We start from the raw sequence: 72,089 nt of genomic DNA, 5'->3' as shown, positions 1-72,089 counted from the left end.
ATTTTACGAAAGAAAAATGATTCTTTCTCCAAAAAATTGTTGTGCAACGAAAAATAACGTTTTTGTTATAAGGTAAAATTTTGATAAAAATCGCATTGACAGTTTTTTTTATAAATAATAAAAACCTACAAAAAACGTAACTAAAAGTTGGTAAAAATTTAATTTCGAACCAAATACCTTTTCAAAAATTTGGGATTATGGCATTTCAACATTCGGTAAAGTTTTGAGAAAAATCGGATTGACAGTTTTTTTTTACAAAAAATAAAAACCTAAACAAAAATTAATAAAAGTTGGTAAGAACAGATGTTTAACTTAAATATCTTTTCAAAAATTTAAGATATAGGCTTAAAATTAATTTTATTTTATAAAAAATATTTTTTTTCGACATCCAGTATTTTTTGTAATATAAAAATCTAAGTCAGTTTTTGTCATAAAAGAAAATTGGTCAAAATTGATGATCTGTTCTCTATATCTCGTGAATAATAGAAAACATTGGCATCAAATAAGAAATAAAAACTTTCAAGAAATGCTACTAAAATTGGTAAAAATTGGTTTTCGAATAAAAATCTCGTTTAACAAAATAAATTGTAAAATCTAAACTATTTTATCGTAAGCAAACATTTTTATTTTTTTAGAGTAATTCAACTGACAATTTTTTTAACAAAACACATTCTAGCCTCTTTTTCCTTTTCACTTTTTAACTGTTTTGAAAATACATCCAAAAACGAACAGATATCAAAATAATTATGAATACATTTATTCCCTAAAACGTTATTTCGATTAAATTTAATTTTTCATTTGAAAAAATCGAAAAGGATAGTGCCAACCTCAGAAGTATTATGTTTATTCTATACCTATGCATAAAAGTTGAGTTAAGAATTAGAACGTATATTATTGCAACGTTGCAAAACTAAATAAACCCATGTCTTTTAATTTTACAAGATTTATTCCCTTCTATGGTAAAGAATGAAGAATGCGAAGTTCAATTACTATTTCGATTTAATGAATTTATTGAAAAACAATAAGCTGGTAGACTGCTGTGAATTTTGTTTAATGAAGATTGATTCAAAATCATTATATTTAGATTAATCAATATATGTATGTACAGTACATAGACTATAAAATTACTTGATTGTATTAGAGATGAAGGTTTATTTAAATCCTAAACTCTGCCCTCGTCATTCACGTTGTTCCTTTTTTAGACTTTGGTGCCGTGTACTATTTATAATAAGTATTTTCTAATTCTATGCTTTAAAAAATGTCCCCAACTAATATATCCGCATGTACATATAACGAGTTGATTTAGTTTGGATTATCGTTAATTTGATGATTAAACAAAAAAAGATTAATTCCTGTCACATAAGTCACGTTTTAATAGGATTATTATTTCGGTTACCTTTGAATAATGGAATTAATTTTATCCACAAAATAAAACAAACAACACCTTTTGTCTTAAATCAGTTGGATCTTTGACATGGCTAAAAGGAATAAATCAATTTGAATTTCAAGATGAAAATGAAACGTTTTAAATCTTTTTGGGGGAATTTTAGTTCTTTGTTCATTAGTAACTCCACCACTTTTATAGTTTTTTCTGGTTTTCAGGTCCACCAAAGGCATATAATTTATTTTTTTCCTTTTTTTATCTCAGTTTATAAAATAAAAAAACGGATTAATCGAAATTGTCATCATTTAATGGCAAAGAGCACGTGTTCTTTGTCAAACAACAACCAGATCAAAACACATCATCTATTTGTACGAGTACGAGCGAGGGTGTGAATTGGAAGAGATGCTAATCGCTATGAGATATGAAAATGATAAACGCGTGACGCATGCACTCTGTGTAAACATGGAAACACCCATCAAAATCAATGTTTGAAACGCACAGCACACGTCTTCAGGCAGCTTGGTGAAGAGATGATGACGACTACAGCCCCATAGCAGAGTAGTAGCATAGGGTTAAATTGGGTTAAATATGAAATTAGAGAAGAAGTGTGACGGGGTGGACAAAATACATAGGCCAAAAATATAATAGGAACATGGAAATATATGGATGAATTATTATTTGACATGGAGTCAAACGTCGTCGTCGTGCGTTGTCAGTTGAAACATAAAAGTTGTGCGTTATTCTTGTTACCTTTAACAAAATGTATGGAAATATATTCAACGAACGATACGCAGGGTCATATGTGAAAAACATTTTGATCTTTGTTCCTATATGTTAAGAAGATTACAATCTTAAAAATCAGAAATAAAAGAAATATGATAAATCAAAAAACTAAGCCCAATTTTACTGTTGTGATTTTTTTCTGTGATTCTAAATAAAAGAAGTCCCTCAAAACTGCACCAACTATAGAGGAATCAGTCTACTTAACATCGCTTACAAAATCTTCTCCGCCGTAAGATATGAATTCTAAAGCCCATTATCAACGACCTGATAGGTCCTTATCACAGTGGTTTTAGACCAGTCGATCAAATATTCACATTACGACAGATCCTGGAAAAAATCCAAGAACACCAAATCTACACCCACCACATTTTTATCGATTTCAAGGCTGCATATGACAGCATATACAGGGACGAGTCATGTCTAGTTTTGGCATCCCTGCCAAACTCATCCGTCTGTGCAGGATGACCATGGAGAATTCACGCTGCTCCATAAAGGTTGGAAAAAACTTAACCGAACCTTTCGATGTCAAAAAAGGTTTTAGACAAGGTGATGCGCTGTCATGCCATTTTTTAAACTTTGTACTTGAAAGAATAGTGCAGAGCTTACATGTCAACACTAAAGACACTATCTTTCAAAAGTCTGTCAAATAACTAGCATATGCTGATGACATTGACATAATTGGAAGAACTCAGCGTTATGTCAATGGGGCTTTTGTGAGTATTGAGGCAGAGGCGGCAAAAATTGCACGTAACTTTGAGGTAGTCAAGGAGATCAAACGAAGAATTATTCCTGCTAACCGCTGTTTCTTTGGGAAAAGAAAGCAATATAAACCCCTCATCATCCCCGTCCTTCACCGCAGAAGCATGGATTATGGCAAAAGCGGATGAAAGCACCTTGGGGCGTTTCGAGAGAAAAATTCTTCGTGTGATCTACGGTCCTGTATGCATCGTAGGGAAGTGAAGGAAAAGATGGAACAACGAGCTGTACAGCGACGTAGTCTTAGCCAGAAAGAAAAAAGTCCAACGACTAAGATGGCTGGGTCACGTAGAGCGCATCGAATCCAATGAAGGGCTTTAAAAATGATAGGCGACAGAACTATAATCGAAACTTTTACATCGCTAGAACACCGTCGCAATGTTTCATGCCTTTCGTTATTTTATAGATATTTTTACAAACAATGTTCTGTTGAATTGGCCAGTTGCATTCCACCCCTTAAACAATTCAGCCGTAATACTCGCACTTCTAGGAATGCTCATCCGTTTACCCTTGAGCTCAATTTCGGGCGTACTGTCAAGTATAGAGATTCTTTCTTAAATCGCACATCGAGAATGTGGAATGTTTTGGCCAACTCTGTTTTCCCTCCCATTTTGATGTTCAGAACTTTAAGACCAATGTGCACCGGTATCTCCTTTTAAATCCTTCCCTATTTTCCTAACGCTCGCACTGTGTTTAAATATAAACATATAAAGGGTACTAATAACCCCTTGAGTGCTTGTAAATTTAAAAAAAAAAAATGACATAGGGCTCAGGTCTTTGGATATGTCGATAATTACCAACTTGACATAAGCATGGTGAAATTCTGCCTTATTTATTCTGCATATTTAGAAACTCCGGCGAGTATTTGAGCTCAGGCCAACTTTGTTTTATTAAAATTAAAAATTATGGAGAGTTTGAGGTCATAATTCACTTTGTTACCACTGATGGACTCCTTCGCTTAGCTTAAAAACGCTTATTATAAATTAAAAAAAAACATTATTTAATTAGTTTCCTATATGTTTAAAAAAGAAAAATCAAACTATTTGTTCGTTTAAACAACCAAACAAATATTAAATTAAACAACATAATTGCATGTTCTAGTACAATTAAATCAACACCGCCTTTTTCTTTATTGTAATCAATCGCATATCTCAACCAGCATCATTATAATTCTCTGTTATCCGTATAATTAAATACATGAACGTATATAATAATTATGATGAACTAGTGAAAGTTTTACAAATAGCATAAATACTGACTCAAGAGTCACACTTTCTTGTTGGTTATAATAAATTATCTTAGTATAAAATAAATAAATACAATAATATCAGTCAATTGACTGATTTGATTATAATAAAAATACTTATCATCGTTATAATGCATAAATAAATTAAATAAATAAATATTTTTTTGTTTAATCTTTGGTTTGCTTAGCTGCCTTTTTTTTGTATCTTTCGATGTTATTTATAATATTATAATTTTAATACACTTAAATTTACTTAACCTAAAAGTCTTTGTTTAGTGATATTCATAGTAATATCTGTAAGGATCAACTCCCGCAGGAGCAGTCGCAGTATTGGTCGGTTTTGACATTGGTCGCATAACGTATGCATTTCGCCTTTAAAGAAAGAACTTTATTATTAAACTCCTGAGAGGAATTTAAAGAAGACTTACCGATTATGTTCTCCGGCATGAACTTGGAAGCTTGTCTCCTCCTGATGATCATGGGAGAAGAGTTTCTTCAGAGCAATTATACTGGCAATAGTCAGAGCAACTTTACTGATCACCAATGCCTTGATGGCGATCGCAGCCAAAGCCTTCAAACCAATTGGACCAGCAATGCCCATAGCTGTCAGAAGTGCAGCAACAACATACTTAACATGTCCACCGCCCTTCTTCGAATGATGCTTATTATTGCCTTCTCGACCTTGACTCATGTCCATCTTCATGACGTGTGTTCGCAGCAATTGATCGGTCTTTTCCAAAAGTGATCGATCCAGCGGGGACAAAGTATTCAGGGTTCTAGCATCGGCCAGCGCTATTATACTCTCCTTGTCCGTGGAATTTTGTTTCTCCAACACCAATCCTTCGACAATATGAATTGAATCCTGTTCCAGAGCCTTTGTGATCGCCATGAGAGCCTTTTCCTTCAAACACGCCACAAAATCATTTTTATCCTGACAGTCGTCGTACACTTTCCGAACAATCATGAATTCCGGACTCAGCCAACTGTTGCCCCGAAAAGTTTGGGTTGCAGCTTCACTTAATTCAGCCAGGATCACTGCTACCACAAGGAGCTCAAAAATCAATCGCAGTTGCATTGCGTTGATTTTGCAGTGAGCACTGATAAATTAAATTTGTATGAAAGACTTCTTAAGTGTATGATGTTTTTATCCAAATCCGAACGTGTCCGCTGGTGATCGTAGACTAGTGATCTTAAACGATATGATAGCACTCTTATAAATACCAAAATTCAATGCTCTGCTTAATCTGATGCCATGCTCTGGCACTTTATGAAGATCACCAGCTGAATCATTGGTTTGGAAAGAAGTGGCATGCCACAGATGGATCCATATGGAATGCAGCAGCAGCAGCGCCATCCACCACCACCAACCAATTCCTACAACTAATGCTTTCTTCGAACAAGATATTCATTTTTAATTAACTCTGGGCAAATTTACATTTTTTAAACTTTTGTTTTTCAATACCTAGTTTTGGTGTGTTTTGATGGTTTTGCAAAATGTTCATCAGGTCTCCACTGCACTGCACTGAATCTAATTCTGACGGAGAAATCTCATCAGTCAGTGCGGTGCAGGCATATTACCTAGTTCCACACATTAGAATCTAGAACTTGAATAAATTTAAGGCAAACCATTTGCTTTTTGGGTTCAATTCTGATGATTTGAGCTAAAATCTGCACTAACTTGACCGTGACCACATTATGCTGCACTTCATAAAGAACTTATTCATACACCTTACATATCTTTAAGCTTGTTATGAGATCGGTCTTTAAGTTAGCCTAAGCACACACAAAAAGTTACCTTATAGTGGAAATAAATTCTAAAGCGGTGGTGGAGGAATTGGCATAAAAGATAGGTGCGTGATGCTAAGTGATTTTACTGCAGCAATCTTTAAGCTGCTGCAGCTATTGCACATTTGGTGCAGTGGGTGAAATTGAATTGATTGCTTATTAAAAAAGAAAAACAAAAACATTTTTATTTGTGACTTTCATTTCTTTTCATTACATTGATTAGCTTCTACTTCATCTCCCTCTTTAGTCGTTTGTAGAGAAAATCCAACAATTATTAAAGATTTGGTGGATAATTAGTGTGACAGAAAACATGTATTTAACTAAAGATTTGCGAAAGTGAGTTTTTCAAAGTCAATTACTGAAACCATTATAATGAGATAGACACGCTAAAAGTATCAAGATAATTGGAGCCTTCCTATTCCACGAACTTCCAAATATTTTTCAGACAACATCAATAATCGATTGCATTGGTAAGATTTTATAAAATTCAATTGATAAAAATTGAAGAAAAAAAATTGCTTACAAGTAAAAGAGTATTAAGATAAACTTAAAAACAAGTTAAAAGTGGCCCATACAGTGGAGCACTTTAAATTAAAAAGTGACACGAAACCAATAAAATCTAAAATAAAAGATCCAATATGCTACGGAACACACTTTTAAGCTAATTTAAACTTTGATGGACTTACACAATTCATAAGGAACTGTCAAACCTAACTGAACAGAAAGATCAGTTGTAAGATAATAGACAATATAAAAACTACCATTGAAACTTTTCATCAGTTAAGTCGGTGTTTTAAATAGTACCTGAAGCGTGACTGTTAACGCGTAGGACTGTCATGCTAAAGGTTTTGCGTTCAATCCCTATCTAAAAAGAGATATTCGCATGCGGCATAAAAACCGTAGGTTCGCTTCGTTCCTGACATTACTCGCACACAGGAATGGTTTAGAGTTGTAAGTCACTAGGCCTTTGTTTTCTATGAGGTGTTGCGCCACCTATCTTTTATTTAAGTAGACATCTGAAGGTTTCTTTTTAAATAACTTTCTGACAATGGCATCTTTTTCCCAACCAACATTTAAAATAATAAAAATGCAGGACCCACCTTTTCTACCTAACGCAAGTTTGTGCAAAAAGTTCGTGAAACTGATGGGCAACACTCAGGATCCCAATTCATCGCGTGGTGCCAACAGCCTCAAAAGAATATTGAAATAAACCTATAACTTACTGATTGATTACGATAAAAATGCACTTCCTCCTCGTTTATGAACCTTAGTAATTTTTGTTTTCATTTCAAATTTAGGGTACTTTTTCAAAACGTGTTAAATGAAGGAATATTGAAGATTTATGCAATCAAACACCCAGTCTTAAAAAACATATTTTATTTGTTCATACATCATTTCAAAATATATCTCTAACTCCCATCCCACGCATTTGTTAATGTGTTTTTCCGTTTTTCTATCTGTCAAATATCAAATCGACAGCTTTCCAAAAAGATTCACCAGCTTGATTGTCAAGGCTCGAGTACTTACCACTCATTCAATGCTTTCATACGATGTATAGGTAAGATATGTATGTCTATAGCTTTTAGATATTAAAATTGATAAGATCCATCAGAGCGCGTCCTCTCACCATCATCTATCTCATCGGTAAAAGTAATTCGTATTATTGATGAGATTGATGCGTTTGTTCAATGATGATGATTATGGTGTATGGTGTTTTCTTATGTACATCCTCGTATGGATATCCTGACAGACGAAAATCCTATCTTGACATACCTACTAGCGTTCATCAGACACAATGTTATCCTTGTTCAACAATTTCGACTAAATGGAATGATGGTTGAATGCTCAAGAGGGCGGATATAATTGTACATTATTTGCACTCGCATATTAGAGATAAAAGAATTTGAGGAAGCGAATCGTTTTCGTTCTTTTCGTCCTTTTTGTCCTTGTCAATTCATCATCAGTTTAATATTATATGAATTTGTTACTTTCGCTAGAAAAGATATAACAACGAATATTTACAGGAAGTGTACGTAGGAAACTATCATGTGAATGATTATGTTCAGATTTTGGTCACTTTATTGGAAAATTGTATTCATTTCGGTCTTTTGAACATATGATGAAGTTTAGTGCAAGTTATACTCTTAGCAATAAGTCAAAATATTAATCATTACATTCGGCAGATATGAACCCTCTTAGTCGAAAATTACCACCATTTTAATCCCGTTGTCAGTGTAAGGCTTGTTTCACACTATACGGTTTTGACCGAACGGCAAAAAAAAACCGGACGGCGACATTTTGTTAGAGGTGCAAACAAGAGCATAGAATTTAGAATTTATTTCACAACTCATGTTTCAGCTCAAATGAAAAGGGCTTGTTTATCACGATTGAAGGACGTGGTCTACCTTTGCACGGTCACTAGCAAAATGTCGCCGTTCGATTTTTTGCCGTACGGTCAAAACCATACAGTATGAAACAAGCCTTACACTGTCAACGGGATTAAAATGGTGATAATTTTGACAAGAACATTAAAATGTTGGTAATTTTTGACTAAACTCGCTTAACTACTTTATATTTCCACTACATTGTGCTTTAATACCTAACATTGAAATATCAATGCGGGCCTTGAAATTTTAGGGCAGGGAGTTTCAAGAGAAGTCTTGAAATACCAAGGAACGTCTTGAAGGGTGGTCTTCCAAAATCAGGGGAGATCCTGAAAAATAAAGAGAGATATTTAAAGGAAGGTCTTGAAACATTAAGGAGGCTCTGAAAAATTAAGTGAGTTTTAAATATTTCAAGAAAAGCCTTTAAATATTAAGGGATACCTTAAAAAATCAAGAGAGGTCTTTAGATTTCAAGGGAGATAGTAAGACATTACTTTAAAAATCAAGAGAGTTCTCGAAATTTAAAGGGATGTCTTGAGGTGCCCTTGTAGTAAGCAATGTTTTGTATTTATGTACGTATGTAAAAGATAGGCTAGCAAGACCAAAATATCTAAATTATACATTCACCTTTCGTCAATTAGTTAAATGTGTAGATTGAACTACAAAACAATGAATCTCTGCCCTACATTTGTTTTATTGAGGCAAAAATCATGATTTATTAAGAATTGTACGAGTTCAAAATTTAACCTGAGCTTACAGAAAAAACAAACGCAATATATCAAATAATTTTTCATCTCGAAGACCCAATTTTGAAAACTTCTGTTTGCGAATGAAATTTTTAATAGCACCTGCGTGCTAATATTTGAAATTATTTCCCATACTGTTTAATACTATAACAACAATACAACAACAATACGAGTAATGGTGTTTATAGCCATATGCAAACAGTCCAGTACAATAATTAACAACCCATATTCAATTAAATTGAAAGAAACAAAAACCAAAAGAATAAACAAATAACACACCAACCATCACCAATCAACTCGTTAAAATCCACGTTTTTATAGTAGGAAAAATATAAAATTTGAAAAAAGAAAACACATCGTAGAAAATTATGATTATCAAAAAAAGCCTCATAATATGAAACAAGCAATAAACAAATTCAATTTTTATTATTTTCTTTGTGTAAATATAGTTTGAGAAAATTTTATGACTTTTGTACCCCCGCCGCAGTGCCGTGATGATGAAAGATGACGGACGATCTCGCATGTCGGGAAAATGAATCTTAATAATTGATCCAGGGCAGACTTTAGTAAATTAACGCCCTGGTCTCATGCAAGCTCATAATTTCGCCTAGTGAAATTTTAAACATTTATTAACATAGAACACTTTTAAAAAAAAATTGAAAACCAATTAACAGTTTTTGATTTGTAAACTATGCAAGGAAAAATATTTTAAAATAGATTCAAGCGAAACAAATTAATTTTTATTTATATTTTCAAAAACTCACCAAAATTAAACGAGCACTTCTTGAGAAAATTTTAAACCAAACACAAAACAGTAGTACATGGTTCATTAATAACAATTTATTTGAAGAATTAAAAAAAGAAACAAATTTCATTATAAAAAATACCTTTAGAATTGTTTTTGAAATACATATAAAATTATCCCTGAATGTTAAAAGTTCTATACTTGTTTCTTGTTAGTTTTTCTAAAAATTAAAATCAATCAATAATTATTGTAAATTCATTTCTTTGACTGTCACTTTGAATTCACCAATCCGGCACTGGTTTTATTATTCCAACCATCAATCCACGCGTTTGTGGTAGGTAAAAAATATTATTATGGTTAGAATTTATAATATTTTATAAACTAACCCATAGTAATGAACTTTTAGCTCCTTTGGTTTTGCTTTTGGGGCCGCAGAATTTTAAATTCAACAAGAAAAAATATTTTGTGGCAACTTTCTTTATAGACAAGCAATATTTTACTGTTTAAAAAGGAAACTCATATAATTTACGATGTAAACAAAAATTAAAATTAGTATTTTTATTTTTAATAATTTGAGTAATTATTAAGTTTCATGCTCCTCTGTTAACTTTTTGCTTAAATACAAAAATTATTTATGGGTTTATTCAGTGGTTTTGGTTTATCGTTAATTCACTGAGACTGAATGGTTTCTAACATGTGGTCTTCCATTGTGTTTAAAAAAATATATAGGATACAAAGATGAAACTAACATTGTTAATGTTTTTTTTATTTATTTTTAAAGGTTTTTCCAATACCTAAAATGTTTCATCTTAAATAGCCTGTTATTTGGGTAAAGGTTTGAAGTTTTCATCTTTTGTGATTTGACATTTCACGCACATTCACATTTTAAAGACTTTATGAATCACCTTGTCGCTGGCAATAGTGAAAATGGTGACAAAAGTTGAGCTTTAGGGACAAGTTAGTGATGTTAATGATTGAAACCGTATACGTTGCCGTAGTGCTAAAGAAAAACCAGGTTTGTTGACTCCTTTTTAACTTCCCATAGGAAGTTACTCTAATCGGTCCGATTTGTTGAATTGAAAAGTTGGACATTTGTCGACGTTTCAAGGTCCGTACTGGCGAAATAAAAGATTTTTAGAGGGATTTATGTGTGTGCTTTTGTACGTCCGTACGATCGCCACATTTTTTTCGTCATCCATAGCTCCAGAACCAGTAGAGATATCGACTTCAAATATGTTTTGTTATACAAATAATAATCAAAAATTAAAAATATTGGCTTCAAAATTATTTAATCTCACCGGAAATATTGTGTCGAAAAAAATATTTCCCGTGAGATTAAATAAATTCAGTAAATTTTTGTATAAAAATCCAACCTACGTTTTTTCATAAAAAAATAAAATCTAAAATCAAAAAATAGAACGCAAATTTAATACAAATTGATATTCGGTTCTCGATATCTCGTGAATAATAGAAGATATTGACTTCAAATTAATTTCATTTATCCAGTTTTAAAAAGAAGAAATACAAATTTTTAAGAAATACTACTAAAATTGGTAAAAATAGGTTTTCGACAAAAAATCTCGTCTACAAACTGTCGAAAATTACCTCCATCCTCTGTTTGGTACAATTTTTGTTTGAGCCTTTGGGTAACTTAATTTCGACAACGATTTCGTGCGAAAAACCATATTTGTTAAAAAGGTGCATTTTTTTCGTTGGATATGGAAATAAACGATGTTGCCTTATCTTGTTGACAAGGGAATGCCTCCACAGAGAGTGAGAGTTAGGTGCGGATGTGGATTTGTAGCATCATTGGACCATTTTTCTTTAAAAAAGAGGCTGGGACAACATTTTGGTCAACAGGGGACGTTAAAGACCTATTAATTTAATAATCTTAAGCCAACTAAAATCCAAGACATTGATTTAGACGACTTAAGCTTTTATAGGATGGCAAATTCCCAAATAGTGTTATCAGCCGCTTTAGCGATGCCAACTACCTGCCTCAGAAGTGCGATAGGACCGTTTTGGACTTCCTTTTTGGAGAATCTTAAAGAACTGCTGTTATATGCCAACAATCCGGAAATAATTGAAATGCTTAAGGCCAATATAATCTTATACTTAAAACACATCCCTAGACCATCAACAGGACTTGGACAATTTAGGTGATAGAATTCACTTTTGCGAAACCAGTCGAATAAAAATTAATTGGAAATTTTAAACATAGAATCATAATACATGAAAGTACCCGTGGTGTGACAGTTAGTGCGTTGGACTATCATGCCAGAGGTTTGGTTTCAAACCCCTCCTGCCCCATTTAAAGTTTTCTCATTAGTACTGCCTTTTGTGTGGAATTGACAAATCCTCCAAGAGAAATTCTTGTCAAGAAAAGTGCTTTCTCAAATTAGCCGTTCCGATTCGGCTTAAGACTGTGGGTCCCCTCCATCCCTGAGAGCATTACTCGCACAGGAATGTTTGAGAGTTGTAAGTCACTAGGCCCTAGTTCTCAACGGACTGTATATTTATTTATTTACATGCAAACACAGTTTAAGAACAAATTTGTTTGCAATTTTTAAAACAACTTTGTCAAAAATTAAAAAAGCACGCTTACGCCCCAGTCTGCATATTGTTTTATCGAAATTTATAGAAGGCATACATCTATGTCAAAGTTTTTTGGTTATTAACTTATTAACAGTAATCTAATGATATTTAAAAGTTAATTAAACAACGTTTAAGCTGACCTCAGTGCATGTGTTATAGTTACAATTTAATCATGTGTTTTCAAATGATGAAGATGTTAAAAATATCAGTTTTCAACCTGCATGGAGTGTGGCTATTTATAAACTGTCTTAATTGTCTTTAATTTAAATAAATAATAACGGAATACTCTATACACAGTGAAACAACGATAGAGCAAAAGTTACTTAAAATTAGCTCTCATATTTTCGTATAACAAGTTGACCTTTTCAAAGTGGGTGGGACTTACAGAACAAAAAACATAAGGGTGCGTTTTTTTCATCCCCAATTGAATAATATTTCATAACTATTTATGTTTCGTAAACATTACATAATAACTTTGTGCGCATTCACATCAAAGAAAAGAAAAATGGAGTCATGCTTTTACTTGCTTTTTATATGAAAAAGAAATAAAAAAAGGAAAATGGCGATTTACTTTTAGCGGAAGTGAGTAAAGCTTCCTTTATAATTTGTATAATGAAAAATAATGTTAGAATTATTTCACCTGGAAACTTTTCTACTTTTTTTTGTTATATATACGAGTATAAATCAAATTACATTTATTTAATGATTTCGATATAAAAAAAAGAAGAAAAAATCAAAGAAAATCAAAGTTATCGTCTCCATAAGCATACTCGTATACGAGGGTAGAAACATATAGTTTTTGTATAGCAACACCCAAGCCATAGACATATAGATGGGGTACGAGTATAAGATTATGTGCCTATATCTAGCTTTATCTTTTGACTTCTTACCTATACCTTAAGGCGAATTTTCCAATTCAATATAAATTAAACCAGACGAGTGCACTAGAGATCCTCAGTCGAAAACCACATCTCTATATACATCCTCGAAATTAGAAGTTGCGGCCATGAAGAATTCCACCCATCACAATAATCTCGATTCTAGATATAATCTATAGATAAATGGAGCCCCCACACCCAAGCACACATAAAATAGATACCGATTCGAAGCATCAGCTTCAGCTTTTCCAAGGGATTCCTTTCTTTCTTTCTTTTTGATAAATTTTCTTCTTTTGTGTGTTATGACTATGAGTATAACTACTCTAAGTTATAGGTTAGGTATAAGACCATCTGGTTCCATATGGTATCATGAAAACGTGAGCTCTATAATACACATACGGTGTGGTGGTGTTCAACACATCAGACTTTTCTACAAAACTAGGATCGAGGAATGGGTTAAAAGTTCTGAAAAGCATTTTGTGGATAATTCAAAATGAAAATCCTGATAAGAATTTTCTATCTCCGCCATCTTTTGGAGATGATTTTTCTGAACCTCGTCGTCGTCGTAGTCATCGTTGTCCTCGCCATCCTTACTCCTCCTTTTTCTACAGATCCTTTCAAAGCTATATAGCTAGCACCCTTTTCCAAAGTGTTTAGACCAAGTTATGTATAAAAACGGGGGGTATGATGCTTCATGTGTAGTTACCTCATATGTACCTATACAAAAATAGAAATATAGTTTTTAGGTTAAATATGTACATAACTTGTATAGAGAACGAACTGTGATAGGATGAGAAAACTCTTGAAGCAAGGTTCTTTTAGACTTAAAAGATTCCAATGCACCCTCATTGTGCACGAAAAATGTTACCTTCATATCCTCATATTGAGGTTGAGGCTAATGTCCAGAAGTATACCTGAAACTCATGGCCTCTATATCAAAACCCATCATGGCATTCGAAAGAAAAGGCACAGCAAAAAAAAACATACGTATATAAAAGGAACGACTAACGACGATGATGATGGCGAGCTGGGGTTGAAGAAAAGATCGACCCGGACAGAACTATAAATTGGGGAAACTATACCAAAGATGCCTGAGTTTGAGCTGAAATGGTCATATGAACACCGAAAGGGGGTGGTATGGTCAATGGATATATGGAGATAGAGACCTCTTTCTCGTTCCTCGGTTTTCGTTGAACTATACTCTAAAGAGCAAAACCAAAGGAACGTGGTCAAAGGAATCAACAAACGGATTTTAAAGTTTCTGTTCAGCTTCAGCTTCGCCTTCAGTTCCAGCTTCCAGGTTTCAAGGAAAATTTTCCCTCTTATATAGTTTTATTGTAGACGACGCTTGGCTCCGGCATATCTTCTTTCACGTCAGCCAGCTCCAGCGAGAGGCATTGTTGGAGAAGGTGGGGTGAAGGGGAGAGTGAGGGTGAGGAAAAATATCTATCTAGCTGTGTGGTATTTATGTGATTATGGATGGGCTGGCTTTTAAAGAATGAGAAAGGGAGGGAATTTTTAGTTGAATGCATCTTTATAGTGTAGAAGCTGGGGCATTACAAAACTGAGCTTGCTATGGGATGCGGTACTGGCAGCAATTTGATGAAAAACTTCTTTCCAGCAGAATGATATAGACAGGTGTGTAGAATAAAATATAATCGTACCTACCTACCTACCTACCTACCAAACCAACAGAAGAAGTTTTTGAGAATGTTCTCTAAAAATTTTTGGATTTTCAATTTTCCAACGAAGAAATTGTTAAGAGCCAGAGTGGGTTGAATCATTTTGGATGTAGGCAAGTACATATAGGTAGAGTATAACAACTGACGTTAAATTTCATATAATATCCCATCCCGAAAAGAAGAGCTGAAGCACTGCCAGAAGGCCCAGCATTTTTAATCTTCTTCTAAAGGTCTTTTATAACTTTGATGGAGGAAAACTTATATCAAATAAATATAATATAGGGGACCAACGAAGAGGTATATAAATATACAAAAGAAAGAAGAACAAAAAGAAAGCTCCAGATGTGGTTAAGATATTGTCTATATATTTGCTTTTTAAATAGAAGGTTTAACGTAAAAGCATCACAGATTTTCTGAGGTAAAAAAAGGATAGGAAAAGAATTGAAAATATTTGAAGCATGTAATTTATATAAGGTTATCATAACATAGGGGTGTGGTATTTTATTTAATGGCCAAACTTGCATTGATCAATTTATTATAAACATAATGTTCTTTGTTTGTTTCAATCGAATTTTAATTTTTATAAATAAAAACATGGTCATTTGTTTTCTGGTTTGAAATACAACTGTCATTTTTTTTTAATCTATCAATACCTTTTTTTGGAGTTTTTCTCCTTGACAGTTGTCACTTTATTTTTATACATTTTATGCATTTTATACATTTTATACATTTTATACATTTTATACATTTTATACATTTTATACATTTTATACATTTTATACATTTTATACATTTTATACATTTTATACATTTTATACATTTTATATTATATTTCTTTAATTCTTTAAAAAAAAAACACGATTTAAAACTTCCTGGGCAGTGACTAACACTAAAAACTTGCCTTTGTAAGCCTATTATCCAATGTTTAAGCAATTTTCGAGATGTTAAGTCACTTGAGTTAAATGTTTGATAGAACTGTTATGTATTAACAAGAAAATTTTCTTTAAATGTAATGAGGTTAAAGTTAATATCTCTGTTACTTCTCAAAAAATTTAAGTCAAAAGTAAATGTATGCCATATTTTAAAAGTAATTTCTTAAATTTTGTTTGTAAAAAAAATATCAATTCGAATTTCTAAATGTCAAAAACTTTTTTTATCGTTGCATTAAATTAGTTTTATAGTCAACATTATTTTCTTTTTGTTCAATATTCAACTAATATATTTTTTCAATTTTCCTGAATTATAAAAAAAAGCTGTTTGTTGAATTTTTCTAAAGCTTTCCTTTTATTTCCTTGACGTTACCAACTAAAAAATATTCGACCAGTAAGCTTATCATGGAACCCCATATGGTCCAATTCATCATTTTCAATAGCTAGAAAAAAGGAGGTTTTCAACGTGTTTGAAAACAGTAATTTGCAAACATTTTACTAATATTGTGACACTTCAAATGATAGTTGAGTTTGACAGATGTCACATGCCTGTGCTAAACACTTTAAACCATCTAACGAATAGCCCTATATGTGTACATATATTTTAGATAAACTTGTTTTGAAACAAACCTTTTTGAAATCTTCGCTTTTTGGCTTAAAACTGTTCACAAAAATATTAATATGTGTATTTAAAAAAATTTTAAATAAATATTAACATATAAATTTAACTTCCATAAACATTATGCAGGTGTGGTCTTCTAAATAAAAAAGTTATGCCCAAAAAAAATATTAGTTTTTATTTGTTTTTGGAAAACTATCTATTTTAAAGAAAAAGGATTCACATATTCAGTAAAATCTTTTGCAGGTACCAACAACATAAATATTATGTTTTTGTTTTATGTATTAAATCCAAAAAGCAACCAAACCCACATTATACTAAACAAACAACTTGAATTTACAAACTTTTTGAGAGAATTATTTTATCCAGTTGCATTTTATATATTGTTAGATAATTGTATGGATATGGTTAAGGTACCAAGCTGCACATAGTTAAGTTATCCTTGCTCAAAAATCCTTTTCATTTACATATACATTTGTGTGTTTTTCTATAGAATTTAAAAGAGATTATATTTAAAGAGGACAAGAGTTTGTCTGGACTCTCATTTATTATTCCCTGTAATCTATTGCTTGTGATGGTAACTTACTATGCATAGTTTTTAGTTTTTTTTTCAAGTAAAATGTGTTTGTGGGTTAGATGTCAGCATTCAATGGAAATAAATTTTAAAAAATAAAATGATCCTGAAAAAAATATTTGCTTATACTTTGCAAATATGCAATCTTGAAATATTCAAGACTATACAAAAAAACAAAACGGTATTTACAATATGGACGTCTAATAAAGCTAATAACAGATGTACCAAATAAGCGATGTAAAACACGTTTCTGAGATTAACATAAAATTTCCTAAATATTGATGTTTTTGTAAATACATTTTTCTGTTAGCCAGGAAAATCCAAGTTTCTTTTCAGATTGTATGTCTGTGCCCAAAAGGATAGCAATCGCCTAAAATTTCAATGTGAAGTGAGTCTCATTTCAAGTTAGTATCCTTTTTATCAACAAATTTTAAGACAATTTTTTTAATTTTTCCGAATACCCAAACTCTCAAAAATCTGAAGCCCAGAAAACTAAAAATCCCGATTATCTAACATACGACGGACGAAAATAGGCTGCCCAAGGCTACTCTGTAATGTGTGTAAGCTCAAGTTAAATACATGTGAAACATTCTTTTAAAATCAATGGATTGAATGTATCAACGAACAAAGAACGGTTTTTAGGATTGAAATTAATCTTTGGAATTTTGTGGATGTACACTTTGTGTCACATAGGTAGGGACAAGTTTTTCGTTTTTATTTGAAGTTATTTTTCAAACCCTTAGGTTTTTTGAAAACAACAAAAACCAAATTTTGAGAAAAATCTAAATGATTGCTTTTTGTACAAAATTATTACTTAAATCCGAACGTCCGTACGTTCGCGACGTTATTTCGTCGTGCATAGCTTAAGGACCAGAAGATATATCGACTTCAAATAAATTTTGTCAAACAGATAATATTGCAGAAAGATGCAGAAAGAACACTCAAAAAAATTACATGGTCGGTTTTTTTTTACCATAGCAGTTTAAAAAAAAAGACGTAATTTTGGTTAAACCTAAATATCTCACGAACCAATGACGCTTGAGACTTGAATTCAGTTTTATATTATATATTGTAAAGTGATACCAAACAAAATATTTTTGTAAAACAAATCAAACTAATTTAATAAATCAAAAAAACTGAAAAAAAAATTTGTTACCTCGAAATTTGTACAAATAAAAAATGATTTCATCTCCAAAACAATTTTGTGCAACGAAAAAAAAAACGTTTTTAAAATTTTGAGAAAAATCAAATTAAATTTTTTATAAAAACCCAAAAAAAAAAAAGTACTCAAAGTTGGCAAAAATTTAATTTTGGCTCAAATATCTTTTCAAAAATTAAAGATTATAACTTCTAACTTATTTTAACTTAAAAAAAAAATGTTTCGGAAAAATGTTAGAAAAAATCGAATTGACAGTGTTTATTTTGACTTAAATATCTTTTCAAAAATTTGAGATTATGGCTTCCAACTAATTTTAACTAAATAAAAATTATTGTTTTCAACGTTCGGAAAAATTTTGAGAAAAATCGAATTAAAAAATAAAAACCTAAATAAAATGAATACTTAAACTTGGTAAAAATTTACCTTCGGCTTAAATAGCTTTCCAAAAATTAAAAATATTGTCTTCAAACTTTTTTTATTTCACAGAAAATATTCAGTAATTTTTTTATAAAAATCCAACAGTCCCGTTTTTCAAAAAAAATTAAATCTACAAAAAATAGTACGCAAACTTGGTAAAAATTCATGTTCGGTTCCCGATATCGCTCACATTAATTTCAATTTACTAAAATTGGTAAACAATTTTTTTCGACCTAACATCTATTTAACAAAACTAGATTTTGAAATAAAACTATTTCATGCAAAATGTTGTTGGTGATTTTTAAATTTTTAAAAATAATTCAAATGACAACTTTTTTAACCCAACACGAAAACCTACAAACTTTCAAGCAAGACGGATGGAAATTTATCAGTATTCGTCGCATTCCATCCTCTTTTTTATTTTTAAATAAGCTTTTAAAATTCAAAGTTCTAGTTTAATACAATACTTGCTTAAATACATATATCATTTATTTGTTTGTGTTCACTTCACTAAATAATAACAATAATTATTTGATGTCCCTATAAAAACCATTTAAATCACTAATGGTCGTAATCATCGTAATCATCATCTGTCTACACTTTTAAATCTAACTAAAAAAAGCCTGAGGCGAATCTGCTCAAAACCTTAACTTCCAAGTTTGACCTCAATCAACCCAATAGTTTAGGCTGTAGGAGTTTGGACAGACAGACAAAACAGACCGGACGAAAACGCGGGACCCACTTTTTTCGACTTCTCTACCATCGTAATATCATGTTTGATTAAAATCTCGAGTTCGAAATTTTGCACGAATGCAAAACTTGCCTTATAGTTCCTATATGTCGCAAGTATAAAGCCTAAACCAAACTAAAAAATATAACAAAAAAAACGTACATTATATACCCACGTGTAGTTTTATTTTTCAACATAAAGTTTCAAAGCCTTCTATTTATTTAGTCCTTCTATATCTATAAAACTTTTCTTTAAAATTGTATGTCAAACAAAGTCTCTTTCTCACAACAAATAAACAATGCCATCCGTAGACTTAACAATAGTCTTATATTTTACTTCTCGTTCTCAAGAAGGAAACTTTATTTATAACTTTCTTGGAAAACCCGAATTTAGACAGGCGAAGTGCAAACATTGTATGGCAATTTCTTCCTTTTTTGAAGGTACTTCTTGGAGAAAACTTTAGATAGACACTAAGAATATGACGCACACAGAAGTCATAGAGTGCTTTAGGCATTTATTTTAAAGGTTCCGACCTACCAACTTATTATTTTGATTCGAAAGCTGTAAAATGCTACATTGGTTGCAAAAAACTATCCCTGTCAACTACTAGAGATTTATTAAATTAACAGATGGTATCTATGACACTTTTGACAAATTGATGGCAAATATAAGCCGTTTCCCCTTTTTGAGTTAATTAAATTAATGATCAAATACAAATCTCTATTCACACCGACAACAAAGCCATGTATGGTATAAGAGTACATGTCTAGAATCAATTTGTCATAATACTTGCTCTCACTCACTGGAGCGATTCAATAAAGGATCATTAACGCACCAGCAACATTAACAGCCGACAGACACACCCACAGATTTTATGCCAAAATTTAACCATAATGGCATTAAAATGTTACAAAGAAAAAAAAAAGCAAAGTAACAAATGATACACCAACAGCAACACAAGGAAGCTCAAGCGCAGCACGACTAAAGAGATGCCTTTAACCCCAACAAAGATAAGCGCTCGCGGTGAATACTCAGAACAGAGCAGGGAAGATGGCTTTTCTATCTCTTAGTGTTGAGTTTGTAAAAAGGATGAGAATCAAGCGATTGCCGACAAGTCATCCGAAAAAATGATTTAGTTGTCCTTTGTCCTTTCGCTGGAATTATTTCACCAGCAACTCCTGGTCGTCTTCCTTTTTCGCTCCTCTCCACCCACTGCATTTGCAAGGACATTAGTAAAGACAGCGTCGCAGCAGTATAGGTATATATTACAAGGCAATCCGGAATTGCTGGTATTGTTCGCTACCCATATGCCACCTTTCTTGGGTTTTTATATTTTCCAGCGACAAATTGCCAGAAACTCACTTGTTGTTTGCACAGGGGTCGTCTATAAAAATTAGAAAGGATATTCACCATCAACGAGATGAGATGATGATGTGCCATCCGACACCCCTTTTCTTCTTGAATACCTATTTACTGATTTTTTTTTTCTTTTTTTTGTTCGACTAAGCTAATGTACTTTTCATCTTTTTCAGATGCGGAAATATTTTCAGTTTAATGTATCGTCGTCGTGGGTTCGGTTTTTGGGCTTGTATATTGTGGGTCTGTTAAACTTATCCCTCTCGCATAGGGTAAATAGAAGAAAGAAAAAAATCAATCTGCAACAGACAATAGTCTCAATTTACACTCTGCCACTTCAGACTAGCGAAATTGTTGGTTGCGCCTGCACCCTCTCTTTTGTTAGACTTCAGACTATAAAGATACTATTGTCCTCTAACATCAGCAAAGCGAGTAATAGCTTACCTATAGAATAAGGGATTTCTTGGTTATGTTTAAGCATAAAAGTTGAATGTCGAAATTTGCAGCAATTTTACTCTTCATAAATAATGCTTATACGAAAGACTGGGTATAGCTGATACGTGCGTACATACATAAAAATAAAGCCTGCAATAGTCAATTGTTTGGTTAATCTTCTTTATTTCTTGACTGAAAAAAAGATGATTTGAATATTTAAATGGTATTAAGACACTTTTCGTAGAAAGCAGATAAGAGAAAGCGAAATCTATAAAGTAGAAAGAAATTTGAATTAAGAGACTTTAACATAAATAAAAAAAATAAAATTATGGAACCAAAAGTATGCAAATAGTATTATCCGATGTGAGCATAGACAACTTAACAGTTTTCACTTTGAATATCAGAAAAATAATTTTGATGTTGAAAAATTAACGACCCTATGCCACAACCCCAGATCATCGAACTTTAAAATGAACAACGAAGTTTAAACGAGCATCAAAGTTTTATACTTATATTTCTTATTTCATGCTTCATACTTGGAATTTTTAACATTAAATTTCAAATTGTATGCATTAATCTTCAAAATCAAACTCGAAAGACTACTATTTAAAATTTTGATTTTCTTGCCTTAAACTTACATAAAATAAGTAAATTAGGTGGCATAAGAGTCCATAAACGACCAGGGCCTAGTGACTTACAACTCTCAACCATTTCTGTGTGCTAGTAATTGCCGGGATAAAGAGGACCTACAGTTTATATGCCGAATCCGAACGGCTTATTTGAGAAAGCACTTTTCAATTCCTCGCAACAGGCAATACCCGTGAACTTTGTGGAACAGGCAGGAATCGAATTTACATATTTCCTAAAAAAATGGACCAACGAACTTTAAAAGTCAAACATAAAAAAAAATTAAAACATCGAAATCAATCGAACTTAGAATTTATGTTACGAAAAGTTAACAAACAAATTTAAGAACCCGACTTCGGTGGTTAAATACAGAATTTCAAACAAAGAACTTAAATCTGAGATTGATTATTTCCGAAAATTAAAAACATTTAACTTATATTTTGCTTTGTATTTCTCGATGGTGGACCATCGAAATCTGAACAGAAAGCTTGAAGAATTGTATTTCAAACTTCACACAAAAAATTTCGAATAAAGATCTAAGATTTCGAAAATTAAATGATGAACTTTAAATATAAAACATCGAGTTTAAAAGAAAAACATGGAATTTCAAGCAAAAAACATAGAATATCATCAAATTTAACACTTCGATTTAAGATTTCACTATTCACAATTTAGACATTACGCTCTGCATTTAAGACTGTTGAAGATATAATGCACCTTCGATAATAAGCCTCAAATTGTACATATGATAGGCCCATTATTGATATAGAATCATTAATCGCATTTCATGATATTCAGTTTCATCCCTTAGTTAAAAGTTTTGTGTAATGAATCTATAATCTCATTCAATCCGCAACACGTTTCACAGTTTTTATTTCAATCTGTGATTTTCTGAAACATGACACGTAATCTTCTTCTAATAGGACTTACATATGTAGTTCGATGTCTAATTTTCATAATCTTTTTCACATGTTTAAATTTGAAACGTGTGACCTGCAATTAAATAAATGAACTAAACACAAATGTGAACAAATTATTTTGTGAATAGAAATAAACAGAAATAAGATACATCTTAAACACACTGTTACAATAATAGAGGTAACAACAATGACCAAGTTATAAAAATAACAAAAGTTAAAAAATAGCCATGTTTTTAAAATTCACCCAGGTTATAATAGCTGAGGTTACAAAAAAACCGAAGGTTACATAAACAACCACTGTTTTAAAAATAACGCATTTTATGAAAATAATCAAGGTAACCAGGTTTTAAGAATAAACCCAGTTTTAAAAAATAACCAGGGTATCAAACATAACCTAATTTAGAAAAATAACTTTAAAAATGCGGAAACAGTTTTGTTTCGAAATCAAACGGAATTTCTAAAAATCGCTGTTGCTAATCAAATAAAAATATGCCAAGGAAGTTTTTATTAGTTTTATAGCCTACTTTATGATTTTACGAACAAGTTGTTTTTCTGCTTTAAATATACAAAATATGAAAACATGGGGTTTCAACGAATTTTTGGAGAAAAAAAATTATCTCTGTTCATTCTTTTCACAACTTGACTGGACTAGAAATATCTACCTAAACAAATCTAATCGATTGTTATATCGTTACCTGATTTACGACGAGCTGATTGCAAAAATAAACGAATATTTATTATACCTTACATCATCATAATAACAAGAAATAAATCATGACTTCATATACATACATTTATACAAAAATTCATTCTATAGAAAATATAGGTAGAATCTAAAGGTAAATAAAATTTGTGAAAAACAAATCTAAACTTCAAATGCAGTAAACTACAATTTATCACGTTACAATAAGAAATAAAGTACTCCCAACCCTTAATATAAAAATGATACTTTTATATATAGCTGTGTCCAAAATAATAGGTCCATTGTTTAATTTTATTTTTAGCTGTTTCATTTTATACCTGAGGAAATCTAATACATACGTCAAAAATATTATATTATTTTTTAAAGTCGAAATAATTTGGAAAAATTTCCTGTGTATATTTTGCCAGTAAAAATGTTCGTCCTAAATGGGTTTTTCGGCAGTATAATGACCCCAAGTAAACTGAAATGTTAACGAATGTTTGGTTTTAAAACAACAAAATTGAAGTTATTGAAAGACCTTCTTAAAAAAAAATACCTGAAATCCATGAAACCAATTTTCGAATTCTTGGACAATCGTCACTGAAATGTTTTCCTCAACTCCTTAAGAAAAAATTTAGTACCTAGTTGGCTCCATGACAAATAGAATTAAATCTGTTTAATGTAAGTAAAGGCTTTTAAACCTAATAGAAGTGCCCGTAGCATGATGGTGCGTGCTTTTTTTCACGGGTACTGACTCTTGCGAGAAAGTGCCAAACTTTTCAAGAGTAATTCTTGCATGGAAAAGTGCTTTCTCAAAATAGTCGTTCGGATTCTGCTTTAAAAACTGTAGGTCCCCTCCATCCCTGGCAATAGTACTCGCACACAGGAATGGTTGAGAGTTGTAAGACACTAGGCCCTAGTTCTGTACAAACGATCTTCTATGCAGGCCAAGGCAAGACATAGCCAGGATTGTTGCGGTTTGTACCGGACATTGGCCTATAGGAGTCGATGCAGAGAAGTTGGGTATCTCTTACAACACCTTTTGCCGTAGCTGTAGTGACCAAAGAGAAAGTGAAACGATAATCCATTTCCTCTGCAAATGTCCTGCTTTGGCAAACACTAGAATGAAATACTTTGGAAAAGCATTCTTTCAAGAACTTGATGAGCTATCTGAGACAAAGATTAGAGATCTAATATTTTTTCTTAGTGCGACAAAATGGCTCTAACATAATCGCTATGAAGCTTCTCTATCAATAAGGGATAGATTGATAGAGAAGCTTCATCAATCAAAGGTCAAACGAGTTTTTGGTATCAAAACGGCGCACTACAGTGCTAATTGGATCTCAGGCTACGTTGCCTTGAGATCGCCATTTCTACCTACCTACCTAGGCCCTAGTTCTCAACGGACTGTTGCGCCACCAAATTAATTTTTTTTTTTAACCTAATGTATGGAGGTAAGTACGAAATATGTTTTATTAAAGACTAAAAAGCATTTGAATTTTTTTTATCGAAATTCATTGTTGATCTATTTTTGTAGCATTAGCTGTATATACATACATTGCATATATGTTTGTACCTTTGTATACAGTATTTTATGTTTGAAGAACGACTTTTAACCATTTCATTTTGCTAAACGATTTTCCTATACATACACAATGTAGTACGAAGAGTATGTATGATGGTTGATGGGTTACAAAAAAATAAAGAAGAAAACTCCCAGTTTTAGTTTCCGTTTTCATCCAAAGAAAAACTCATTTAATCCTCTAACGTTGGAAAAAGCTTCGTCCTCCAATTATTCTTTGGTTGTTGTTGTTGTTTTTTTGATGATAGCAGCAACAATTTTACTCTTTTCTTTATCGAAAGAACGTATTTCTAGCAAATAAATGATTTTTCATATATAAACTCATATCCATCTACCTCTTCGGTCAGTACTGCACAGGACGGCATGGAACAATAAAACGTGAAAAACACTAAGGATAGCAACATTATATGAAAGTAGTAAACTTCAAATAAAGAAGGGATCAACTCAGAAAGGGGCCTTTCCCATGTTGACAGAAACTCCAAGATTGGTTTCAATACTCCTAACATTTCGGTTTCTAAAAATCTGTTCCCCAAAATTTTGTATATCATAATTTTGTGTATCAAAATTCTGTGAATATATTAAAATTATTTATTGAAACCTGTTTTAATTTAGTAATTTAATAAATTCTATAAACTCATAATTCGTTTTTTTTTTACTCCCCAGAGATAAAATAAAATCGTCTTTTTGGGCATTTTTAACTTCTCAAAATATTTTTTTAAACGATTTATTTGCAAATGACGCTTGGTGCAATATTTTGAGATAAGGGTCCACGGGAAATCTAACAGCTTCTGTAATTAAAAGTTCGTAAAAATATGTGCAACATTTGGATTTTTGACATTTTATTTAAATCTGATTACTTAAAATGGGTTATTTTTATTTGAGAAAATTTGCATTTTCAATCTTTGACCAAAAAAATACTATATTTAAAATTTCTAAATGAATCGGTTTAAATTGTCTAAAGTTTAAATACTTAAGTTCTAAAACTGAGTACTTAAAGATTTTTTCCCGGGCATAAACTTTTGGAAATAATTTGTGTGGTCTTAGGGAAACATTTAAAAAAAAAATCTAGGGTGGCCTAGTGCCATAAGATTTTGATTTATTCAAAGAAACATTAAAACATTTTTTTAAAAGCCGTGTATCATTACTTGAGGCCCCTCAAAGTCTTCAATCCCGCTCTGCCTTTTCTATATTCCTTTCTTCAAGTCCGCCCGAGTAAAAATATTTTTTACTACACAAGGAAGGCAATAAACTTTTTCCAGAAAGTATATTTACGAGCTTTGTTGTTAATTTTTATATAATGTAATTCCACATATGTACATACATTATGTATATCAGATAACAATGATTTCTACAACTACATATATATACATATATGCTGGTTTTATGTACTATAGTTAGTATCGAACTAAAATAGGTACACTGTTATCCTCAAGTCACCCTGTGATCCTTATAAACATATTATGATAGAAGTCTTATGTACTTGTACAGTTATTCCACCTGTTTGAGTAAAGATGGTTTCTCGATAGGAGGGTTAAAAGAAGAAGTACATAGTGGATATAACGTCCGTATAAGGAACATAGGTTTTATGTTGGTCATTTATTAGATTGTTGCTGGAAACAATAAACGTTTTATATGAATATGTGTATAGATTTTACGAGTACGAATATACATCCAACCAAGATGATTCAAAATACGATGATGGAAAAGGATATTCAAGTTGTATTTCGGTACATTATTATAACCAAGTTTATAGAAAATTTCGACAATGAAATTCTGGAATATGTACATAGTTAGGGTTGATGTACGTAAATGCGAACTTATAACATTTTATATATTTATTTAAAAAAAAAATATTCTTTTTATACTCAAGTGTAGGAAAACTACTCACAAAATATTTTTACTTTAAAGAAATTTTGAAAAAAGCAATAACCCTTTCTAATAAGTACCCTTAATTTGGGAGCCTATTTTAGGAAATGAATATGCAATATTTTTCGTGAAAGAAAAACCAATATAATTATATCAGTGATGATTTAATAAAGTGTTTTGGTATTAATATAAACTTTTCTTTGAGACCTTAAATACTCATTTAAAAATAACAGAGAAAAGATGTTTTTTAGTTGGAATATTTTAATCTTCAAAATCTGGAGATTTACAAAGGCCTAAAACGTGTTGATGTTTTGAAACGCATTTTGTAAATTAATCTTAATATTTATTCAATACTCAAGTCTTTTTTTAAGCTCTACTAAATCCAAAATCAGGACGATATCAAATAGGTGAAGTAAAATTGCTTAACCAAGGATCAAAAATGTTGTGCCATGAATGAAATAATAAACCACATTTTAATAAAATATTAAGTCACTCCTTAAAAACTGAAGTCTAAAATATGATAATTGCATATACGCCCAAGTGAACTATTGTTTTATCAACATTTTTAAATTATCAAATAGGAATTTAATTCATCATCAACAATATTTTCGACAACTTGAGGACAGTTACACCTTCATTATGGGGTGAAGATATTTTTGGCCCGCATTACAGATGTTTACATTTCTGCATTGAGTTTAACATTGTAAAATATAAATTTGTATTTGAAGGAAATGTTGAAAAAATAAAAGTTTTCTAAGCAATGAAAATAAGAAGGCTTAAAGTTCACGAATCGTGACAAGTAAGCATATACAAGAGTGCACAATTAATCTTAAATCGACCAATACGGAGAGGATTTGCCTCAAATAAACCTTATTTCAAATAACGATAGACACTATATAGCCGTGTCAACAACAACCGAAACCCCTGAAAATATACTAAGGAGGAAGGTAGGAAGGCTAGAGGCAGAGTAAATGTATATCCTATTTCTATTTTAATTAAACAAAAATGGAGTGGCAGTTCATAACATTCATCAACGAACCGATAAAAATAATATAAACCAAACATCCTATATTGCCAGTCCAGCCCCCACACATACCTCTCATCCCCCTTTCCCTATACATCATCAACAACAACACCACCACCACCCATGGACGAACCGACATTTTTCTACATTTATCTACGATCATTCATTTTATTCCTTCATTACAATATCGACAAGCAAACAAAACGTGAGCCAGAGCTCCAGCTTCAGCTTCAGCTACCAGCTTCTAGCTCAACTCCATATCAAAAGGGAAGCTGGTGATGTTTAGTGTGTACGAGTATATATGATGATGGTGGTGGCGATGGTTGGGGTAGGGGTAAATAATTCGTTCGTATGCGAATGGCGTGCGGGTGATATTGCTTGTCGTAAATTTTGATATCAAATTTTATTTTATTGCATCCCTGTCAACCCCTATTTAAGCTTTATGGATTTGATCCGCACGCCATTGGGTGTCTTTGGCTTGGCATAGTCGTCGTACAGTCATACAGTCGTAGTCGTATATACGGTATAAGTCTGATGGCAAACGATTTTTTCGTCCATTCTCCGTTATCCTATCCATCCATACATTTCCCACACCCTATTGCACCCCCATGGGTTGGGGTGGGTGTTTTTCTTTCGTTTATTTTTATATATTTTTTTTTCTTATTTTATTTTGTTCATACATATTTTGTTTTCGTTATCTAAATTGATATTGTTTGTGCTTTGGGGTACGTACCATAGTACAACATCATAAGCGGGCTACGGTGACGACGACGGCTGTGGCGCTATGGCAAAAGTATGTTTGGAGCTTAAGCTGAGTATATGTGCTGTGCAAGAATGAGAATATGTTTTTATTTTACTTGCTATATTTTGTTTTCTTTATTGAAAACGAGAAAAGAAAAACGTCGAGAAGGGATGATTGTGAGATGAAGCGAATATACACCTAGAAAAATATGGAAGACAGAGTCCTGATGATGTGGGGTTGGAAAAAAGCTTATGTTTTTTTTATTGTTTCTTTTGCTTCCTTTCGGATTATGGTGCAATTTTTTCCGCTATCTTCTATAATAAAACTATGAAGAAACACATAACAGAATATACGGAACGAACCAGCAGGGTGCAGCCAGCAACTAGCAGCACTGGCGGCAGCTAGAAGTATGGGTGGCCTCTTATATTTTCCTAGATTTTGATGTGATATTAACGCCTGCGTCTTCAATAGTACGACCGGTTTGGTGGAGGTATTGCTGGGGGGGGCAATTTTTGCTGCTGAAGTGGGTGGTACCCTCCATGAGTTATCCTTGTTGCTATCGAAAAATTACGATTTCCAACGACTATAACCATACCTAGGATAGATTCTCGGTTCTATGACGCGATGGGTGTCGTTTGCCGGCGCGGAGTTTTACTGACAAAATGGATATAATGGCATCCAAAAGGGATGACGGTTTAATACAAAATGTTGATATGAAACATATTTATGTTTTCTTTTTTTATTTTGTCGAGGCTGCATGCTATGTTTCTGTGATATGGGGAGTTCCTATTTCGCTCGCAATAAGGCAAGCCAGCCTAGAGTAAAGATGGATATAGACTTATATAGATAGCGATATATGTCCCAGATGGGAGGTGGGCGAGGATTTATCGAATTCAATATGGTGGAAAATTGTTTCGTTTATGTTTATTTGTTTCTTATTTTTATTGTTATTGCTTTTGAAAGGGAATATTTGCCATCAGTTTTTCGTTTCTTTTTTTTTCATCACGTATCCTTTTTACCTATATCTCGCTTGTCATGAATTTTTTGTTTGTTGGAGAAGAGATAATGTCGCTTTCTTTCTTTAGTTGGGTATTTTTGGTGGGCATGTCTTCAAAGTGTTTTGAAAATTTATTTAACAACGATTTCAGATTGCTATACTTGTGACAGACATAAGGATGAGTGTTTGCATGTTATGATACAATTTATTATCGAAATTCAAAATAAAAATAGGATAAGGGAATTGACGAAATTTTAAAATAGAAAGGAAGTAGAGCACAAAAGACGGAAATAGATTGCTTTGTATGGTGATTTTGAATAAACTTTGGTGTAATATTAAGCTTTGATTTGTATATGTTTTATTTTGTATATTACTTTTATTTGGCCATATCGTGTTTATGTTTAAATCATGTACATTTTTGTAACAGAATTGAAAAAAAATAGTATCTAAGAATGTGTGACCCGGAAAAATGAAATCGGTAATTTAAAAAAATTGAATATCACTCAGACATTTTGGAAAAAGTTGCCTATTTGAGCACAATCGTAACTTATTTTCCATAACCATTAAAAATCCATGTAAAAGGCTGCCTTTAAACATTTTGAGGAATAATAACACATTTTCTTTTTTTTCAAAGACTAAGCTAACATCATATAAAACTTATATTAGTTGTTTTAAATTAAAAATAAAAGGCTTTTAGTAACTATTTCATTAAAAAAATGTAGAACTCAAAATTGCAGTCTAAATTGTAATCATATTTTGTAAACCTTAATTGTAAGCCAAATGACATTGAATAGGCTTTTTTTGGGGTTAAAAAAACATAAAAACCTTATTGTTTTTGAAAGTAACATCTCTTATCTAAAAAACTGTTTTGCTTTAGTTCAAAAATGCTTAGATCTAAAAAAGTCAAACAAAAAATGGCTGTAACACTAGGTATACCTTTAATATGCCAAAGACATAGTGTGAGCATTAGGAAAAGAAGGAAGAATTAGATAGGAGGTGTCGGTGTACATTGATTTGGGATGCCTGAACATTGCAATGATAGGGAATGTTAGAGCGTGGCAAGGCATTCGACATTCCCAAAGTACGGCTAAAAAATGAATATCTGTACTTCATAAATTGTTTAATAGGCAAAACGAAACTGGCTATTTGACTAAAGCAAAGTCTGTAAAAATAACGGTAAAAAAGCGTGAGACAAGAAACTTTACGACGATGTTCGAGTGCCATAATCGAGTTAATGAAGTTCATGTCATCAATCAATTTAAAAGCCCTTCTTTGAATACTGTCCAAGAGGCTTAAATAAAGTACTGAAGCACCAGCCCATAGATGAGGGTTTTATTTAAGTTCGGATCGCTCCACAAAAGGAGGTTGCTGATGCACATTCCAAGGATTCTATATTTTCAGTTTCGTTCATGCAAGTGCCACTCATAGATAGTGACAAGGAGGGTATATCTCGCTTTAACGATACAAGACAGCATTAGGTTTTCGAAGCATTAAATTCCACACGGTATTCCATTCCCCATTGTACAATGCTGTGTAGGTCGGAATTTAATGAGCTAATCATATTTTTCCGTTGCAGTTTCACATCTGAAGATGAGGGTTGTGATTCTGGAAACGAATATGAAAAGCTAAGACTGCTATCGTCAGCTAAACAATGTATTGGATTAGAAGTAGCGGACAGGAGATCATTTATAAAAATGAGGAATAGGGTCGGAGACAAAACGGAGCCCTGGGGCAAACCAGCATTTATTTTATGGATTTCAGACTTAAATCCGTCCAACACAACTTTAATTAAGCTGTTCAAAAGAAAATTTCTAATCCAACAAAGAAAAGATTCGTCAATACCTAAAGCACGCATTTTCGATAAAAGAGCAAGATACAAGTCTTTATCAAATGCCTTTGGAATATCAAGGGCAATAATCTTACTTTCTCTAAAACGATGAACAGATTTATTCCAATGTAATACCGAAAAGCATTTTAGGGAAACACAAATTTCTACTTTCATTTGTTTTTCAAAATGATTTATCATTTCTGTAAAGCTGTACAAAAGAGTCAAAAATTAAAAAGAAATATTTTTTCTATTTATTCAACTTTAATTTGAAAAATTGTTGCGTTAAAAACGGCCCTAGACATTATAAATTGAAACGAACGACACTTTTTTAAAAAATAGCTTTTGTCACGATATTTAATTTCAAAATATTTTTCCAATATTTGTCTCTCATTTTTCCTTCGGATTTACTTTTTTAACTTTATTTTTATTGATTTGGAACTAACCGATTCTTAAAAAACTATCATATCATATGTTTTCCTATAACTAAAACAAATAAAATTTTGTTATTTACTTGTGCATTTGGGCTGGTTCTTAAAATCAAAGTTATCAAAATTTAAGAACACAAACAGGTCGCGCTACAGTAAGGGCGGAAATGGTCCTCAACCAACATGCGTCTACAGCCAGCTCGGTCCCTAGCTAGCTGTCTCCAGTTTCGCTTGCCAAGTTGGTTGAGGTCTTCACCCACCTCAAAAATCAACCGAAGAATTTTTGTCTTGAAGTATCCTAAGACGCTCTCATCTTTCTTTGACTTTGTCCATGCCTCAGTGCCATAAATGAGAACCCGGATGATGAGTGTTTACTGTTTATAGATGGTGATCTTAGATGCTCGGGAGAGGACTTTACTACTTAATTGCCTTCTAAGTCCAAAGAAGCATCGATTTGCAAGATTTCAGCGCTGGTGTCGTTTTCTGTGTTTATAGGGGTGCCTAGGTACTCCTTAACTACCTCAAAGTTTTAGCTGTCCATGGTGACGTTTTGTCCAAGACGTCGTTGTTCAATGTCCTTTTTTGATAACAGCATACACTTGGTCCTCTCATTGACCACTAAACCCATCTTCTTCGCTCCCGTCCCAATGCTCAAAAACTCTCCACTGACATCACGCTTTGATCTTCCAATTATGTCAACATAATCTGCGTATCCGAGTCATTGGATGGACCTTTGGAAAATTGTGCCTCTAGATCTTCCAATTGTGTCAACATCATTGACAGGGATGCCAAAACTAGACATTGCTCTGTAGAGCTCTTCCCTATCGATACTGTCATACGCGGCTTTAAATTTTTTTAAAATAACAGATAATGCCGTTAAATTATGGTCAGTATCTTCTCTAAATGTCGGTGTATTTTAAATCTAATTTTGCAACTCCAGTTTGTGAAAATATTAATCATTATTTTAAGCTTGATCACTGTTTTAGATTGAAATTTCTTTATTGAATTCAATTTTAGTTAAATTCCTATAAAGAGTATATTTTTCGTTGTTACGTTTGCTAGTCAGCTCTTTTGTTTAATAATGCATACTTCCTTCTTATAAAGTTTCTAATTATAGACTTTGTTATAATTTCAACTTAACCAAGTCTTTTTTATGTTATACTGAAACAAAATTGAAAATAATTTCTCCATAAGCAATGAAACCTTTTTATTACTCTTTTATATGATTATTCCATATACTGTGCCTATTAGATAAAATTCTTTATACTATAATCATATGGAATCTAACTTTTTGAGCTCATAATTTCCATCATTCTTCAAACATATATAAACATATCTTTCTTTTATAGCTCAAAAGAACAAAAATCTAGTTATATATGTATATTCTACACCCGTGCTTTATTGTCCGGGTGCTATGTCACACCCAAAATTCCTTGTTTCATAAATTCAGTGCTGATTGGAGCTCTTCGTTTTTATGCTTTTCTTTACTTCCAATATACGTATGTACGAGTATCATTATATGATTGCCTCATTTACCAAATAAACCAAAAAACCTCTCAATACTCTTCTTGGAAGTAATGATAGTACTCCTTGTATTCTTGTTCCTCGAAAAAGGGAGTTGAAAACGCGCTATATTCCTCGTTGGCACTCAAAACGCCTTCATAAAATAAAAGGCAATCCTCTGTATATTCACGACTCCAAGAGAAGTATGGGAGAGGTATTGTTATGGAAACAAACAGAAAAATGTCTGGGCTTTGGGATTTCTTTTTTTTGTCGGTCCTGAAAGAGGCCTACAGCCTATCACCCACCACACCACGACCCAAAATCCAACCTTATACAATCTGCTTAATATGCTGATATGAGCTTAAATGCATGAATGTTGATCCAATTTCATTTTTATTACACAAACCAAAATATACGAACGAACGAAACGAGTGTGTTACGTTACCCAAAAAGGAAGCCCATAGCACCACATTTTCCACATTTGTTGTCCTTAAGCTGCCATTTTGCCCTACATTCTCGGTTGTCGTTTTTCCAGGGATCTTTCTGCTCAGACAAAGATATGATTTTATATTGCACGCATATAAGTAAAAAAATATAAATATAAAAACACTTTCTTTTTGCTATAGTAACGAAGCGAGCGTAGCGATTTTGGGGTTTCTGCGAAACAGTTGGCATTCGTAATATTAGTACCTCTATAGATATGTGGGAGGATTATCCCTCTCTGCTTGCAAAAAGGATATCTTCAAAATAAATGGTTACAAGGATTTCAGCGCATGAATTTTTATATTCGCTGCTCCTCTGCTATCATCGGCATTTTTCTGCTGGTTATACTCGTATGTACATATATGGAAGCAAAAGGATAAGACTATCTAAGATATTATACTACTTTCCTTCCTTGGTAGTAGTTGGGGGCAAGAGGGGTACAAGTTTTCCATCAGTAAAGAATGTATTTTAGATACCCGAAAAAGCAATGATGTTTATTCGGTTATACTCTAGCTTTTATCTGACAGTAATGAGTGAAGAAATTCTTATATTCTGGATACTAATTTATCTCATATCTGCATAACATATAAATATCTCTTAACATTTAGATGGAAATTTTTATGTTTGCCAATTTTAGTTTGAGGAAGAATTGTAAAACATCATAGTTGAATGTAATAAAACAACACCTATAAAAATGTATAGTTCTTGTTATTTGAAAAACCTTCAATCAGACATTCTTTCTTTCTTAAAGATTTAATAAATTGATAAATAGCTACTTGCAAAAGTTTTGCAGGTTTTTCTTTTTTAATGAAAAAAATATTAAATTTTTTTTTTATTTCCCGATATAAAGTTTGAAGTATCCTCAAACATGTTTTCAGTTTTTACCAAGCCTGGCTGAAAGTGGTCCATTATAATAAATCGCAATAGAGGATAAAAAAAGAATGTTTCATTTTATTATCTGTAAAACCAACTCCTCCACACAGGTGTTTCTTCACAAAATTTCAGTCAAATCAAGTTCATTTCAACTCGATTCAGTAATATAAAGAATTGAGATGAGCTTCAAGCTCGCTTTAATACTACATGTTAATGTAGCAGTCTACGAACAAACCCCCTCTTGAAGTTTTTATTTTATGTCAAAGCTGCAATTGTTTCATTAACTATTTTTATAGAATCTCAATTTCCAAAGCTATTTCTTCTTGAAAATTGTCCTTTTTATTAGTTTTAGTTAGTTTTTTTTTTGCTAATTTAATTTTTACATTCGATTTTCACGAAACTTTCTTCTATTCGTGTGTTTTTTTTATTATTATTCTGACAGATCTTTTTTCAGTTGTACCAATTTTTAAATACAAAAATCTGGCTACTGCGGATCGTTTTGTTGGCAATTTCTCACTGTACTATATATATGGAATACCAAAAAACGGCACTTAAAATAGAATGAGCCATTTAGGAAAATTAATTCCCATCCGTAAAATAGAAGAATATATATAAAGTCAAAAATAATTGTGCAATTAAACTTATTTTTATCAAACCAACAACCATTGGACAGGTTCAACTTCAATCTTTGAACGTAATTTTCGACCAAAACATCTAGTTAGTTTTTAAAGTGTCATAATTTTAAATTCAGAACTTTACTTCGCAAACTTCTAGTACAAAAAGTACCAACAAAATTATTGGCTACAAAACACTCCTCAGGCAAGCTACATTGATATGATTTATGTATTGTATTGTAAAGAAATATTAGTTATTTCTTTTCAAAATTTACAAGCAACCTTTTTACAGATAGTATTAATTGAAGTTGTGCAGAAAATAAATAAATCATAGAGTAATAAAGTTCAGCTTTCAGTCGAATGAGAAAACGTGATCACCTGTCATTTTGACATGAGTAGACTTGACTTGATAGTTAGGTAGATTTTACTCGGCTAACTTTTCAGTCAACTTTCCAACAAAGTTGCCTTAATTGCAATTTTTTGGCAGCTGGCCAATCAAATGCTAGATGCTTGCTTTCAAGTCCCTTATTTGCTCTGAACCTGCCCATTGAGTGATTTCCAATTGATCAGTTTATGTAGCAAAATGACTTTTTGAAAGAAAAAAAAAACATTCAAACTTGAAACTGTCATAACTAACTCACGATAAAGTAATGATAAATCATTCGCCAGTAAAGTATTGAAGATATTTCATCATTTTCGGGATGTTATGGATTAGCAAGAGCAACGACAAAAGCATTGAAAACATAGAACGACAAAATGAAAAATTCGTCAAAAAAATATACGGAGACCTAAATCTCGCTTGGTTGTCTTATCAATATTCCAAAAACAAGCACCCTTAATTATCAACGCCTGACTTTTTTCATGTTTGGAACTATGAATCGCGCAAAAAACACTTGTCATGCTAAAGACCTAAGGTTGTCGATTTAAAAAAAAAGAAGATATTTATGTGTAAGTTTCAAACGTTTGGCTTGAAACTTCGATGGCTGAATAAGAATTATTCCAATAATTTGATAAAGACAAAAGTTAATGCAGTAAAGAACTATTTTATTATTAAATAAACAAATCAAAACATTATTAACAAAAACATAACAATAAGAAAAATATGAATTAACATACCTAATTCAACAATTATGTCGGCTTTGAAATCTTTGATTCAACTTATTGAACAATTTATTAAAAATTGAAAATTAGTATAAAATAATAAAATATTAATATTGAAAAGTAAGATCCTTAATACTAGATGTGAATATGTACAGTGTTTTGGCAAAGTGTCGAGACGGCAGAAGAGATCTGGCAAAAGTTGTTATTATGGTGGATAATTATGTGAATAAAAAGCAACAAACTTACATATATACCACAGAAAAAATCAAATTGTATTGTCATTTTATGAAAATGCAAAATCAAAGATTTGTAAGTATATTCCCATACATGACACAATACAAAAAAAAACTCCATCCAGAAATATGGTCTCATTAATTTTGTGATTAAATGCACCCAATATTTTTGATCGCATTTCTCAAAATCTATCAATTGAACGAAAAAAAGTGTTGAACTTTTTGCTCCTCAAGTCCAAATTAACAGGACTTTTTAAGTATTGATACAAAAATATATTAGGTAGCCCAACAGTCGGCCGAGAACTAGCGCCATACCATACCTGTGTACATCGAAGTGATGGAATTTAGGTGGCACAGGCAGCGATTGAATCCTGAAGACCTGTAGCATAACAGTCCTACGCACTAACGCACGCCACAGATACTTACGGAGCGATATGAACGAATAACTGAAGCTGTCCACCAAAACTTATCTTTGCAGAACATTTTTCGAAGAAAAGTTATTTTGTATCTGCAGTCCCTGGCCATATTATTAGACGCACTGCAGAATTTTTAACTATTAGGTTATATGCAATATTTTTAGATATTATAGAAAAAAAAATCTATAAATCAGTTGTTACATTTTTATAAAAATAAAGTAGGAAATAGTTTATATTCTCCATACAGAATAATTTAAATGCATTACAATATTTGAAAACCTGATTAAAATAGCTGAAAATTGAGATTTTGCATAGAATCTAAAGTGCCAGGGACTGTATTTCTTCTGCTTCTAATAAATTGTTGTTTAGAAGTTTTTTTAAAGATCATATACATACATATAGAAAGGAAAAAATGACTATTCCAAAGTTATAAATTCATCATTTAAATACCATTCGAATCCCAATGAGCCCTTGAATGTCAAAACAGCATACAGAAAAAATTCTTCTTTTTGCACTTAAATTGCAAAACAACGAACAGGAAAATTCGTTAGCCGCAGCTAAGTTCTACTTTTCATGTTCACTTGAAATAAAATTTTAATTAAAATTTTTTTACATTTCGATTTATCCAATTTCTAGAAAAAGAATCAACAAAAAAAATTGTTAAAAAAATAAATTGAACTTAACTTATTCAAGTAATCGACTTATTCGTGACTAGTTGCAGTTCGAGTTGAACAATGTTATTTCAAAAACTTTTAAAAAACGTTTACAAATGTTTCAATGTACTTCACTATCTATTTTCAATTAAGATTTAGATTTAATATCACTCGGTTTTGAGAAACTAGCTAATAATCTATTTTATATGTACTTAACTTATGTAAGACGAAATATTCATTTATTTATTAGAATACATCATGTACTCTGAGACTGTTTTAAAATAGTAGGTAACTTCCATAGAAAAGCCACATATTGTATTGTCGTAAAAAAATATCCATATAGTACCAATATCATAATTATATTCTCGATTTTCTCCTCACATTCGTAAATTCAATGGAACCAGTTACTCAAAATCAATACCTCCCGATAAACATTCTTAATTCTTCGCAAAAAAATACTTTACAAGCAAACGAATTTAAACTATGAACCTCAAAACCGTTCAGAAATTCAAGCAACCGTTATTTATATTTACAAATACAATTTAAATAGAACGGTTTTAATTAAAGTACACAAAAAAAAATAAAATGTTTAGTGTTTGAATTAATTTATTTTTGTTGTTGTTTTTATTTATAAATTTTCTTTACATTTTTCAGCACACCATCCGCATATAAAACCATAAAACGAATAAGTTAAATCCAATGAAAAATAAAGTCAACCCAAAGTTAAACATAAATATCCCAAAAGATAATTATTTCACCTAAATCATGTATTAACAAATTATTTTAACGATTTTCAAACCTTATTATCATGTTAATAAATTATTAAACAGATAATAATGTTTGCTGTTATTTGCTGTTATGACCTTCCCCTCGCACTGGGTATAAATAATTACCTCTTTTTTGTTTAAATAAAAATGTTCGATTTTTTTAGATTTAAAGTATTTAATAATTTTTCATAATTTTCCAATCAAAACAAAAAAAAAGGTAAGAATATAAGATTATAAAACAAAAAACATTTTACAGTTCACAGTTTATAATAATAGATTAATGGAAATAATATTTTTTTTAATACATTATAATATTTTTAATAATTATTACGCTAAAAATACAACAAAGAAAATAAAGAAGAATATCAGAACACCGAATATCTTAATCATAAGCCAACGATTTTTCGATACCGATTGGAAATACTTGAGAATCTCTCCGTGGGCTGCCTCAATATTCAATTCGGCGTCCTGCACATTCGTGTCGATTCGCTCAACGATTTCCTCCTGTTCCTTCACCATGTGTGCCAGCTGCTGGAATATTCCACCCAATTCCACAATTGTACTTTCGATATTTTGCATAGTTTCAGCTCGTTGTTGGACGTAATTATCAGATTCATCGTACAGCACCATTTGCTGTTGGGCTTGTATTTGATTCGAATGGTGGCCGCCGCCCGATCCACCGGCAAGGAGTGGACGATTCTCATCGGCGGACATGTCAATGCTAATCTGATTCTCTTCGCTTAGCAGGAGACTTCCTTGTTTGGCTGTTGCTGCCGACATTCGGCTGGTCATTGGTCCTTGGCTGAATTGGTCACGTCGGGTTTTTTGTTGTTTCAAATTCTCGGTTCTCACCTCGAGGATTTGCTTGAAATCTGTACTCATGCTGGCCAATTTGGATTGGAGGGCGAGTACCATATTTGAGGAATGTGATACCAAATGCTTGCCGTTGGTGGTACGACGTTGGTCTTTTGAAATGTCCTGGAGGCGGGCTATTTGCTGGTTCAGCGCATTTAGGTCACCTTTAATGATGTATGTGAGTTCTTGAATTTCCTGGGGTCTATCATCGAAGAGACTTTTCTTTTTTGCCACTAAATTTAAAACAAAAATATTGAATACTTTTTTTCAAAACCTTTTCCTTTACTTACAGAGTGTCAATTTCTCCAGCTTGGCGTAGGTGCTAGCGATATTTTTTCCAACCAACTTAGCCACCATCATAAACTCTGAATGGCTCTGAATTTGTCTGGCTTTGCGTGGATCTTTTACGCTAACTGCTCGCGATATATTTCTGCTTTGCAGCGAACGTATCGCATTCGCAAATTCGTTCGTTCTATCTCGAGCTGCCATTACGATTATTTTGTCCTTGTCAAAGGGTTCCTCCAACGAATCACCACCAAACTCGTCTTCGAATTGATTCAACTGCTGTCCCTGGCTCTGAGGGGCCGATCCAAAATATTGTGAATCTGATGCTATTGCTGAGGTCAGTGGAGTTTGTATCAATGCCCTGAGGGCATTCCCCGATGAAATTTGGATGCGATTCGAGAAGTTACGAAAGTTCCAACCTTTGGAATATTTCTTATTGTCGTCCGATTCCTGGAGCTGTAGATCGAGTTGTGTGTCAACGACAACAGACGATGGAATAGTTGTGGTTACTGTGCCGCTTATACTATCGTCCAGCGGTGCGTCAGTGTAAACTCCTGATTGTAAGCGACGTCTAGTTTGCATCTCATAATCCACCCACAGAAGGAAATTAAAATATTAATGGGATGTAAGGTATGAGGTATTTTTCATGCATTAATTGATATTAAATAACGGTAGCTTTTCCTCAGATTTCAATATTCGATTAAACAAAAGAAAATATGAAGAGTTTTTCTTGTTTTTATTTTTTTTTCACAAGTGACTCAGCAATGGTCGTCGAAGTCGTCGTCGTAGACTACGTCCTTGAGATTTTTATTTTTGTATTTTTGTTTTTTTCTTTTCCTCGGGGAAAGGGGTTTTCAATTGTTTTTCTTTATATTTTTGAAGTTGTAGATTATGTTTGAAGGAGTTTAACACTTTCAAAGATAATTTATAACTTAATTTTGTGTGGAATTTTGTAAATTAAAAATAAAAAATAAAAAGAAAAACACCTTTCGCACAAAGTGAAATTGCATGACAGATGATACGTGTACTTGTCAAAATTGACATTGGAAGAAATTTGGATGTTGTGTGAAATTGTAGATGGCGCAGATGAAAAGTCAGAGAAAAATGGAATAATGTACTAGATTTTTTAAAAATGACGCAGTTTTAATTTTTAAGGAAAAATATTTCCTCATTTTTAAAAAAATGTCTGTTGTATAAAAAATAAGCACACAAATTATGAACCAATGGATTCATTGATATTAAAATAAAATTCTGATATAACCACAAGTCAGGAACCCAATTTTGAGATTTGAGTGGTTTTTAAAGCTAATGAATATATGAATATAATTTGAAGTTTCATTCTGAATATACTCCTATTTTAGGAGCCGTCATCTTTAACGTTTTTTTAAGTAACCGCTACAGTTCTCAAGACTAAAGAGCATTCGCTGTCGGAAAAAGTAAAACTATAAGAAAAATTTGATGTCTTGGGACAAGGTAGTGATATGAAAATATAAATTTTGTACGTTGAGCAACCATAGAAAAGAGATGACCAGAGAACCGACCGCTCTCTTTTGAAACGTATATTATGCTCTCTATGAGATTTTCGCTGCTGTTTCTCATAGCTATGAAGAATAATTGGGTTTGTGGATTTTAAGGCCTACCACAAACGACTGGCTGTGTTATTGGAATTCACTTGAGAAATAATAAAATTTGTCAAATAAACACTTATTTTACACCCCAAAATCTAGTACAAATGGTTTCTCCGGTCTAGATTTGAATGCCACCACTGTTGCAATATTTAAACTGTCACTTTACTCCACTGACATAAATGACGTTTCCAATTAACTTGCAGGGCAAAGAATAAGAAATCCAATAAAAATTTTCTATTGCCGCTCGAAGTACATAATTTTTTAATTTTAATTTATTAATTAAATAAAAGTTAATCAATTAAACTTAAGATAAAAATGACTTTATATCATTTTGGTAATTGTATAGCTCTAGTCTATGTCCCATATTATATGACCTACAAATATTCTGGATTGTAAGTTCCTCGTGAATCCTCATGTTTTTTTCCATAAGTCATTGACCACCAAAGTTAATTTCTCTTAATTGTTCGAAATATAATTTAGATCAGAATATGGAGCATTTTGGAAGTGCATTCAAGCTGGGGGAATATACATATTTACTCAATTATGTAAAATGTTGGTTTTAGCAACATTCTTCGATTCGGAAACTCTAACTTCCACAGGGGAATATGTTTTTCTTTCAGTAAGATTCAAGACAACTTCATTGCTTCTCAGTGTTATAATTTATGAAAATTATTATACAACTCTAGGAACTTCTTCGCTGCAGCGTTGATGTCGCCGATTTGCTTGGTTTCGCAGTGATCCTCTCAATGATCCCTGGAAAAGGCCATAGTAAGCTTATAACCGCCGGTTTGGGTTGGGCTGCTGCAGAAGTAATACTTTCACGTGGTCTCATGTTATGGGTTGGAGCTCGTGGGGCAGAATTCAGTTGGACTTACATTCAGAAGTGTTTAGAATCAAACGTTCTATTGGTAAGTACCTTTTGGATTTCCTTATATAAACGACAATCTTATCTTTTATCTTTACTTTATCTCTTAGATTCAACACATTTCTACAGCCACACTAATCTGGCTATTCACCCGTCATGATGTGAACAAAAAACTTAAACCCTTGGTCACATTCTTGTTGATCGCAACAGTCTTCAAGGGTGTTTGGCTGGAGGGTCTGTTGAGTGTACTCGCATTAGGTATTTGGACAACAATTGCATTTAAGGCTTTGACCGCCGCCGGAATTGGTTTCATTACCTTGCATATTTACACAGGGCTTGCCCAACAAATTGGCATTTAAAATGTAATCTTTTTTTAATTGAATATTACAATTTAATTAGTAAATTAAACAAAAACAGAAAAAAATTAAACAATTTTTGTGTGTTTCTTTTAGAAATTCACGAGTATATCTTATTTATTAGTTTAATAATCTCAGGACCCATTTCAATCGATTCAATTGAATTTGTTTCATCTTTTATTATTTCAATGTATTGTTGACCAGATAGATCTGTGAAGAGGACAATATATTAACTTTTTTGTATGATTTAGGAAGAATTTAGTACCCAATAATGTGTGAAATGCTAAAGCTGCATTAATTCGATTGGCTCCGACGATAATTGATTTCATATTGACAATGGGTTCCTCTGATACCCAAGCAAAGAGTAATTTTGTCATTATTCCTTCTTTTCCCCATTCAGATCTAGAATGAGATTACTTTAAGAGTTCAATTCTTAAAGATCTTGGATGGAACCTACCTCTGATGTCCAGCTTCTACTGGAAAATCAAAAGATATTGCAAAGGGATCAATCTAAAATGTTAATAATTATGGCTGGGATTCAATTTTGTTTTATAAATTTACTTACCTCATGTAATTCACAATTTAATGTCAAACCATTATTTTCCCTTTCACAACGAACATACCCGCTGTTTGTTTCAATTTGAAGATGAATTTGTTCTTTATCAATTTGCAAATTGTTGTTATTATCGTTTATAATAGTACAATTTGTGTTAGTATTGTTATTTTCGATTATGTTATTATTGTTATAATCATCAAATTGCTGAATTTTATCCTTAATCTGTGACTTTTTCCTTCCGTACATTTCGCCATAACTTGTTTTAATTTTAAGCAAATTTTTAAACTCTTCATAATCATCACCTAGAATTTCTTCAACAATGAGTTCTCGATTATAATTATGATCTTGCTGCAACCGAAGTTTCACATTTTTATTGAAACGACTGAGCAATTTATCATTCTGTACTCTTTGAAAAACAAAAATTAAAAACATAAATATAAACTAAAAGAAAATTTAAGATCAAATAAATGTTACCTTCGATTTGCTATTCGTTTATTGAATAGTATTGGTTTTCTACAATCTTTCGGTGAAGCTAGATGATCTCCTTTATCCTAAGATTGAATAAATTTGAGTAACAAATTTTACTATTTTAAAATTCATAAATTTCTACCTACAATGTCATAACAATGCTTCCAAATATCTTCACAATCGAGCTTTGGAAGTTTTGTATTGGTGTCAATAAGAATTTGCGAGTGTTTTCGTTTTCTCTCTGTCAGAGTTGCACTTCTAGGAATCTCATCTAAAGTTAAATTTGAATTTGGTGAGTCAATTCTGCTGGAAGTGTTTACAATGTTATCTTTGTCATTCGTCCGGTTTATATATTCTTGTAATAAATCAGGTAATGGAGTATCTTTTGAGTCCTAAATAAAAGTTAAGAACTGGAGATATATTTTGTCACTTGCTTTGAATTCACATAGATTACCTCTAATGAAAAACGATTGCTAGAATTTTCTGTTACATTGGACTGATACTGATCTTCCAAAAATGTATCTTTTCGTGTGGATTCAAAATCAATTTGAGTGAGATTACTAGAATTAACAATAATGTAAAGATATTCTTAAAGTTATATATATGATAAAGAACTCATTTTGAATAGCGAATCGAAAATTAGATCCAAAGCAAATGTTTGCGAGATCCAAAATATAGTTAAGTTAACTTGGACATTTAAATAGAGCGACGTCTTTTTAGTAAAAAATTGTCCTTTTTTAAGGAAATTACAAATGAGAGTGTCAACATGAGCGATTTTGCAAAATGTTGGCCTTAAGTCAAAAGTTCGATTCGTTATTCATAATATAAGAAGGATGAGGATATTACTTGTCATTGTAATCAGTAATATTTTTATTTGTGTCCTGTATCGTTTCATTTTGCGTTTCGCTTTAATTATGAAAAAAAATGTATTGTTAAAAAAATGTTATTTAAATAAAAACATTTATAATTTTAAACCTACAGGCCAGCCTCTGATATTGTTTCATCGTAGAAAGATGAATCGTATCGAAAATCATCAAGTGATTCATTCGATTCATTTAAAACTTAAAAGAAATAAAAAAATAAAATTATTCAATTTTTTAGTTGCTCGTAATAAATAAACAACTTACGACATGGTTTTTTAAATGATGAACATTCAGAGTTATCATAACAGGGCTACAAAAAAGTCATTATTAATTACAAATAAAAGTTAAAGATTTGTCTATACCTTTCTTTTTTGGCTACGAAATCTTCTAGTACTGTCCATTGTTTCTATGCACAAAAGAAAAAAATATTTAACAAAAAACAATTATTTGTAAAATTTGCTTATTCTTTTAGCCCTATTCTGCGAACAGAATCCTTCACGTAAAAGTTTCATTTGTATTTTTCTGAGAATATTTCTTAAAATATTATATTTTTCTACATAATAAGAATTGTTGGCAAATTTATCTATTTCTATCGTTTTATTGTAATAGTTTCACCCTTGTCTGTCAAATTTAGTTAAATACATTTAAAAACTTATTTATTTAACTACCAAACACCCTTCTCCTTGAAACATTTCTTTATTTACTTTTAGCCTTATCTAAATTTATCAGATAGGACTTTAAGCTATTCTGACATATGTATTTCAAAACAGCCTTCATAAATGTGTGCCAATTAAAATATTACCGTTTAACCCAGATATTAAAATATTTCTTTCATCTTGGGATGCATCTCCAAATTCATCTTCTGTCTCTGGCATTGGATTGTCCCAACTTACATGTCTTATAGTTATTTGATTTATCTGAATACAAGTCGAGGTATTCTTTTGTCTCCTAGAATCATTGTGTCCCTGTGGGTGCATAAATATGTATGTATTTAAATACTTTCTTTTAAAACTGAATGTTCTTATAAATATGTATTGAGTTTAGTTCTATTATTTGCTCTAAATTTCTTTCTTTAGGCTTAAAAGCATACCAATCCAAAGAAATTATAAGTTAAGGTTGCAGATCATTTACAATTGATAAGAATAAATGAAAAAGTTAGTTAAAAATATACTTACCAATTCATTGGGAAATCGGAATTTGTCTTCGGTGTATTCATTAAAAACTTCAGTTTCCATCAGAAGACTTGAAATATCAAGATCCTCTGATGAATCTAAACGAATTCTTTTACTGTAAGAATCATCGCCTACGTTTGAACTACATATATTTCCATTGAAAATATTTTAAACAAACATGAATAAATAACAATAATTAAATATAAATCTAAGAAAACATTGAGAAAAAGTGTTCTTCGAAAAATCTAATCAGACCCATTCCAATCTTACCTTAGTCGCTTCCGAGAGTATTGCTTCATTACAAATGTATTGAAACAGACGAAACTCAAAGTGACATCTAAAATATGTGGATTTATAGAAAAAAGAAAAAGCTTATGTACAAAAGTATCCCTTACCATACAAATGCTTAACCTGTTCAGCATAAATATGAATCGTTCCAAAGCACAGTCTAAAAAGTATACGAAATGAGAGTTTATCTTCTTTCATCTTTATTGATTCTATCATTTCTTCGCTAAAGAAAAATTATTGAAATCCGAGTTCATTGATCAATATGATGTTGAAGACTCACCACACTTCTTGAACATCAACCGAGTAGATTTGCTGTCGTTGACAGGTTGAGCGTAAAGATTTTGGATTTGTTCCTGCAATCCAACTCATAGCAAACCTACCTCCGTCCTTAAGTGATATTAAATTCATATCGATAGCCATTTTAATATATTGTTGTAGTCGCTTGGCAGAGATAGATATTTGGATTTCGATGTTAATTGCTCTGGAATAAGTATTTTTCTTATCAAATAGAAACAAAATATATTGATTGATATTATACACTTAAATTTATGTTGAAATATTTGTCAGATAAAAAATTAATAACTAATAAAAAGTTATTTAATCGTTGGAGAGTAAAACTTTTAACTTATAACAGGAACAGGAAAAACTTATCTCTAATGAAAATGACCGCATTCAGTTTCGTTAGCCATATCCGCTTACGATTAAGTGAATGTTTCTTTTTAAATAAAGATGTCACTATAAGCAATTGAGAGATACATGATGTGAAATGGTGTAGGATGATGTTGTCAGTTAAATTTGAAAATACATTTAACGTTTATGTTACAGAATAAATTGTGAATTTTAAAGTTGTTATTGGTATATAGAGATATTTGGCCAAACGCCCACTTCTCAAATGAAAAGTGAAATATTTTCCTATCAAGTCAATTAGTTGAACATTGCAAGAGTTATGAGCCCGGCCAAAAAAAAAATGTAGTATTAGGATAAAAGCGTTTGAAATTTACATTTGTAATTTAATTTGCAATCATTTTGAAATATCTTTAATACTATAATTCGAAAAGCAAGTATTTTAAAATCAAAACCGAACAATTTAAGACAAAACGATTTTTAAAAAATTCCCGAGTGGCTTCTTATGAAATGAAGTAAAAAAAAAAACCCTTATGCCTTGTCTATTTGAATGTTAATATTGAAAGATACATGCAAAAATGCTTTGTTTTTGGGTTTTTGAAACACTGTTGGCAATCAAATTTTTACTTGCGACTTATAGTAGCTATAGAGTAAGTTCGGATAATGTGGAGTACCCTTAATATTTTCGATCATATCTTTGAAATCAAAAAGTTTTCTGTTCAGATTTCGTGGTTTTATGTTTGTCTGGGGAGTTGGCCAGCAAATTTATTTACCCACTCGTATACTTGATTTTTAATTGTTTTATATGTTATTTACAAAAGTTTGGAAAAGTTGTAAAATTGGCCCTTCTGTAAAGTGTCGGGTAATGTGGACCCATGGGTTCGGGTATTGTGGAGTAGTGCTCCACTTTACCCGAAATGAAATTAAAGAAAGAATTCAACGATGAACACGTAGATAATGGCAAAGTATTGCATTCGTAAAAAATGTCAAAATTGCGATTTTAATCAAACATGGCATTATGATAGTAGATAAGTCGAAAAAGTGGGTCCCCCGATTGCGTCCATCTCCCTACCTGTCCTCCTCCCTACAGCCCAAACCATTGGGTTGATTGACTTTAAATTTGAAAGTTAAGGTTCTAAACGATTGGCGTTTTTCAATTTTTTTAAGATCAAAAATAACAGTAGTTCACATACACAATTTTTCGTCAAAAATCGAAAATTTCAATTTTTCTCAAAAACTAACAGATACATTTTTTTAATTTTGTCTCAAATTTGTTTTCTTAATTTGGTTTTTTTCAATTAACAAAAGTATTACTTTAGAAGGGTACCCCCCATAGAACAGTTATATGTTTTTTAAGTTTTCTAAAGAATTATTCAACCGATTTGAATTTTTTTTCTTCCTATCCTCCCTTCAAATAAAATCCTAATTACTCGCACTGTGTATAATCATTAAAAGGGTATTCATATCCCCTTGAGTGCGCGTACAATATATAAAAAGCTGTTTTACTGTCTCAATAATATTTTTAATCAATTGTTTTTATTTTGGATTAAAACAAAATATCAAGCAATTTTTTTAAAATTCTATATCTCGAAAAATAGATCATTTTTTTACGAAATTGAATTGTAAAACTTATATAAGCTTTAAATAACTGCAAACTAAAAACATTTTTAAACTTAAAATGAAAACATTTGTATACAAAAAATTAATTTAAAACAAAAAAAAAAAAAACATTTTAAAAATTTTCAAATAAATTTTGTTTAAAATAAAGGTTTTCATGAAAGATCGAATGGGATCTAAATTTTTGAATACATCTTTTTTTTGCGGGCACATTTTATATTAAAATACAGGAAATATTTGTAAGCACTCTTTCGATACACTTGTGTTTTTTATTTTGTTAGGTACCTAATATAAGAAGTTTCATGCATTAAGGATCTGGTCATAATGTGTTTGTGTCATCCAAATCATTTTTTAAAGTCGCATCAATAAGTTTAACTTATTTTTACTGTTTTAACAGAGAATAGAAAAACATTAATAAGATTAACTTGAATGCATCACATTTTTTTTGTTTTAAATAAAATCCTGATTTTCACTTAGGTTTAGAAATTCATCGACATCGACTTTTAAAGACGAGTACAACTGTGTTCAGTGTTCCACATTCCGATTGATTGATTGATCTTAGAACATAAAAATTCTATCGCTTTGAGTTAAATTTGTTCACTAATTTTAAATTTCGTATTAGTTTCGTGTGAAAGTAAAAAGTTGAATTTAAGTATGTTGAGAAATTTAGAATATCTAAGTACTTTTTTAAACACTAAACTTAAACATAAATATTTTTCGTACTTACCAAATTATAATCATTTTAATTATATTCTTCTCACTACTGACTTCACACTTTAACTCTCCACATAAAATTATAAATATATCCAATAACGAAATATATATGTACATACATGTGTACATATGATATTGTTAAATAGTTTTTTTTTAACCCGCTTAACAGTAAATCTATTTGAAAAAAACACAACATCGTGCAAACCTTCAAATTGATGACTAATATTATAAACTGATCCTAATAATTAAGTGTAGTTAAAAAACTTTCGTATTTTTTCTCTTAAGATGGTTTCAATTACAGTTTGGGCAATGTGATAAAAGCAATTATTATTTCTAAATACATGAATTTACTGAATAAATTTGAAAAGCTGTAGTGAAGTAAAAACAAATTAAAAATCCATAAACATAAAATGTATCAACATTGAGCTCTCGGTTGATATCATAAAAGAATAGTACCTACTTTTTTTAAACCCAATTTTGATAAGCAAAATATGTTTTCAAGGTCAATTGTGGCAGCCCATATTTTCTATATACTGGTACATATTTGCAACTTTTTCGAAAATCGATAATTTAGACTTCAAAAAGATAAAATAAAATTTAATTTAAAAAATTTTATAAAATTCTGCTTCAAATATAATAAGTAAAATTGTCTGGTCCTTTTTTTGTTGAGGAAATTTATGTAATTTCCAAATGAAATGAAAGACATTGTGAAACTTAATTTTTCGAAATAATTTTTGTCTCCTTCTATATAATTTACATAAAAATACAAAAAAGAAAAACGTAATCAATTTGAATGACAAAATGAAACAAGAGAACTAAATGAAAACATATCTGTATAATAGACGATGTCATATAAATATTTATAATCTATATGCAATGTATTTGTTTTTTTTTTTTATTATTTTTCATTTTTTCAATTTATTTGTTTATTAATTTCATTTCATTTTGCATTTTAGTTCTTTTTAAACCTTGGATCAAACGGTCATTATTATTGATTTTTTGTTTATTTTATTATTTTTTCATCTCACAATAATAATAATAATATTAACTGTAATAATAGTTTCTTAGCCTAAAATGTTATTACTTAAAAATCTCATGGTTTTATAAGATTTTCAATAATATTCTTAATTACTTTTTTTGTTTTTGTTTTGTTCTACACTTCACAAGTTTATCTGCTTGTTGTTGTTTTTTTTTATTTTGTTTTTACTTTATAATTCTGTAAAAATGGGAAATTTTAAATGTATTTATGTGTTACATGTATCATGCATTTTTATTTTTTGAATATCATATTGTATTCCATATTCGTTCCTTAAATGTTGTTTTGTTTGCTATATGTTTTTTTTTTATTAAATTATGTTTTGTATAGTTTTTTTATTTTTTAATTTCTTCTTTTATTTGCATTTATTATAAATTCTAATATATATTCATATACATGTTTTATTTTGAATAATTTTTAAATTATAAGTATAATTCAATGAAGATAAAATCTACATTATATATAATAAAACTAGATTAACTTTTATTTTATTTTTGTTTTTAATTTTCAAACTAGATATAATATAATTTTTAAACTTTAATTATAAACTAAAAGATCATTGCGACGTTCTTTGCACAGATTTTAACTCTTATTTTTGTTTGTTTTCTTCTTTCTATTAGACAATAGAGTGGACACATAAATTAATCAAAACTTTATGAAGGAAAAAATTAAAAAAAAAAAAAACTAAAAGAAGGTATAAAAAAGATTGATTTTTCTTTTTCATTGTTTAATATTTTACTTTATAGAATCTTAGATTTTAAAATTTAAATCTCTTTATAGTCATTTTTTTACTGAATTTTCTTTGAAATACAAAATTCTAGTTTGATATGACTGTAATCGAGCAATAAAAAGAAAAGCGCTAAAATTATATCACCAACATGTTTAATAAAAACAAAATAAAAAGTGTATCGGATCTTATTTAAATAGTGAGGGAGTATATAAAAGGGTTTGAAAATCGATCATTTTGAAATATTTTTAAACTTTGTTTGTAGCACCCATAATAACTTTTCACATATTTATCACGGCTATTAAAGGACAATAAGCGTGTGCTACTGCAAATGCAATTACATGTAGATAGATTCCGATTGTAATAATTATTTTCCTTTGGAAATACTTTTATTTTTCTCTTATGGTACAAAGCAGAAAGTGAAGAAGTTATTGGAGTTGAAGATAAAAGTGTACAGAAGTACTTTAGTTGAAAAAAAAACGGTTCTTCGTCTTAAATTTTTAACAATATAGCACTCATTTAAGTAATTTATACGGACATCTGAATATGATAAGTCCTTAGAGGTCTGAGCTTAATATTTCCTTTTAGCTTATTCTGGAAAAAAAAACTTCATAATATCATGTATAACTTCTAGATCGGTTAATTGCAGAACTGTTGCGGAAATGGTATCGTTCAAGTTTGAATTTTAAGAGCTTTAAGTTTTAATCAAAGCACAATGCCCTAACGTATCCTTACCTGCAATATTTCACTTTCAAATGAAAATTTCAATCATCCGCTGTATTGTATATACTATACACTCTACATTCCCTAACGAAAGATACATATATTTCACAATAATGCAAAAGGCAGTGATTTACGATAAACTTCCAAAGGATGGCATAGAGCTGCATTCATTGAAGCAATAGAAAAATAAAATAGGATAAACGTCACGAACGAGGCATCGAATATTATTGAGAACTAAGCAAACTTTGGCTGAAAGTTTTAAATAAGGACGTACCCAGAATCAATTCATGCTTTGCTCTACAAAAAAGGTTTTTAATTTGCATTATTGTTACATTTAACTGTTTGTTTTCAAAGTTCTATTCAAAGGGGTAATTAAGAAATACATCATTGTTGCAACAAAATCCGTTTGCTTTTTTAATGTGAAAATTTGCAATCCAACATGAGGCATAAAATAATCAAATAATTGTGAATCAAAAAGCTAATTTAAATGCAGATTGAAACTTTCTCTTAATCAATCATCATAATCATAATCAACTAGTGAGCAAAGACCCTTAAAAAAATATGAAAACTTGTTCTACGAGTACATTGAAAATGGGACTTACAGAGCTACTTTGGAAGAGGTAAGTGTTTTTTTGATGTTATTTTTGTTTTCGTGTTTGTTTCTTTTTTATTAAATACACCCTTTTAGTTATAATGAACGATTTTATTTGTCTATGAATTTCTAAATATTGCTTTATTCAAGGCTTGATTGAAAATTATCCACTAATAATATTACGCATAATTATTGTTAATTATACAACAGTTTTAACTTACTCCCATATTTTAAAATTGGTTTTATCAAGAAATTTGGAGTCAGCTGTACCCTTGTCCAAAAACTCATTTCACAGATTAGTCTTCAGAGGTTAAGTTAATAAAAAAGAAAAAAAAATATTTGTATAATTTTGTTTTGAGATTCTCTTGTGAATAGTTGTTTGTTTTTTCCTTTTCTTTTTTGAAATTATGATTTCTTTGAATTGATTATAATATTCATAAATTCATCATACACAATCTGTTTGCTTATGAATAATACAAATTAAACAAAAAAGGAATAAAAAAAATAACATTCAAGCCCAGCCAAAAATATCTTTTTTTTTTCTTTGATTTGTTTTTATTTTTTCATTTTGTTTTCAAAGCAAACTATGAAGAATTGTTTCGATTACATGCATATCAAATAATTCGCCATCTTTTTCTCTTTTATTACTTCTTCCACTAGTATTACTACTTAAATAATCTCGCATGTGATTCCAAATGCTGTGCAACTACTTCATTTTGTTACCATCTATATAATTAATCAAATTTTCCATCATAATTTTGTTTATTTCTTTTTTATTGATTTTTTTTTGTTATTTGTTTTTACATATTATTTTTTTTTTAATTTGTATATAATTTAATATGATTTTTTTAAATTTGTTTTATTATTATTATTTTAATATATAGATGCTTTTGTTATATCTAAAAAATAACTAATTAATTTTTTGCTTTTCTTTCTGATGTTTTTTTTGTTTTGTTTCATAACATAGTTTATAGTATAATTAATATTTATATATATAATATGTATAGTTGTAAAAATGAAAATGCTTCCTAGACGAATACCTTTGCTAGGCCATCCGCTCCTGCGCTCGCAATATATGGTTTTGTGGCATGGAAGGCCACGTCAAATATGCTTTCGTCGAATTTTTTGCGGTGCGCGGTGATCTCTTGCACGCATGTCTTGTTGTCCAGATTCCAGAGGCGTATCGAACAGTCATGCGATCCGGACAATAAATACAGTCCGTGAGAATCAATGGCCAAACTTGTGACCGGCTCAAGATGAGCAACCATCGAATGCACCAGTGTGCCGCTAGTGTTGTCCCAGAAACGAATGTGACGATCTTCGTGTGCGGTAATTGTAATCGGAAGTGTCGGATGGCTAACAACTTTGTTAATAAATTTACCCGTATTGCCAGACATTTCGGTGGCAGCCTCTAGTTTTATAATTTGCTTGCCCGTTTCGGTGTCATAGATAATGCAATGAGCGCTTTGATAAGCAACCACAATGTGACCTGCCTCGTTGCGAACAAAGTCCACAGAACTGGGAATTCCTTCCGCTTCGGATGCGTATGTCTTTAATAGTGGCTCCTTGGCTTTTGGAGACCAAAGTTTTACCGTACTATCAGCTGAGCACGACACAATATTACCTTGGTGGGTGGTCAAACCCCAAACAGCATCTGTGTGGCCATCAAGTGTTGCCGCATGCACTTGTGGATCGTAGCAATCGTATGGATCGATACTTGAACTTGGCAGTTTCCAGCATTCAATTTTGCCATCTAAGCCACCCGAATAACATGTATCACCATTGGCCGACATTGCCAGGCACAATACGGGACCGGTGTGGGCGCGAAAAGTATAAAGCGGCTCCACGTCGAGACTAGCAGACTTTTTGGCTTGTACAGTTTTCTGCAGGTTCCATAGCTTAAGAGTGTGATCTTCGGAGGCCGTAATCAAAACTGGTTCTTCGGGATGGAAAATCAATGCACGTACGCCATCAAAATGTGATCGTAGGGTGTATTTGGCATTCCATGTTTTCCGATAAGCGCTATCTTTCGCATTTGCTACGTCATAATTACTTTCAGCCTCATTATTGACTGTGAGTTGTGCCAATTCACCAAGGCCCAGCGAAGCGTCCACTTCTTCATCTCCGGAGATAAGATTGCGTCGTGTAGAGTCAGTATTGGAGTATCCTTCAAACAAAAATAACACACACACACAAATAGGATAATGAAAATGGTAAAATAAAATTATGCAATTTGTTTACTAAAATGAATATAATATATGTAATTATTTTATTTAAAAACATTCTAAGTATGTATATAATAAGGTAGGTAAGGTAAGGTATGTATGTTCATTCATTAAAGCATGCACTAAATTTGTATATATTTTTTTTTTAAAGAGAGGAAGTTTCTATGTTTTTTTTTTGTTTTTATGTTTTGAACTTATTCATCTACTAATACTTATTGCATGTTCTAGGGTTTTGGTATTTAAACTTTTATATATTTGTTTTTAAGCACCTTCAGTTAATAGATTTATATCATTCAGAATCTGCTCCCCAACCTCGGCATCAATATCTTTAAAAATGAAAAAAATTAGAGAAAAACTAAATAACAAGAATTAAAACTTAAATAAATAGAACCGGAAATTAAACCAAGGCAAAATAAAAATGCGTTATTCATGTTTTTTTTTGTCAACAATAATTTAAAAAAAAAACAAAAACCATTAAATTAAATAAAAAAGGCCAATTCGATGAGTTTTTAAATGTTTTAGCATCTATTTTTGTATTTTTGTTTTGTTAGATGCGTATTTTTTTCCGGCTCAAGCGATGCACTAAAGAAACTTCAGCAACTTAAAATGAAAAATTAAATTAATTTGTTATGTATTTTAATATGACAATGAAGGGAAGAACCAAAGGGTAGGTTTTCAAATGGTTAAATCCTGTAGTTTATTTTTTTTTTTGTAATACCAGTTTTGAAAGCTTATCACAATACACTACATTACGTTAGAATCCACGCAGACATTATGCTTTCTGTTCTTTATCAATATAAGTAAATAAATGAAAAGCTTCAATTAAAATAATATGAAAATTATAAACCCAAAAACATCAATGAAACAAAATTTTTATTACTATAAATTTAAAGCTTAAAATTGGTCAAAGAATAAGTGTAAGGAGTCAATAGAAGTTTAACCCTGATAAAAGTATTTATTTCTTTCACAACTTTAAAGCTATACGTAGACCACCTAGGTGTGACTGAGTATAAAATGGCATAACTTAGTATGAACAGGAATTAACAATAAAATGTATTTGTGTCCGTAAAAGATTTAACATATTTACAGTCTATATCAGAAATTTAAATTACCTTTAATTTTTCTTCCGCGATGATATTTATTAATGCCTAAAAAATATAGGCTTAAAACTGTAAGTTTCTTTCCGAAATGCGAGACATTTTCTTTGAAATAATGGCATGTGTCTTATTAATAACCTACAAAAACGAGCTATTTCAGTTATCTACTTGTATATGGAACGTTGATAGTTATTCTAGTTAAAAAAAAGTAATTTGGGTTTATGCGTCATTTTAATGGAAAGTATCTTTGATTTGATATAGATAGAGTTGAACAAGTTTTTTTTGAACTCAAGAGTTTTCGGCTCTAGAAAAACACGATGCAGCTGCCAAGCAAAAAATTTCTTTTAGGGATTACATCTAGTGAATGCGTTATGAAATTTTAAAAATATTTTCTTAAAATGTTATGTGAATCTATTTTTATTGCAAATGGTCTGTGGACCGCATGATGAAAAAGCAGGCTCTTCTTTAAAAAGATTCAATATGTTAATGATATATGCAATGGGCGTAAGCTGCTGCCAAAATAGTCACGCGTACGTGACGGACATTAGACGAAAACCACCTTAATACTCTTGAAGCAAGATCGTAACGAAAATAGAAACAGGTTGACATTTTGAGCTGCTACGTCGAGAGAGGGGAATCGATGATTCAAATTAGAGGTAATAAATTACACTATATCTATTATCTATGCATATGCTGGACTTCAATCTTAAACCGAGTTTTTCTCAAAACAGCTTCTTCCAAATCTGCGAACCAATCGATTTACTTGAAATTTTGCATACTTCTTTTTATATCAGAAGTCAGTCGATATATACTTTTGTTTATATCAAGGAAAATTAAGTGATTTTGATCTATGGTTAGATCAACAGAGAGTGCTGAAATAAATAGATCCCAATTTGCTGGCCAGCTCAACAAAGGCTTTGATACATATTTAAAATTGAAAGATTTCACCACTGACTTAAATGAGAAACATGTGCTTTTTGGTAATAACAGCTGCGATATTTGTATACTAAAACAATAATAACTAAACAATGAAGTGATTTAACATTGAATTTCTTATCAATGTGAAAAAACGACAAAAGGAAAAATTGTTTGGGTGTTTTATTTTCTTGTATTGTGTACACACACATCTTAACCGTATATCCACTTTATACACATCTACACATGTACTAAAAATGAACTCCCATGAAAAAAAAATATCTATATAATAAATGGAGACTTAAAGATCGATCATGCCACTTAAGGGCAGGCATAGAAGTGTAGTTTAGTTCCTCCTCAACATAAAAAAGCAATAAATATTTGATAAAATGTGCCGGACGACTCATTGTTGAATTATTATGTACATATATGTATGATGTATGTTTGCTAAATTAAATATAAGAAAAGTAATTGCACTGTAATTTGAAATTTACTAAATAGCAGTTGATGTTAAAGAGGCACTAACAATATTTACAGAAGATAAAATTATTTGTAAACAAATAGAAAAACACACAGAAAAAGAATAAAACTAAAAGAATATAAAACACAACAAAGTGATGGAGAGAAGGATAAAACATGATACAGTTAAAAAGAAGAATGTAGTGTAATCGAGTGGAAGAAGCACAAAAGCAAAGCATTTGAGTGTTTTTTCTTTTAATTTTTGTTAGATTTAATTTATATCGTGAGTTTCATTTCACTTAAATGTAAAATTATTTTTCGTTTTTATTTTAAATTTATTTATATAGAAGAAGAAAATAAAAATGCTCAGTGTTTTGGTCGTGTGTTAATAATTAATACAGATTATTAATTCGATATTTCTTTAGTACATTGCTACAGCAGAATAATTTTGTCGATACAATAGTTTTTGTTTTTGTTTTTATTTTAATAAAATAAATGTACATTTAGCAATTTTATTTTGATTTTGCCAAACATTTTATTTTTTGTATATATAAGAAGATTAAAATTTAAGCTTTTATAAGGTTTAAGAAGGTGAGTGTTTTTTAAGGTTTACCTTCAGTCTTTATCATATCCTTGCCCTTGTTTCGTTTTGTGGTCTTTACATCGGATTCATCATTATCGACGGCCATCATTTCGAGGTCATCATTTATTTCGTCATCATCGGACATTTCTGTTTGGGCCAAGAATTCAAAGTTAGCCATAACAGCTGCTTCGGTTTCCAACATCATGGCATCGTTCATTTGTTGTGCTTTTTTGGCGGGTGTACGTCGACCTGCAATATTAAAAATATCTTTCGATTTAAAAAAAAATTATCCCTTTAAAATTGATTCATTCATTTAAATAAAATGTTTATTTTTTGTTGGAATTACCTTCAGATTCGGAGGCGCGTTTGTTATTTTCATTCCCATTTATATTGGGACTAACATTCTCCTCTTGTTCCGAATTATTATTAAGACCTAATAGTGAACGGACACGATTCGAGCGGACATCGATAATGTTATCTGTGTAGCCAATTTCTTGCAAATATTGTCGCAGCATTTGGCGACCTTGTCGCCATGTTGTATTTGAGACCGAACTGTAGGGTACTTCGGAATCGGGTGCGACTTCGTTGCCAATGCCTGTTTCATCGCTTGGCGGTTTTAGTTCATTCATCAGTTGAGGCGGATCAGTTCCGTATTTAAGACGATGGAATTTAACACGCTCTTGTCTGAGAGCGTATTCCAACATTTTAATTCGGCGTATAAGATCAGATTTAAGACTCTCGAGGCCTTTTCGCTCACCTAGTAGCATTGATATACGAGCCTGTAAAAATAAAGAGAAAAGGAATTTTAGGAAAAATGTAAAAATTATTCATGTTTTAAGATAAGGGTCAAGCCGAGATGACTAATCGACTAGTTTTCTCCTCTCAGTGGCAGAAAAAAAGTGTCAAAAACAGACGATAAAAGAATTTAACAACGCACATAATATTTAAAAAATTGAAATTATTCTAAATAGTTATTGAAATGGGCAGACATTTTAACTGTATTTGCATTATTCGATAATAAGATGTCTTCCCAAAACAGCAAATGCAAATGTGACTCCAAATATTCAACATTCAACGCCATTTCTATTGCCTATTTGAATGAAATTTAATTTTTAATTGGGTGACATTGAAAATAAAATGCTTCTTCGAAAGAAAAAAGAAAAAAACCCAACCTATTAGAAATTTAATACTCAATGAATACAAACAATAATAATTATTTATATATTTTTTCTTCCCGCTTTGTTTGTCTCATTCATCGAGGCAATAAAACCAAGTCAGAACTGGAAAAATGAACTGAATTGAGAGCAGAGCAGGGCAAAGCATCAGGGTTGAAGATATAAATTCAGATTTATTACACCCTAGTCTTTTGTTTTCGCAATTTATTCCAATATCTTAGCAAGTTCTCTATTTTTATTGCTAACTTTCGAAATAATTCAATTCTTAGTCATCTGTTCATCCCCGAGATGAAAAAAAGAAGTAGGTATATATACGAACTACGTAAATCTATTGTATCATTATTTTTGTTGGAAGAAGTAGAAAAAAACAAGAGTTTTTGAAGCATCATCGAAAAGTAGAGAAATAACAATATCCAATATTCTTCACTTCTTTCAATCTGAGTTTTGTTTTTATTTTAGTGGATCGATATCCCAAACTCAGCATCACACTACACGTTAGTAACCTTTCGGTTCAATAAACTCACCACCAAAAATAAAAGAATAAAACAAAATAAAAATAATTAATTGAATAGAATAAGTTTAAGTTACAAAACAAAATAAAACAAACAAACATAAAACCAACAAAACAAATAAACTTTCTATTCAAGCTTAATAGTGCAAGACCGTGTGTTAAGTTAAAGTTGTGTTTTTATTGCGTGAAATCTATTCCGAGTTCCATTTGAAAGCCTTAGGACGACCAACGACGAAACGACGCGACGATAGTAATGTAATGTACTCGTAATGATGATGATGATTATACGCTTACGCACTAAGCGAATTGGATAGCTAACAATTTTTGTGTGTATATTATTGGAAATCCTCTTCCACTTTGTGATTTTTGCGGAAACAAATAAAATCAATAAAACTCGGAGTGAAATGTGTCGAGGAAAGTGGAAAGCAATTTCAGTAAAATTGTGACCATGCGAAGTCAAAGATTGACCTAGGCAAATCAATATGATTTCCAATCCAAGTAATAGATGACATTAAATGAATATCCAAGCTTCAAAGACTTTCGCCTTTTCTCTCTCTCTCTCTATGGACCACTATCGTGATATCATCTTTAACTTACTTTTGTATAGGTATAAATCAATCGTTTTAAAAGTTCGATATTAGTCCTACACTTTGGAAAAGTGTGTAAATGTGAGAAGAAGGGGGGAATGTAACATTTTCTACCTTTTGTGAATTTTATAAAATGTCTTGGAAGATAAATGGGTGAATTGAAAAGGTGTTTTATTTAGTTACTACGTGATGTTGAACTTTATAGGAAGAGTGGTAAATAAAATGAGGGAGTAGTATTTTTTTTTTACAGCAGATTGAACTTTTTAATTAAAGATAAAATCCAACGGAATTAAAAAAGGGGAGTTTAAGAATTCTTCGTCTTGAATAAAAATAAAATGAATTGAGATGATCTGGCAAATTTTATATATCCTATACCCAGACATTGTTTGTAAGTGTTGACTAAAAGGTATTTAAATATCTTTTTTGCTTGATTAAAGTTATTGTTGTTTTTTTTTCTTTGAATATTTTGAAATAGTTACCTAGCAAGCTAATAAGGTAATATTTAATTCAATTTGTTTTTTAATTGAGGTTTTAAAACGGAAGATGGAAGTCAAATGATTTTGTTTTAAGATAAGAGAATTCTCAGAAATTGGGATGTTAGATTTTAAAAGTAATTAACACTCTGTTTCTAATTTGGGCTCAGCTTGATGCTAGAACCTTAGTGGTTATCATTTTACTAGGTTGATTGCTCATTAGCTCAATTATAAAAAGGTGTTCTAATTGCACCTAATAGGGAAGCATACTTTTGAACATAGACCTTCTGCAAAGGATTTTTGCAGAAGTTGCATTGAACTCCTTTTGTGTTCATGACACGAAGACTCCACTAAGGAGGCTTCTTCTATAATCATCACAGTGATGTGATGAATTTCGTCATTTATTGTCTCAAACGCTTCTAGGCCAACTTAGTACATCAGTCGCTTGGCTTTTTCAACCAGCAGCCACTTTTAACTTGCATAACCTAACCCATTTCTAATCGAAGAACATATGTACTATATTAATTTGTTTTTAAATATCTAACAACTCTATTATTAGTACATAGTACCTGTTTCGTGATGGTAAGTGAGTTGGAATTTAATGCCAGAGGTATTGGGTTCAAACCCTGCCTATACCATCTAATTTATTTTCACGGGTACTGCCTGTTCGGACGAATTGACAAATCGTCCAAGAGTAATTCTTGTCATGGAAAGTGCTTTCTCAAAATAGCCGTTCCGATTCGACATAGAAACTGTAGAACCACTCCAACCCTGAAATGACTCGCAAACAGTAATCGTTGTGAGTTGTAAGGCTCTAGTTCTCAACGGACTGTTGCGCCACCTAATTTATTTATTAATTTTAACAACTTTATTTTAAACTATGGAATTATTGGAAATGTTTTGTAATTGGCACTTATACTTTTTCTAACGGTTTTAATGGCATAAGTTCAAATCTGAATTGAAAATCAGGTCAAGTGTTTAAGATATCATCATTTAGGGCTATAGAATTCATAATTTATTTTTTTTTTTTCAAAAAATGATCACTAGTTGAAAGAGTTCACTAAAGCAAACCTAACAAAAAAAACCTGAACCTGAACCCTAAAAACAGCAAACGTCTAAAAAAGGTACAACAAGTTTTAAAAACAAATTGGACAGCTATGGAAATAATGTAGGAAACGTATATTTTTTAAATTTGAGTTCCAAATCAGCCTAAGTCTATTTTACCTTCGGCTTGAACACAGCTTTGAGTGTGTTTTTTTAACATTTTAAATGTCAGGTTTCAAAAACTTAATTTCATATGAGGTGATATTCGAATTTTGAACAAGAGAAAGACACAGAAAAAAAATACCATTTTGCCCACCAATATTATCTAACAACGAAATATTGAGTTTTAGTGTTGGAATATAATCTGTTGTTTTACAAATTTGACATAAAGTTTTTTTTCATAGGGCACACAGAACTTGAGATATTTGAAATAAAAAAAATCCGTTGTGGTTTCAAAAACCATAGGTTTGTGAATAAAGGCCAAGAAATTTTTAAGAAAATGTTTGTTAAATTTTCCAAAAAAGAAAACACAACCGAAAAGTACTCGAATAATCATCGTCTTGGTCTTTAACTCAAACTTATCAAACCTTCTTCAAAATAATTATTATTAAATCTTTATTAAGCTATATTATTTCCTAATTCTCTTCCTTTAAAAACAACAACATGACATTTACACTCAATTAAATCAATTTATTTGATTTTATTTATTGGTCAAGGGAATTACACAAACATTCAAATAATAACATTAAAATCGATTTGAGAAGAAAACAACATATACATTTTTGCATAAAGACAAAGAGAAAAACTATAAGCTGTAACAACAACACAAAACACGATACAATGCCGCCGCTGTCTCGATTAAAGAAAAGTGGGAGTGCATGGCAATTATAATATAACAACAAAATATAAACCTATCTGACGGAAGACGATCAACAATTATTATATTATTATTCCATGATAGACAATGGAGGGAAAGGCATCAAGACACGTATTTGCACATGCTTTACAACCTCTTCTTCTCTTCTTGTAATATAATGTGTACATATATGATAGAAGGTGTTGCGCAATCGCAATTAATTTAATAAACGATTCAGTTTTGTTTCTAAAAGGCATGCAAACGGGAACGGGAAGTACTTTTTTGATTAAGAAGAATTTAATTTTTTTTCATTTCTAAATTAGGGCAGTAGGTGGCTTGATCAGCTTTGAATATCGTTTAATAGAGAACTTACTACTTACACTGCTCTTTTTGATTGTTTCATAAAGCCTAGTAATTAAATATTGCTAGCCATGAGATGTGAAGATTAACTTTAAATTTATTATGGATATTATGGTGTAAACACAACCAAAAGTAGAACAATATATTTTAATGCTCCTAATTTTGTTATTCAAAATTTAGAGGAATCACCTTATTCCATTCGAATAAAGATTTTTAAAAAATTTCATGATCAAATTTTGATTTGGAATACGTTCCAACTCTATGATATTCTTGTCCTTAATCATTTGCATTATCATCATCATCATTAAAAATGATGTTAAATTACTTTAAAAGAAAGATGATAAACAATATTTTCATATATTTTATTAGTGCTATTTATATCTAGGTTGGGTATTCCTGTTAAGTGTATTCTAGAAGATAACAAAACACCAAATAATCCTCTTCCGGAAAGGACAACAACAAATACTTTAAAATATACTACCACTCTGTTGCCTTATTTAAGGCAAATGAGCAACCATTTGTGTACACAATCGTGCTGCCAAAACATAGCCCACGCGTCTTTCCTTTGTAATATTTCTTTTTTATTCAAAAACTGTTTACTTCTGTCACAAGGGGACTCTGTTAAACATTTCATGTCATACCATCTCAATTTTCCTCATCTCTTACTTGTGTTTGCCATTTTTTTACGATATCAACCACACCGGAAAATTTACATAATTTCAAAAAAGAAAAAAAAATCGATAAACCTCACACAATGGGCTCGTTAAAGGTATGCGTCATCATAAGAGGTTTTATAAAGAAAAATAAAAACACGAGGAAGAAATTCTAAAGAAGAATTTCCTTTGAATTTTTAAGTAAAAAAGAAGGTGATGGGGGTGGAAAACATACGACGACGACGTCGACCGAGAGACGACCACAACCAAGACGATGACGACGAGGTACCAATATAAACTATGGCCTTTTATTAATTTCTTCGATGACGGCAAAGAAATATGTATTATGTTTTGTTAATGAATATGGGTATATCTAGCAATACCTATGACAAACAAAGCAATGACGATTAATTCTTACGATCTAAAGAATGTATGGATCTTTAATTTATTTTGTATTCATATACACAAGTATGTACCTTAAGCAAGTTATACACGCTGTACGTATACATCTTTTAGGTTCATGTTCTTATATTTTCTGTTTGAACTTTTACTAAGTTAAAAAAAAAAGAAAATGACTCTAAATATTTTCAAAAGAAAAATATTAAGTCTGCGGTTAAAGCTGGTTTTCAAATCCAGAAACCAAACGATAACTTATAAACTTCTAACTTGTGCTGCCAATACTTCCATGTGTACAAAAGTTGGACCCAGGACACGCGATTAAAACTCGATAGGGTGTAGATGGATTGTCATAGTGAAGGCGAACCGGCTCAAAAAAGTGTAGTTTATGAAAACGACATCGCAGCAGACCATGATTACTCAGGTAAGATAGTGCCCAGCTAACGTGCGGTATAAGTGGAGAGACTTGCCGAAGTAGGCCTGTCTTATTTTTGTCGATGATTTTTATACATTTCGGATCACGTTACAAGTAATAAAACATCGATTTTCGATAGCTTCAATGAATAAAAGAAATGACGCTCACGATAAAAAAATATTGTTTGATTAGGGTTTTGCATGAACCGAACCTTGACTCCATGTAAATTTCAATTTACTGACCTTACCTAAAACCTGACTAAAATCATAATTTTGCTGTAAAATAAAACAAAACTAGGAACGTAGTATAGAGGTAGGTAAAATTATTAACCCCTTAAAAAAATTAAGGAAGTAACCCATGTTGCATAAGCTATCATTAAAATTACCGACTTTATAGCGAAGTTTGACCAATATGGTATAAACCGGGATCCTAGCTTTCCAAAAAATGTTCAATTGTTTTTTTTTTTAAACGCTATTGAACGACCCCATTAAAAATTCAGATGGAAGTAATAGCAAAAAGTTAAAGTTGATTGAACTTTAGCTGTAGCTACAGCTTCACATTGTTACTATACTATTTTCGTAAAATTGAACATAGACAGTGCTGCATGCTGCAGCTATATCATTGTATTTAGATAACAAATTGCTTAGAGAGAAAGGGTCATATCCCTTATTCGTTCAGCAAAGTTCTTAGAATACAAAATCGATTCGTGTCTTGTTTATATGTTCATGTTAAAATTGAATTTGCATTTGCAGCCTAGTAAAAACTATAGCATCTTCCCATGGGGTATTGACTTTTTCTCCGGCTGAAAGGGTTTACCTCAATTCTCATTAATATTGTTTCTTAATGTACTAAACTGAGATTGAGCTGATTTTCTTATTATATACTTTTTTTTAAATTGATAAAGCACATACAAAAATGTTTAATCTAAATTTCAAATCTTTTTTAATGAAACCTACTTGCTTGTACCTATGATGAATTTCTTATCGTTTGATAAAAAGATACATTTTCTATTTCCCTTTAAAAGAAAAAAAAACATCAATAACATCCACTGTTCTCGATTGGTGAAAATTAAAATCATAATGGTAGGATTATTTAACCTGAACAGATATTATATTCGGATAGAAGCCAAGCATAAAAAACCCACTAAAACTAAAAACTCGAAAATGAAATGTTTACAAATTTGTGTAGTATTGCCGCCTATATGTAGTTATTTTCTTTGTTTAACTCATGTTTCAAGCCTTCCCATAGCAATGTTGAAATTGAAACAAAATCAAAATACACACAACACGCAATTAATTGAGGACAAAGTCATTAATTTTAATCTTAGGTGCATCAAACTTGTTTTTTTGCTTGCCTTGCTCATCTATTTAAATTTCGCAGCCAATGCCAAACTCTCTAACTAAACCAGCAAATCATCATCTTGAAAGTATTGACCAAAAGCAAACTCGAGTGCGCGATCGCACAAATTTTACTTGTGGGACGTAAACTTGTTCAAGCCACAGAACCAATAGACTCGTGTGTCTGTCATCAAACTTGTTCTACAAGAAATCACCACTGTATTTTTTATTTTTTTTGTTTCTTCACTGCTAACAACAATCCCACTACGTACAGATAAAACTAACTAACTTTAGTGTTGAATTTCAAATATTAGCACTAAATAGATTTTGAATTTATCTATGACACTTTATGAAGATAAAATTATAAAAAAAATAGAGAAGAGAAGAAAACTCACCTGTAACTCAGCTCTGTCCACATCCCATTGCGATCTCTCCAACTCAAAACGCGCCCACTCATGCTCTATGAAATGCAGTATTCCCGGTATCGTATACTGCGGGGTAGTTTGTTGGTTATTTTGGCCACCACCGCCATTGCCATCGTCACCTGTTCCACCACCAACCACAACTCCACCACCGGCGCCTGTACCCGGTTTATTATTAATACCAGTTGTTGCTCCTGAATTGGTTCCCATTTGCAAGGTTGCCCGATAAGATCGGTGATCGATTATTGATGCCACAAGTTTCGACTGTGATGGAAACGATTTTGAAGCTGATTGATAACTACAGTTGTTTTTATTTGTAACGTTCTACCAATTATGATGATGATGCATATATTGATATTTGGATGAAGATGAAAAGTTTGATTAGTGTTGTTAAGTTTTGTTTGATTATTTTTTGTTTATTTTTATGTTTTTTCTTTCAAAATTATTATGATTATTAAATTAGCACTTATAGAAAAAGACGATTCCGAAACACATAGAACATAGAATACAATCAATTATATACGCCCAATTATGCGATGTAAATTTATTGTAATTAGGTATTTATATTTGTAAATGCTTTTTCGTTATTGTTACTTTTTGATGCGAAATTTGTTGCAAGTTTGTTTAATGTATGTATATTGCCTGGAATTATTTATATTTTACTGTTGAATAAGATTTAAAATCTAACGTTTTAATTTTTGTGTGGTTTTCAAAAAAGAACATTTGAGTTGTCGAGTACCTAAAGGTTGTTTAAATGTTTAAATCACTTTTATTTAAATGTTCCCATATGTTTTTTTTTTTAGTTTTCAACCAATCTTAGATACATTGTTGCTGCTGAGGCTAATGTTGAAGCTTGAATGCGTTATACAAGGATTTAACACTGATAAAAGGTAGAACTTTAACACCACTCGTAAATGTATGCTGTTATTGATGCTTGGGCCGATTTCATGGAAATTAGTAAAATGATTTTTTCTTAATTTTATTATTATATGGAGACAATATTTTGAATTTGCAAAATTCAAAATAAATTGCACTGAAATACCAGAAAAATCACTTTAGTATTTATTCCGCTACATCAACTAAATCTAGAACCATATTACGTATAACAAAACGAGAGGTATAGAAACAATATTCAATAAAACGATGGACACGACTGAATGGATCAACTCGATAACGTGGGATTTTGACAAATATCGTAAAATAGACCAAGTTAAAGAAAAAAAAAAAACTAAACTAAATAAACCTAGATTGATATTTTTCATTTAAAAGGGTTCTAAGATTTAAATAAAAACAGAAATGTTCGAAACGTAATCACCTACTAACTTATGCCTACCTATCTGAACACTTCTAAGTTTTTGATTCAAAAGGACACATAAAATGTTCCAGTAAACTTTTTTAATCAATTTTAATGCTTCAAAAACAATATCTTTTTATTTAATTATAATAGTTTAGGACAAAAACTTTTGAATTAAATACATTGTGTATAGGTACCAAGCCCATGAAGCAAAAACAAGCATGGCTTTTGTTTAAATGTTAGGCTGACCTTGATGTATTCTTAATAAGGTACCTACTGGTTCTAAAGCGGTGGCTGGAGATACGAATTTATATACCTATTCACAAAACGCCCAGTCTCATATTACGACAAGAAAGAAAAACTAAGGTGTTTTGAGGTGTATGCTTTTCATTGAAGCCACATAATTCTTAAGAAAATTAAGTTATCAGTTGTTGTCACTATCAATGAGTTACCAAAACTAAATTATTTAGGTATCCCAGCTCATCTCTTATGAATTCAAATTTAACTCTTTATAGGTAATATTTCACTCTTTTCTCAACACAAATTAAAATTTGTGTAAATATTTTATTAGCTTTCAAAGTATATCATTCTATTCCTACACATTGTCATAGTTATTAAAATTATCAAACAAATCTTTATCAATTACACATAAAAAAATTAAAATTCTAAAGAACACCGTAAACTCGTTCCATGGTGACATTTCCTCTAAATACACATCACAAATCGATAAATTGAGAATTCAGCTTTACCGCATAAGGTTGTGAATACATCTAATTTATTTCGTTCCGAATCTCATTCGCATTAAATTCTCAATTCAAACACCAATTTATTTAATTTTAATGTAATTTATGTGTAATTATAATTCAAAGAATGGTTTTTTAATTTCAATAAGAAGAATGTTCGTAGAAATAAAAAAAACATTTCTTGTCATTAATTCGAACCAACCCATTGTGAACGAGAGCGAGAGAGAGAAAGACAAGGATTATAAAAGAAAATATACCAAAAAAAACAAAACAAATGCTCCCTATGAGAAAACAGTCCTCTCACTTTATCCAATTAAAAACTAAACCATTGTTTCAAACTCTCCACACTATGGTGACAACAAAAAAAACAACGAAACTGAGAATCATCAAATCTTAACGAAACACTCTCGCACAAATTCTTTACACCAACCCGCACCACTACAAATGTGCCAGGACCAAAAAATTTCGTACTCGTTCCTTTCAGAAAAAATCAATCAATTTCCTTCGTCGTGCAACTTTTCGTTCTTTTTTCTCTTGTCTTTTTTATAATTCTAGTTTTGAAGAACGAAAATGAAAATCTTGAGAAATTTTAATGAAATGCTGTCACTTAGGGAACACTTTTTCATAATAAAATTATTATTTATAGGAAAGCCGAGAAAACCACACAAAAATTACACAATATTCTTTATTTTTCTTTTCGCTTCAAGTTTTCATCGAGTTTTGAGATTGAGATAAATTTTTCTGGTAGACGCCTATAGAATGGACTTTTGAAAACTTATGTTTTGCGAGATAAGTTTTAAGGGGCAGTAAATCACGCATACTTAGTATTTTAGTATTGAGAGGTTCCGGTCAATATTTTGAAGATTTTCTTCTTTGCTTCAAACTTCATATATTTTATTCTTATTACAGCGACGGATTTATACGTGAAATTTTCAGGGGGGATTTCTTTTAATTCTTTGCACTCACATTCGATTCAATTTTTACCAAGTTTAATTAGTTACACAATCTGTTAATAAAGTGTTGGTAAAACAATTATTTTTTTCAATAGGACATCACTTCTTTTTACTGAAAATGAAAACTTTCTATCCGTTCGAATAAAAACTCGCCTTTGTCACGAAGAGAAATATTTGACGAAGGTATTCTTTTTTGTAAATCTCCACTTTGTCGTCGATGAAAAGTGTGTAGAAAATTCATGTATTATTTGGTTTAAGAATGTGTGCGTATCTAAGATGGCGATTGGATTTAACGAAGAAATCAGGGATGGTTGGAATTGATGATGTGTGGTGTAAACTTTTGTAGAATGTGCACGATGGGATTTTTCTTGCTTCATGTGTACTGCATTTTAAATGATTTTTACTCGGAAAAATTTAATTTCACTTTTCTTCTACTGAAATTTTCATTCGGAATGAATTGCTTTATTTTTGATGCTTTTCAAAATTTTATTTCTAATTCCAAGTGGATTTTCTTTCAAGTGAAGCTCATAATAGGTTTTTGAATTTTGTGCGTGTTCCGAATTTTTTAGCATACAGAACATGAACGATGGTTTTTAGTTTGAAATTATTTCTTAATCAAACCGTTGCATCTTTGGGCTAAAATCTTGATAAGGAATTCAAAATGTTTGTTTATCTTTAAAACAGATGTAAAAGTAAGTTCAAAGGGAAAAAATAAAACCCATTAAAAAAGAAAACATAACTATCTAACATAGTAGTACCCGTGGCATGATGGTTAGTGCGTTGGACTGTCATGCAAGGGGTCTTGGGTTCAATCCCTGCCTGTGCCACCTTAATTTAAAAAATTAATTTTCGCGGGTACTGCCTCTTGCGAGGAATTGACAATTCCTTCAAGAGTAATTCTTGTCATGAAAAAGTGCTTTCTCAAATTAGCCGTTCGGATTCGGCCTTAAATTGTAGGTCCCTTCCATTCCTGACAACAGTACTCGCACACAGGAATGGTTGAGAGTTGTAAGTCACTAGGCCCTGGTTCACAACGGACTGTTGCGCCACCCCATTTGATTTTGAACTATCTAACATTTCCCCAAGTATTTCTTGGGGCGCTCAGGCGAAAGTATGATGGAAAATTGTACTTTTAAGCAAGTTGAAGAATTCACTAGCATCTTATTCGCTAATACGGTGAATTCAACCTGAATTTTAAATCAGACGTAAAATTGTTGGTCCCATTATAGTTTTTATATTCACTAGCATCTTCTTCGCTAATACGGTGAATTAAACCTGAATTTTAAATCAGATTTAAAATTGTTGATCCCATTATAGTTTTTATATATTTTTTTTTCATTATTTCATCAGTATTCTTTCAATGGTTTAAGGGAGGACTATGTAAATGGAAATAATGACGCGATAATTATTAAAATAAAGATGACGTAATTTACTCTACGACTGTGCTCAGTTGAACCTAAATGCTAGTGACTCACTTTACCTCCCTCCGCGCCCTTCGATTTATTTTTATAATTGGTTAGAGTGGGATAAAATGATGTGACGTCAAAATGTGAATACGCAATATTCCTATTGGCCAATTTTATACCTTTCTTTTTATTTAACCAATCATAATAAACAGTACAGTGCAGCACGGATATAACAAAGTCTGAAACTTAAACAAATTCCTTTCTTTTAACCTTATACCTACCAACATGAAATATTTAACAGTTTCTTATGTCTAAAATACTGAAAATTGATATTACCAACTGATTTTTTTAAAAGGATTTACTAATATTTAACGTTAATAATGTTTCACGCCCTTAGTCAAAACTGTTCGTACATTTGAATTTTAAATTTCAGTACAAAGGTCAATTTTCAATTAAAAATTGGTGTTTTCAATCCTGGCGAAGGTAAAGGATTGCATTAGTACAGATTGGTATAAATTTTTCTTGAAATTACAAAACTATTGATGAAGGTGTATTTTACAGAAAAAGATCTTGGGCGTTCATCCCACACACATTATTTTCATCGTTCACATGAAGTGCAATAGATAGTTTGGGTCAAATCGGACTACAAAATAGGACGCTATCTTTCTAAAAGGCAAAAAATACTATTGGAAAATTATTTGATTCGTCTAAGAATATCCAAAACAAGTGCAACAGCCATATTATATTTATTAAAAAAGACCCATTATCTTTTTAGCCCGCATTTAGAAAGGTTTTAAGTGTTTCACTATAGCAAAGAAATGCAACAAGTTTTTTTCGTCAACATTTTATTGATTGTAAAAAATAATTATTTTATACATTAATTTTATAAATAAACTTTAGATAAATTTATTAGATTATTTATATTGAAGCTTCCTTCAGCAACTATAGGTAGTATTAGGCACGTTAACATTTTTTTATACTCGGGACAATTTAGTTTTTTACTTTTTTTTATACATATTAACGATTCTAAGTTTTACAGAAATTATATTTATAGAAGTTATACACTAAAGATATGGAAAGTTATTTGAACATTACATGTTATTCACATAAACTCCTCGCACCAGTCATTAAGACAATGGTAGCAGTCGGACGCTTGTTTCGAGCTCGCATTGCAGACATCTTTCATCCATTCCTTGAAGAGTTCTTCGTCTTTTTTGAGAATTAAATATTGCCCCAAAACAGTGTATGCCTGCAAATATACAATAAACAATATAATTGATTATTTAGTTTTCATTCCAATGGGATGGGACACGCGTGAATAGAAATTAAATTATTGTGAGGCATGCAGTAGCGGCGGGGCTCCAAAATGAATCCACAATCCACACATTTCACAAAACATTCTAGAAATTTACTCACGCATCACCTAGCACATTTATTTCTTTTGTTTTTTTCCTTTTGTTATTCAAAACTTTATATTGAGAATAGAATTTTAAGTAGGTACCTTATCGAAACCAGCTTCAGTTAATCGTCCACCAAGCGTTTCTCCAACGCCGGCCAATTCCGTCACAGATTTCTGACCCATGGGTTCAGCAACGAAATTTCTATATTTAGCTGATGTTCGAGACATTTTTCGGAATGTTTTATAATGATTGAAATGTTAAATTGCTTTGAAAATTATGCACACAACCCAAGAGCGAACAATTAATTCACAACTTTTTTTTAGAAACAGAAATTAACAATGACGCACTCTTTGACTCTTCGTAATTTCGTATTCGTCTTCCTCGTCGTACAAGTACTTAGTACAACAACATGGACGTTTTATTTGAAATGTTTTATTTTAGTGGAGAGTTTCGTTAAGCAATAACAAAAAAAAAACATTTTTTGGAGAAAATTAACTGTGCTGTAGTTTCATGTGCTCGTTGCATGGCGGCGGACATAATAGAGTAATGTTTCATTGTTTGGCTGTGTGAACATAACATAAAGGTCTGCTTAGATTAGACACTACGATATAGGTAATAATAATTTTTTCTTCAAAATGCTTCCGAATCTGGTGCAGTTATTAATTCAGCAAAACATATTCTGTTTATAGTTTAATTGTATAATTTTTAAACTCCGTACAAAGGGGGTAAATCAAATATTTCAATGAGAAACATTCTCACAATGTTTTATGCTATAAGTGACAGGTGACGATTTGTTACTTTACAAATTGACAATTGTCAAAATCTGTTTCACAAACAATTTGCCAATTTTGTTGAATAGTAGGAAAATACCCCAATT

The 72,089-nt window shown here is 31.3% G+C and overlaps 6 protein-coding genes across 13 annotated transcripts; 1 reads left to right on the top strand and 5 right to left on the bottom strand.

The window, feature by feature from the left end:
- Positions 1–4,441: 4,441 nt before the first annotated feature.
- On the bottom strand, positions 4,442–5,244 carry LOC129950766 (uncharacterized). Its single transcript, XM_056062685.1, has 2 exons — positions 4,598–5,244; positions 4,442–4,541 (listed from the first exon to the last, which is right to left on the bottom strand). The coding sequence occupies exons 1-2, from the start codon at positions 5,242–5,244 to the stop codon at positions 4,442–4,444; spliced, it is 747 nt and encodes a 248-aa protein (XP_055918660.1).
- Positions 5,245–38,360: 33,116 nt separating this feature from the next.
- On the bottom strand, positions 38,361–40,701 carry LOC129951085 (syntaxin-5). Its single transcript, XM_056063095.1, has 2 exons — positions 39,685–40,701; positions 38,361–39,627 (listed from the first exon to the last, which is right to left on the bottom strand). The coding sequence occupies exons 1-2, from the start codon at positions 40,259–40,261 to the stop codon at positions 38,867–38,869; spliced, it is 1,338 nt and encodes a 445-aa protein (XP_055919070.1). The 5' UTR covers positions 40,262–40,701; the 3' UTR covers positions 38,361–38,866.
- A 787-nt stretch (positions 40,702–41,488) lies between these two features.
- On the top strand, positions 41,489–42,604 carry LOC129950081 (BOS complex subunit TMEM147). Its single transcript, XM_056061876.1, has 4 exons — positions 41,489–41,699; positions 41,788–41,926; positions 41,994–42,215; positions 42,283–42,604. The coding sequence occupies exons 1-4, from the start codon at positions 41,623–41,625 to the stop codon at positions 42,529–42,531; spliced, it is 687 nt and encodes a 228-aa protein (XP_055917851.1). The 5' UTR covers positions 41,489–41,622; the 3' UTR covers positions 42,532–42,604.
- A 5-nt stretch (positions 42,605–42,609) lies between these two features.
- LOC129950079 (myb-like protein F) lies at positions 42,610–46,415 on the bottom strand. Its single transcript, XM_056061875.1, has 16 exons — positions 46,156–46,415; positions 45,983–46,098; positions 45,858–45,924; positions 45,591–45,729; positions 45,218–45,380; positions 44,778–44,821; positions 44,680–44,725; positions 44,532–44,613; positions 44,399–44,458; positions 44,007–44,112; positions 43,699–43,944; positions 43,559–43,635; positions 43,094–43,490; positions 42,986–43,038; positions 42,794–42,930; positions 42,610–42,738 (listed from the first exon to the last, which is right to left on the bottom strand). The coding sequence occupies exons 1-16, from the start codon at positions 46,293–46,295 to the stop codon at positions 42,629–42,631; spliced, it is 1,983 nt and encodes a 660-aa protein (XP_055917850.1). The 5' UTR covers positions 46,296–46,415; the 3' UTR covers positions 42,610–42,628.
- A 3,129-nt stretch (positions 46,416–49,544) lies between these two features.
- On the bottom strand, positions 49,545–68,584 carry LOC129948778 (striatin-3). 8 transcript variants are annotated; one of them, XM_056059790.1, is made up of 6 exons: positions 68,275–68,584; positions 65,390–66,058; positions 57,534–57,966; positions 57,218–57,454; positions 54,403–54,459; positions 49,545–54,075 (listed from the first exon to the last, which is right to left on the bottom strand). In XM_056059790.1, the coding sequence occupies exons 2-6, from the start codon at positions 65,624–65,626 to the stop codon at positions 52,937–52,939; spliced, it is 2,103 nt and encodes a 700-aa protein (XP_055915765.1). In that variant the 5' UTR covers positions 65,627–66,058; positions 68,275–68,584; the 3' UTR covers positions 49,545–52,936. The 8 variants fall into 8 exon arrangements, with proteins under 8 accessions (XP_055915765.1, XP_055915767.1, XP_055915769.1 ...); XM_056059792.1 differs by having other exon boundaries at positions 65,390–65,740; XM_056059794.1 differs by having other exon boundaries at positions 65,390–65,680.
- Positions 68,585–70,746: 2,162 nt separating this feature from the next.
- On the bottom strand, positions 70,747–71,593 carry LOC129950195 (barrier-to-autointegration factor). Its single transcript, XM_056062042.1, has 2 exons — positions 71,314–71,593; positions 70,747–71,061 (listed from the first exon to the last, which is right to left on the bottom strand). The coding sequence occupies exons 1-2, from the start codon at positions 71,437–71,439 to the stop codon at positions 70,915–70,917; spliced, it is 273 nt and encodes a 90-aa protein (XP_055918017.1). The 5' UTR covers positions 71,440–71,593; the 3' UTR covers positions 70,747–70,914.
- Between the last annotated feature and the right edge of the window lie 496 nt (positions 71,594–72,089).

This window comes from Eupeodes corollae, chromosome 3 (assembly GCF_945859685.1).
Source record: "Eupeodes corollae chromosome 3, idEupCoro1.1, whole genome shotgun sequence".
NCBI lineage: Eukaryota > Metazoa > Arthropoda > Insecta > Diptera > Syrphidae > Eupeodes > Eupeodes corollae.
Note: the sequence above shows the minus strand (reverse complement) of the source record. Positions and strands in the feature narration are given on the sequence as shown.

Excerpts from the sequence above, each read along its gene's own strand:
- LOC129950766 (XM_056062685.1), bottom strand. The coding sequence starts at position 5,244 with ATGCAACTGCGATTGATTTTTGAGCTCCTTGTGGTAGCAGTGATCCTG. Across the intron at positions 4,542-4,597 it reads CATGCCGGAGAACATAATCG|GCGAAATGCATACGTTATGC; the intron begins GTAAGTCTTCTT and ends CTTTCTTTAAAG.
- LOC129951085 (XM_056063095.1), bottom strand. The coding sequence starts at position 40,261 with ATGCAAACTAGACGTCGCTTACAATCAGGAGTTTACACTGACGCACCG. Across the intron at positions 39,628-39,684 it reads GCTGGAGAAATTGACACTCT|TGGCAAAAAAGAAAAGTCTC; the intron begins GTAAGTAAAGGA and ends TTTTAAATTTAG.
- LOC129950081 (XM_056061876.1), top strand. The coding sequence starts at position 41,623 with ATGACTTTATATCATTTTGGTAATTGTATAGCTCTAGTCTATGTCCCA. Across the intron at positions 41,927-41,993 it reads GGGAATATGTTTTTCTTTCA|GAACTTCTTCGCTGCAGCGT; the intron begins GTAAGATTCAAG and ends ATACAACTCTAG. Across the intron at positions 42,216-42,282 it reads TAGAATCAAACGTTCTATTG|ATTCAACACATTTCTACAGC; the intron begins GTAAGTACCTTT and ends TTTATCTCTTAG.
- LOC129950079 (XM_056061875.1), bottom strand. The coding sequence starts at position 46,295 with ATGGCTATCGATATGAATTTAATATCACTTAAGGACGGAGGTAGGTTT. Across the intron at positions 44,614-44,679 it reads ATCATTTAAAAAACCATGTC|TTTTAAATGAATCGAATGAA; the intron begins GTAAGTTGTTTA and ends ATTTCTTTTAAG. Across the intron at positions 43,945-44,006 it reads GCAATCGTTTTTCATTAGAG|GACTCAAAAGATACTCCATT; the intron begins GTAATCTATGTG and ends ACTTTTATTTAG.
- LOC129948778 (XM_056059790.1), bottom strand. The coding sequence starts at position 65,626 with ATGGGAACCAATTCAGGAGCAACAACTGGTATTAATAATAAACCGGGT. Across the intron at positions 54,460-57,217 it reads GGATATGATAAAGACTGAAG|ATATTGATGCCGAGGTTGGG; the intron begins GTAAACCTTAAA and ends TCATTTTTAAAG. Across the intron at positions 54,076-54,402 it reads TATAAATCTATTAACTGAAG|GATACTCCAATACTGACTCT; the intron begins GTGCTTAAAAAC and ends TTTTGTTTGAAG.
- LOC129950195 (XM_056062042.1), bottom strand. The coding sequence starts at position 71,439 with ATGTCTCGAACATCAGCTAAATATAGAAATTTCGTTGCTGAACCCATG. Across the intron at positions 71,062-71,313 it reads CTGAAGCTGGTTTCGATAAG|GCATACACTGTTTTGGGGCA; the intron begins GTACCTACTTAA and ends GTATATTTGCAG.